We start from the raw sequence: 72089 nt of genomic DNA, 5'->3' as shown, positions 1-72089 counted from the left end.
GCCGAGCAGACAGAAGAACAGCGCAGGGTCCTGTGTCGTTCCTCCACGAAGACGGGGAGCGACATAATGGTGCCGTGACTCAGATAGGAAACCTATGCAGGGTTTAGTGTCATTCCTCCACGAAGAGGGGGAGCGACATAATGGTGCCGTGACTCGGATATGAAGCCTAGGCAGGGTTCAGTGTTGCTCCTCCACGAAGACGGGGAGCGACAGCCTGACCTAAAATCATAAATAAAGTATTGGGCCGGCGCCGCGGCTCACTAGGCTAATCCTCTGCCTAGCGGCGCTGGCACACCGGGTTCTAGTCCCGGTTGGGGTGCCGGATTCTGTCCCGGTTGCCCCTCTTCCAGGCCAGCCCTCTGCTGTGGCCAGGGAGTGCAGTGGAGGATGGCCCAGGTGCTTGGGCCCTGCACCCCATGGGAGACCAGGAAAAGCACCTGGCTCCTGGCTCCTGCCATCGGATCAGCGCAGTGCGCCGGCCGCAGCGCGCTGGCCGCGGCGGCCATTGGAGGGTGAACCAACGGCAAAGGAAGACCTTTCTCTCTGTCTCTCTCTCTCACTGTCCACTCTGCCTGTCAAAAAGAAAATAAATAAATAAATAAATAAATAAAGTATTGGGCCAAGAGCCTTCACAAGTCAGTGATGTTAGTAACTTCAATATCATTACATTTCTTTGAATTTGGGTTTTTTTGTTAGGTCTTTGTTTTCTCTCTCAGAGAATCATCTATTTGTTATAGCAGGTTGTTTCAGGGTGGAGAGAATTCTAGATGAAGAGTCAGATCCAGGTAGCCCATTGCCCAGTGTCGTTAATCATATAGTAATTCTAGTAATGTAGTTCAAAATTAAATGCATTTTTTTTGACAGGCAGAGTGGACAGTGAGAGAGAGAGAGAGACAGAGAGAAAGGTCTTCCTTTTTCCGTTGGTTCACCTCTCAAGTGGCTGCTATGGCCGGCATGCTGCGCCGATCCGAAGCCAGGAGCCAGGCGCTTCTCCTGGTCTCCCATGCGGGTGCAGGACCCAAACACCTGGGCCATCCTCCATTGCACTCCCTGGCCACAGCAGAGAGCTGGCCTGGAAGAGGGGCAACCAGGACAGAATCCGGCACCCCAACCAGGACTAGAACCCAGGGTGCTGGTGCCGCAAGCGGAGGATTAGCCTAATGAGCCGCAGCACCGGCCAAATGCATTTTATTTTAGACAACTCACATGATAATGTCTTTTTCCTTAAAAACAATGCCTCCACTCCAAGTAAATCATGGTCAAAATAAATGAAGAGCTCAAAATAACATCAATCCCATTTCTTGTAAGTCCTGGTGTTGTGTGGATGACAAGCAGCAGTGACAGATCCAAAGTCATCAGTGTTCAACTATCTTCAAAATGGGATGTGGCAAAACAAAAGTGTTTTATGAGATCTTTTCTAAGTTGAACAAATTAAATAACTTTAAGAATTTACTTTGGTCTTTGTGTCACTAGACATATCTCTCTCCATCTCTCCTCCAACTTCTTCTCATTGTTTGTTCTTCCAACACACACTAGATTTCACGTATTTTTTTTAACTTTTATTTAATGAATATAAATTTCCAAAGTACAGCTTATGGATTACAATGGCTTCCCTCCCATAACGTCCCTCCCACCCGCAACCCTCCCCTTTCCCACTCCCTCTCCCCTTCCATTCACATCAAGATTCATTTTCGATTCTCTTTATATACAGAAGATCAGTTTAGCATACATTAAGTAAAGATTTCAACAGTTTGCTCCCACACAGAAACAGAAAGTGAAAAATACTGTTTGAGTACTAGTTATAGCATTAAATCTCAATGTACAGCACACTAAGGACAAAGATCCTACATGAGGAGTAAGTGCACAGTGACTCCTGTTGTTGACTTAACAAATTGACACTCTTGTTTATGGCATCAGTAATCACCCTAGGCTCTTGTCATGAGCTGCCAAGGCTATGGAAGCCCCCTGAGTTCACATATTTCTATTTAAAAGTCAAGTGAAACCTGAAATGATACCCATAAGAAATTGATCTCATTGCCAACTTAATCAGAGAAAGTTTTTGAATTTTCTCCGAGACCCCAAACAGCTGTTCAATTCTGGAAACCAAATGAAATATGTGAATGGATAGAACAAATCACTTAAGTGATTGAAATAGCTGATTATTTGATTAATTTAATTAATCAATGTAAAGGATCCAACCAGTCTCCCATGCAGGTATCTTGCATACACATGGAAAGCTGGGAAAAAAGGCCACCTAGGGAGTGGGCTCTGGTGTGAATCTTGATTGCACAGCTCAGTAGCTGTGTGATCTTGTGGAAGTGCTAGTTCACTTGGTGTGCATTTTCTTCACACGGACAGTGAAAGTGATATACAACTTACAGGGATGTTGCAGTGAAGGAATGTATATCATGTACTTGGCACAATGTCAACTCATCTCCGTCCTTTTACTTTCCACAAAGCTGAGAATTCCTTTACAACATTCCTGGCAAAAGAGCGTAGACATTTTGGGAAAATTTCTCCAGGAAAAGGGAACTCATTACCAGGGAGTCATTCAAACAGCAAAATGAAGTTTAGTGAAGGGTAAAGGCAAATGCCTTCATTTGGTTTCAAAATATCAATTGTAAAATTTCCAGGGTAAAGAGATATTCATAATCACAAAAAAGTTCATTTGAGGGGCGGCATTGTGGTATACCGGGTTAAGCAGCTGCCTGCAATGCCAGCATACCATATGTATGCCAGTTTGCATCCCGGCTACTCCACTTCTGATCCAATTCCCTGCCAATGGCCTGGGAAAGCAGCACAGGGTGGTTCAAGTGCTTGGACTCCTTCACCCATGTGGGAGGCCTGGAGGAAGTTCCTGGCTCCTGGCTTCAGCCAGGCCCAGCCCTGACTGATGCAGCCATTTGGGGAGTGAACCAGCAGATAGAAGTTCTCTCTGCTTCTCCCTCTCTCTCTGTAACTCTGACATCGAAATAAATAAATCTTTAAAAAGAAAAAATGTTCACTTGATCCTATCTTATTTCAGCACTGGGGTGCTAGATTTGGGTGTATATGTACCTGAGCAATATTCTTCTCTTCAATATCTATGGCATTAGTCAACCTCTAGGTTTCTAGAAACACGGAACTCACTTCTTTCCAGTAAAGCTATTCCACATTTAGACAAACTTATTCACCCTTAGTAATATATCTACTTCATTATTTCTAATTTCTGCTTGATGTCCTTAGTCTTCTCTTTGGAGCAAGTTCTACTGTTTATCCCTCAGCCGCATACAGTCACCACACGCTTAAGAAAGAATCTCATAGCTACCAGACTCAGTGCTTTTCCCAGTGAAAAATTACCTTAATTTTGCCTACATGACACTGAAATCTATTACCCTTCCTTGGTTGGAGAGGAAGATCTATGAGTAAAGAAAAAGGCATATGTTTGCTAAAACAAAGATGAGATCCTGGGAAAAGTTTAACATATGCTAAGGTGTTCACCCTTAAAGCATTCAGGTTTAAACAAAAATAAATATTCCAATCTCTTCTTAACTTTTTCATCCAAACATGACAACAGGTAACTTTATTTTTTTTTTAAAAGATTTATTTATTGGCTTGAAAGGCAGAGTTACAGAGAGGCAGAAGCAGAGGGAGAGAGAGAGAGAGAGAGAGAGAGAGAGAGAGAGCACGCGAGCTCCATGGAGCCACCTTGACTCCACGTCTGGGGTTATGGCACCCACCGGCTCTGCTTGTTTCCTGATTTGGGACGCATTCGAAACACTGTCATCTGTCTCCTCTTGATCATGCCCTGCCACTTTTTGTGTCTGAAGGCAACGTCTTTGCTCTTTAGGTGTAAGCCACGTGTTTTCTGAAAGGTTTTCAGCACACCTGCGAACACCACACGCTTGTCGCTTCACTCCCCAAATGGCTGCAACGGCTGGAGCTGAGCCAATCCGAAGCCAGGAGCCAGGAGCTTCTTATGGGTCTTCCATGGGGGTGCAGGGGCCCAAGGACTTGGGCCATCTTCTACTGCTTTCCCAGGCCATAGCAGAGAGTTGGATTGGAAGAGGAGCAGCTGAGACTTGAACTGGCGCCCATATGGGCTGCAGCAGCTTAACCCGCTAAGCCACAGCGCCGGCCCCCATATCTAACTTTAATTTCATGGCACAAACACAAACACACATGTCTACCATTGAAAACTGATTTGATATTATTGCCAGGGACAAAAGTCTTGAGCTCTCTCAGAACAAAATGGTAATACAGAAGCAAATGTCCGCAGCAGTAATTTCTCTCACAAATGACTTTAAGTGGGACTCAAAGTGCAATTATGGAGTAGAGAAACCAGCATCTTTTAGCAAAGCCTTATGCCTGTGAATACACCAAAAGAATTCGACAAGCGTGTGGTGTTCGCAGGTGTGCTGAAAACCTGTCCGAAAACACGTGGCTTACACCTGAAGAGCAAAGACGTTGCCTTCAGACACAAAAAGTGGCAGGGCATGATCAAGAGGAGATAGATGACAGTGGCTCAAATGCGTCCCAAAGCAGGAAACAAGCAGAGCGGGTGGGCACCACAACCCCAGACGTGGAGTGAAGATGGCTCCATGGCCTGAGCCCTACCTTGGTGCCTGATAGTTTGTCTGGAAGCAAAGCAACACATTTCCGCAGGCTTCAGAGTCCCCCACCCTCCTGGCGAACACCAACAACAATGGAAGGAGCAGCAACACCCTTGAGTGTTCCTACCACTCAGCCTCTGGGGCCTATTCCCTCCTTCCCGGCAAATCCTCATTGTGTCTGCAGAAACACCACCCTTGGAGCTTTGATTCTGGGTCCCTACTGTTTTGTGGCTTCATTTTTGTGTTTGTTTGCTTTTCTCAAAATGTAGGTTTAAAACTAGAGTGGATAGGATCAGGGGTTTTGGTGCAGTGAGTTAGGACTCTGCTCATGACGCCCGCATCTTATGTCCAAGGGCCAGTTGGAGTCTTGGCTGCTCTGCTCCTGATAGCTTTCCCTGCTAGTTTGCCTAGGAAGGTGGCAGAAGATAGTCCAAATATTTGTGTCCCTGCCACCCACATGGGAGACCTAGATGAGGTTCCTGGCTCTTGATTTCATATTGGCCCACACATGGTTGTTGCAGCCATGTGAGAAAAAAACCAGCAAATGGAAGATCACTCTCTCTCTCTCTCTCTTTGTCACCCTGCCTTTCAAGTAAATAAATAAACAATATATTACATGAAAAATACATATTATATATAAATATATTTATTATGTAAATATAATTCTTTATAAATATAAATATGAATAATTAAAAAATAAAACTACAGTTGGCATTTCTTTTCAGGGAAATTAAAACATTTGTCCAGTATAATTTATGTCTTAGAATACATGTGTCTTGAAACACACTGTTATGTTGAATTCTCTGCTTATTTTGCCTTTGAATCATCCAGAGGACCTGAATAAAGGACTTTTGGGAGAGCAGAAACAAGTATACACTCACCCTGGATCACAAATTTTAATCAAGGGATATAAACTTTTGCCTCTCATTTCTTTCCCTACCCACAGACCAAGGAAGCATCCAACATCTCATACTAAACAGAATGTTCAGAATCACAGACAAAAGAAAAAATCATACTTCTATTCCTAAAATATCCAACATTAGTTGAACAAATATTTATTGAGCATCTCTTATGTACTAGGCATTGTTCTACATTTTGGGGCTACAGCAGTGAACACAACAGAGAAAAATCTGTGTGCTGGATAGTAAGCACCCAGGACAAGGGACCTGTGATCTGAAGTGCCCCCGGGAGACCAATGTTTAATTAGGCCAGCCAGGAAAGGCCTCGCTGGGGACAGACCCAAAGGAAATGAGGGGTCTATCTGAACAGGGAAGGAAATTTGAAGCAGCAGGGAGAGAGAGTGCAAAGGTTTCACGAACTATGTTCCTGGAGGATGCATGAGGAAATGGCTGGCATGGGAGCAGCAGAAGGTGGCAGGGAGGCAGGGAGGAGATGGCACAAGGCACAAGATCATGTAGGGCATGTGGCTCACTGGAAAGATGTTGGCTTTTACTCTGAATGAGACATAAAGCCTTTGGAGGGTTTTTAAGTAGAGGAAAGACAAGAACTGAAGTCTGTTTATCAAGATCACTCTAACACTGAGTGAAAAATACATGGAAGTTGGGGGATTATGGAAGTTGATTATCCAAGTTGAAGGCAATGGAAAAATCTAAAAAAAAGAAAATGAAGAAGAAAGGAAAAATAAAAATGGGGCTGGTGCTGTGGCATACCAGGTAAAGCTGCCGCCTACAGTGCTGGCATCCCATATGGTTGCCAGTTTGTGTTCCAGCTGCTCCACTTCTGATACAGCTCTCACTATGGCCTAGGAAAGCAGTAGAAGATGGCCCAAGTCCTTGGGCCCCTACACCCATGTGGGAGACGTGGAGAAAGCTCCAGGCTCCTGGCTTCGGGTCTGCCCAGCTCCCGCCGTTGTGGCCATCTGGGGAGTGAACCAGCAGATGGAAGACCTCTCTTTCTGCCTCTTTGTAACTCTGCCTTTCAAATAAATAAATAAAATAAAGATCTATATGAGCTACAATGGTTTGGAGCAAGGGGGACAGCTGTGGGAGTGCTGTGAAGAGGTTAAATACCAGAGAGGTTGTAAGAGAAGAGTCTGATTTCTTGACATATTAGTTATGGAGGATAACCCCAAGGATTTAATTCTGAGCAACTGAAATAGTGGTGTTGCCATGTATGGGGACAGGAAAAGTTGCAGGAGTTTGGGAACAGAATGATATCAGGAGTTCTGTTTGGAACATGAAAGGGCGAGAATCTATTAAATCTTTTTTTCCCCTTGTTCTGTGCATTAGTTAGCTTTCCATTGCTACAATGAAATACCAGAGACAAACTATTTATGAAGGAGAGAGGATTACTGTGGCTCATCATCAGTCTGGGGGTTTGCAATTTAAGATCTGGTGGACACATTGGTTTGGCCTCCTATGAGGGTGGTACATGGCAGAGGCAAGATCGCATGGTAAGTCAGGAAATGCTGAGAATGGCTCAGTCTAATTGGGCTTTTATAATCATTCCTTTTGTTAGAACTACCTTCCAAGATTATGCTCCCAATCACCCAAGGACCTCTCACCAGGCCCACCTTCCAAGCATCATTTATTGGGTTAAATTTCCATCCTTGGGGCAGCATTGTGGCACAGTGGCTTAAACTATAATTTGCAATGCTAGTATCCCATTCAGAATGTGAATTCAAGTCCCAGCTGCTGTTTCTGATCCAGCTTTCTGCTAATATACTTGGGAAGGCTGTGTATTACAGCTCAGGTATAAGTCACTGTTTCCCATATGGGAGACCCAGATGGAGCTCTGGGTTCCTGGCTTTGGCCTGGCCCAGCCCTGACTGTGTGGTCTTCTGAGGAATGAACCAGCAGATAGAAGATTTCTTTCTCCCTCTCCCTCCATCACCCTGCGTTTCAAGTAAATAAAAATATTTTTTAAACTTCCCATCATCTTTAGTATTACTAACTTTAAAAAAGTTTTGCATTTATTTATTTTCATTTTTATTTGAAAGAAAGAGAGAGAGAGAGAGAGAGAGAGAGAGAGAGAGAGAGAATCATCTTTCATCTGCTGGTTCCCTCCCCACATTGCTGGGGTTGAGTCAGGCTGAAATCAGGAGCCCGGAATTCAATCCAAGTTTCCCATGTGTGTAGTAGGGACACAAGTACTTGAACCATCACCTGCTGCCTCCCAGAGACCACAGTGACAGAAAGTTAGACTGGCCAAACGAACAGGAACTCAAACCCAGGCACTCTGATATGGGATGCAGGCAAACCAAGTGGCATTTTATCTGTTGTACCATATGTCCACCCAGTACTGTTAATTTAAGACTTTGGGGAGGTAAATCATGTTCAAATCATAGCGCTCTCTGACATACATGGTAGCCTTCCTTTCGTACACACATATACACCATTTTCTACACGTCCCACACCTGGATTCAAGCATTAGGAGAACTCTGATTCCTGAAAGAATCACTTCCTTTGTTGAATAAACAGTTACAGGAGGTCTAGTTGTCCTTGAAAGACAAGAAAGAGTAGACTAGAATGTCTTTGGTACTCAGTAGAATATTTCCTTGTTGCTTATTACTCCATTACTAATGAACAAACAGTTAAGGTTTCAAATTTCAGAAAGCCAGATAAGTCCTGAGGAGAATGACAAATTTCTATCAACTCTGGACCATTTGTGATTCCCTGAAATCATCAGCTGTATCATAAATGGAAGAAATGGAAACAGTCTACGAAACATGTGTTGGTAAAAACTATTGACAGGGAATCGTCAGCTGTCATTATAAGAAAACATCTTTTATAATGCAATTCTTCCTTTACTGCAACACACATTTTTAGAGAACTTACTAAGTGGTTGACATTGGGGTATTAAAGTGAATATCGTGGCCAGGTCTTTCTTTCAAGGAGCTCAAGTCAGCAGGGAGATAGGATGCAACCTAGGAAGATGAAGTACGATCAGTTAAGATGTGAAGATATGATGGTGTTAGAAAGGACAGTTCTGCCCAGACTGAGAGAGGAATGGATTCATGCGACCTGAATTATGGAGAAAGAGTACAAGTTCTCTGGTACAGCTAAGACCAGAGGAAGCAAAGGGGACACAATACTGCCAAATGGAACAGCTTAAACAAGGAGTGCAGCTGAGGGCACGCTTGCAAGGCTGCAGACTACTCTACAGGAATGCTGCATACACAGCATAAGGGCAAACGGTGAGTGCGGAGGCAGAGGCCAGCTTTTTTAGCTTGGGTTTATCCTATAAGCAAAGAGAGACCTTTGAAGGTTTTGGGGGAAGGCAGTAGCATGATTACATCAGTCATTTGAAAAAGGCATGCTAAGGGAGGAACAAAGACACACACAGGATATCTAAATATATATAACATCTGGGTCTTTGGAAGGATGCCACGGATCCTAAAGTAAAGACAATTTGGTAATTTTTTTTTCATTAGGTATGCTGTATGTTAATTAAGATTGTTTTCAGCAAATTGGTTCACATGAACATTTATACTCTTAGAGTTGCCTTTGCCTAATTTACTTGACTATTGTCTGTTTTCACTCTCACTGAGTCAAACTTGAATGAAACACTTTTAAGTGTCTATATCCTAATGGTATAGACAATGAATATGAAAGACAAAAAGGTTTTGGAAAGTTCACTCTATCATAATGTATCTTTAATTCTAGAAGCTATTCAATATAACATGTTCTTCATTGCCTAAATTCAAGGAATTTTTATTTAGAAAAGGTCAATATTATTAATGAAAACAAAAATAAGGGAATTCAAATTCTCACTTAAAGCTGCCTGTAGCTTTCAGATATAGAAAGGTCACTAAGAGGACTTTGTGTTAAAAATGACTGATTTGGACAACACCAGGAGAATGTATAGTGCAACATTTCAAAACAATGGGAAAAACGAGTCACTAAATCTAAGATCTAAAAATCACTGAAACATATTAGACATGCCAGAGACATTGCTAAAAATAGCAATAAACGCTTAATGATTATTCTAGAGTAGATATAAATAAATAAATATTAAGGAAAGAACCAAGCAAAGCTACTCATATGCATGAAATCTTCCAGAACGAATGAATGATTTTTCTCACAAATGAAGCACCAGCCTTCAAATACAAGCCAGTGCTGGGCTCTGCCCTTGGTGGTCCCATCCTGCACCCAGCGGTGGGATTCAGATTATCTTAAAAGCTGCGGCTCCAGACAAGTGAGAAACTTACCCAGTCATCAGGAGTTGTTTCTCTTCCATTGATTAGTCCTGAATCCACCCAGTTCTCCCAACTATTGCTTGCTAAATATTCTGAAACAAGATTCCCAACCCCTCTTTACTAAGTGGGAAATGGCTATGAAGTCCTCAGGGACCACAGAGACCTTCTTCCTAGTTTTCCATGATAAATAAAACAAAGCATCCTCTCACTGAAAGCGAAAGAAAGCCTTACAGCCTTGCTTCTTCTCCTGTTTGCATGTCTACATTTTATGTTCTCTGGCCTGAGAACAAATTCCAGGCCACATCTTTATCTGTGCCTCTAGACCATCACCATTCCTTCTTTTATGAGAATTCTGTGGCCAAGGGTGTGGGTTTGAAGTTGGAAGTTGGAATGGAAGTGCAAAGAGGAGCTCAAAGGCAGCCTTGCCTGGAACCCTTCCCTGCCTCTCACTCAGGCTAGGCCAGCAAGGGGCCATAAAACCTGCCACTTCCTGTCTCTGCAATTCTCTGTTCATGTTGGACAGAAGACTGTAGGCGATGCCTGGGTGAGGAAGCAGCAGAGGAGAAGTGTCCTTTTCCTCATGGCAAGTCAGCCACATTAATATAAATCTTCTGAAAAGAAGGTATGGACCATCCAGGAAAGAAAAGGAAAAAAATACTAAGGAGTTTGCTGAGTCAAATACAAAGATAACCGATATTATAAGAGGAAACAAATTAAGTGTTTGTGAAACATCTTTTCAAATAAAAAGTTAAAATATTAATATTAGCTAAAATGTTTAAATATTTATCATCTGTTCAACACATAGATGTTAACCGCTTTGTTTACATTTTCTCATGGAATCTGAAGTACTTATCTGGAACAAGATACACACAGCAAAATGAAGGACTTGACCAGGCTCATAGAAGTTTGACATGGTGAAAATGGGATTTACGCAAAGATCTTTTCTGTACTCAGTATATGGCTTCCTGACTGTTATGCTAATATTGCTGGTCTCCTTGAACAAATATTGTCAATACTTTGTAAATGAGTCATATCACTGTATGTTCTTGAAAGTGATACAATTGTTTTCATTTTAAAATGAATGTAATCTGGAGTTTTCACCACTTTGGACTATTCTATTTAATTATTTAGAATTTGTGGGGCTCTACCATAAAATCCACACATGTGAGCCAACACACAGAAAGAAAAATAAATGAATTCCATAAAAGCAGTCCAAAAATTAGTATTATCTTGCTTTTCTTTAAATTGTGTTCCATTGGGTTCTAATAGCCAAATAATTCAACTGCCCAAATGCACCCGCCACAGCTCAGAATAGCAAGTAAAGGAGAAAGGACTTCTGCTCCCCAGAAGTTTATAATAAAAATTTCAATGTAAGCACACAATGATGCAAAAAGCATAGGCACGCACCGTGTCTCACAGAAGGAAGTTGCATGGACTAACGAAGATCCAGCAAACAGGCAAATGAGCAATAAATTTGACATCTTTGAGGATTTAGTGTCAGGGGAATTTTGTAAAAATCACAAAGAGAAACAAAAGGCAGTTATTCTTGAGATCAGGGAGGCTCTGTGAGGAAAGAAAATAAGGAGAGGGCTTTTCCCAGGAGACAGACTGCTGGATAAAGCTGGGAATGGCTTAGATAAAACAGTAGGGTATGGTCAGGAGAACAAGATGAGGCAAATGCCCAGGAGATAGGCTTGGGCAAAATGAAGGAAAGGAGGGGATTCATTACAGACCTGGGGAACCAGATAAAGAGCCCCATAATAGGTCCCCAGCAGCATGGCCTAGATAGAGGAGATGCAACCGATTTCAAAGACTGCGATAACCTGATGCTGGTGGTGGAGGCCCTGGCCTCCCTCTATCACCTGAGTCCCCAGGGTCTGAGAAAGAGGAAAATGGGCCAGTGAGAAAGAAAGGGCATGGTCAGGTTGGAAACAAGTTACTCAGAAAATAAATCTTGGGGCTGGCGCTGTGGCATAGTGGATTAAGCTGCCGCCTGCAGTGCTGGCATCCCATATGGGCACCATCTCGAGACCCAGCTGCTCCACCTCCAATCTGGCTCTCTGCAGTGGCCTGGGAAAGCAGTAGAAGAAGACCCAAGACCTTGGGCCCCTGCACCCGTGTAGGAGACCTGGAGGAAGTTCCTGGCTCCTGGCTTCGGATCAGTGCTGCTGCAGCCATTGAAGCCAACTGGGGAGTGAACCATCGAATGGAAGACCTCTCTCTCTCTCTCTCTCTCTCTCTCTCTCTCTGCCTCTCCTTCTCTCTGTGTGTAACTGACTTTCAAATAAGCAAATAAATCTTTAAAAAGAAAATAAATCTTTTTATCCACATAATGCCACTCTTCAAATGAAAGGGACAGAACTCAAATCTATGCTAAAACCTTTTGTTCTGTTTGTTCCTTTTGCTAGATCATAAATCTAAGCATTAGAGAAGGGGAGGAATTGGGAAGTTGAAGGTCAGGGTGGTTAGGGAAAAAGGAAGGATGCTCCAGGCAGCAGATGATATTTAGTGTTAGAAAATATGTGAACTATATCTGCTACTGTATTTTAGTCTCTGCACTATGCTTCTTTGTAATGGTCTATACCTATATTGATGAATAAAAAATATACACACCAGCTCCAAAACATCTCTAATGAATGAAAAATACCCAAACTTCATCTCTAAAGCATTGTTATTAATAAGCCCTCTTTCCTTATACTGTCATTTGAAATGCTTGTGAATTCAATCCGCACCACTTTTCACTTGTTTCCTATTATTTGATACAGAAATTTTATGACATTCGTGATGGCTAGGAGCTAAGGATCTGAAGCCAAACAAGGCTTGATTCAATTTCCAACTCTGCTGCTCACTAGCTGTGGGATGTTTGGGAAAGTAGTTAATGTCTCTAAGCCTCAATTTCCTCCTATAAAGGGGTAATGATAATATCTCCGTATATGGTTGCTTTAGGGATTAAATAAAATGATGTCTATAAAGCCTTTAACATAGCCCTGGCAAACAGTAAATATTCAGAGAATATTAAAGGGGGTAGGGAGAAACATGTTTAAATAGGTATGGTTTCTCTCCAGACAGATTTCAAGCTTCTTATATGTTGCAAGTTTTTGCTACATACAGATATTCTAGCAAAACATAAAACTGTGTCAACTACCAACAACATAGGTCTGTGCCTATATTTACGCATCCCAACAAAATCCAGGCAGGATAATTCTATCCATCACTCCTACGACAATCAACAATACGCTGCACTTTCTGAGTGAATGGATTGTTAGCTTCTGAAAGAGGTTATTTAGAAACTACTTTGTATTATTAACTTTACAAGAATTGGATCTTTGTCGAAGCTTGCAGAGGCGTGGTGATGTTTGCTATGAGTTACCTGTTCTAGGATGATTTTTTTTCTTTCTTCTTATACTTCTCTGTAGTAACAGTCTATTTTCAGTAGTTTTTCATTGGACTGCATGACCTGTTAATAAATGCAAGAGTTTTCATCTCACTAAACTCAATTTTTAATGACAGCACATAATGAATCCCTCTCTCTGGTCAGCTTAGGGTTCTATTAAATCTTTGTGGGCCTTACCACAATGGTTCAGTTCAGTATTCCTCCACCATTGAATACATTAAAGCAAAACAAAAAACTGTCATCCGTGGAGGACTTCATAAAATCCAGCCTGAGAAAGATAGCCAACAGTTTGCCCAAGTCATGTCCTGGCCTTTGTGCTTTGCAGATTTTCCCAGAACATTGGCTCAATGTTAATAGAGAAATTGTGTATCAAATGCAAAGCTGAAGGGGTCAGTTAGTCTATGGGAGAATGGGACTTAGAATGCTGCCCACACCTCTGTAAAAAATCAAGTTTGCTTAAATCTGCTATTCTCGACCAGGATCCTACAGCTGACAAAAATCACAAGACTCTGAAGGATGTATACTTAGCCTTTTAGGGTTATATAGCTAAACAGGACTATAAAGGTACTGCTTTGATTTTTTACTTGAACTTCAAATGCCAAGGCACCAAAAAGCAGCCACATATAAATGCATATATTCTTTTTTCCTCCAGGCTATGTAGTATTTTAATTTTTTAAAACTCTAAGGAAAGAATTTGAAGTTGTATATAGTTAGCTGTCTTTATTTTCTCTTGCTTTAAAAAAAATGTTTAGTTTCATCTACTTGAAAGGCAAAGCGCACGCGCACGAGAAAGAGAGACAGAGAGAGAGAGGGAGAGAGAGAGAGAGAAAGATCTTCCCTCTGCTTGTTCATTCACCAAGTGCTCACAACACTGGGGACTGAGCCTAGCCACAGTCATGAGCCGGGAACTCCATCCAAGTCTCCCACATGGGTGGGAGGAACCCAAGTCCTTGGGCCATGATCTGCTGCTTCCCAGGCAGATTAGCAGGAAGCTGGATCAGAAGTAGAGGCAGGACTCCAATATGGGATGCAAGCATCCCAAGCCCAGTTTAATCTGCTGTGTCACAATACCCTTTCCTTCCTTACTTTTCTAAATTATTTTCACATTAACTATATTTTTGAAGCAATATCATAGCTTTATGACTTAAAAATGTTCTTAAAGGAAATTGATTCTCAGAGAATTTTAAATGATCTGCTTAGAGTCTCACAGCCAATGAAAAGTAGATTTGGGATTAGAATCCTATTCTCCCAAGTCTAAATCCTATTCAAATCATGCTAAGTAGCTCAACTTCAAATAGCAAAAGAATTATAGTTTTCCTACATGCTCTGAACTCTCAGACATCCCAATCCTATATAACTGCCCCATGCCCTTCTGTCAAACGTTTCCTGCCTTTTTCTGAATGCTTCATGTTCTATGGTAATCAGAATTCAAGCAGTTCCAGCACATTTCATCACTACAGCTAAAAACATGACTTCCCACACAACTGCAGTCTGGATACACAGATATCTCAAGCGTGAAAAAACATTAATGAAGTGTTATTAATGCTCCAACAGCGTATTATCCTCAGAACAAGCCCAAGCCAGAAGTGAGAGGTGAATACTGAATACGTTGTGCAAGAGGAAACGTGGCAGTGTAATGGGGTAGAGGTTGCTATGGGAGAACACAAGCAGGATCCTGCTTTGGGGTCATGGTAAACTGCCTTGAATAGATAACTCTGATCTAAAGGATGAGTAACAGTTGGTCAGGGCTAGAGCTGGCCAAGGGGAGAAAGAAATATATTTATTGCAACATATAATCACAATCGCCAGGTTGGACTTTTTATTCACTGCTCACCAGCTGTGAGTCCTTGAACAAGTTATACAACACCATTCTGCTCACAGAGTTCTATGAGGTTTAAAATGACACCTAGTTGTATCCTTATGAAAGCATCCGGCCCATAGGAACTATTCCACACATTTTAGCTATGATGTTGATGAAGGAACCATATGTTCAACAAGTCAGAAAGGAGCATAGTGCATTCCTGAATGTTCTAGAAAAGCAGATAATTCAGAATGATGGATGCAAAGAGGAAAAACTGAACTGGACTCACTTCTCAGTGCCACAGTGTGGGCGGTGAGGCACATTCTTCCCATCATAATGATTGTTTCCTCTCTTCATCTCCAAGCCACTTGAGGCAGCTCCCCTTCAAATGGTTGCTAGTAAGTTTATGGCAGCCTCTTTAGAAGGTATGTGTGGATTTAGGGTAGCCAGCCTTAGAAAGAGGAGGGAAAATATTTAAGTGCTAAGGAAAAGGTAAGTAGACCCAGGGGTGGCCATGGACATAGGCAGAGAGGCCAAGGAAAGGCTTCTGGAGCTGGATTAGGTAAGTGAGAGGGCTCCTACCATAGACCTATGGTCAGAAAGTACCAGGGCCACTGGCCCACAGGAACTCCCTTGAAAGGTGTGACTGAAGGAATCTGAAAGGATCAGAAAACTAACTGCAGCCTGTGCCTTGGGGATTACCCACTAGATGCACTGTCCATAGGCTAGGGAGACTTCCAGCGCTGCCTGTGTCTCAGGCTTTGGGGTCATCTATATGTTCAGTCTTGGGTCCACCAGGGCTTTGAGGCCCCACATATTGATGAAGGAGTTGTTAAATAGAACCAATGGTAGGCCGGCGCCGCGGCTCACTAGGCTAATCCTCCGCCTAGCGGCGCCGGCACACCAGGTTCTAGTCCCGGTCGGGGCGCCGGATTCTGTCCCGGTTGCCCCTCTTCCAGGCCAGCCCTCTGCTGTGGCCAGGGAGTGCAGTGGAGGATGGCCCAGGTGCTTGGGCCCTGCACCCCATGGGAGACCAGGAAAAGCACCTGGCTCCTGGCTCCTGCCACCGGATCAGCGCGGTGCGCCGGCCGCAGCGCGCTGGCCGCGGCGGCCATTGGAGGGTGAACCAACGGCAAAGGAAGACCTTTCTCTCTGTCTCTCTCTCTCTCACTGTCCACTCTGCCTGTCCAAAAAAAAAAAAATAAATAAAAAAATAAAAAAAATAAAAAAAAAAAGAACCAATGGTGATGATCTGTGGCATGGGTGTGTCAGTTCTTTAACAAGAGCTGATTTTGCTTCTAACACAGAGGAGTAAGCAGCTTCCAATCAGAAATCAGAATTTAGAAGCCTAAATTCTGCAAAAGCTATCTCTATTATTATTTATTTATTTGACAGGTAGAGTTATAGACAGTGAGAGAGAGAGACAGAGAGAAAGGTCTTCCTTCTGTTGGTTCACTCCCCAAATGGCTGCTACGGCCAGCACTGTGCCGATCCGAAGCCAGGAGCCAAGTGCTTCTTCCTGGTCTCCCATGCGGGTGCAGAGGCCCAAGCACTTGGACCGTCCTCCAGTGCCCTCCCGGGACAGCAGAGAGCTAGACTGGAAGAGGAGCAACCGGGACTAGAACCTGGCGCCCATATGGGATGCTGGCGCTGCAGGAGGAGGATTAACCAAGTGAGCCACGGCGCTGGCCCCAAGCTATCTCTGTTATTAACAATATATTATTATTTTTTTTATTTTTATTTTTTTTGACAGGCAGAGTGGACAGTGAGATAGAGAGAGACAGAGAGAAAGGTTTTCCTTTGCCGTTGGTTCACCCTCCAATGGCCGCCACGGCCGGCGCGCTGCAGCCGGCACACTGCGCTGATCCAATGGCAGGAGCCAGGTACTTATCCTGGTCTCCCATGGGGTGCAGGGCCCAAGTACTCGGGCCATCCTCCACTGCACTCCCGGGCCATAGCAGAGAGCTGGCCTGGAAGAGGGGCAACCGGGACAGAATCCGGCACCCTGACCGGGACTAGAACCCGGTGTGCCGGCACCGCAAGGTGGAGGATTAGCCTAGTGAGCCGCAGCGCCGGCTAACAATATATTATTGATAACATATGACCAGGGTGCTTTGCCTCCTTTCCCAATCTTGTGCACAGAGGTTTTTGAAACTCTCAGGAATTCTGAGAGCCCGGTTGTGCTTAGAGTCCCAGCAGGTAGGGAACCTCCACTCTGCTCTGCCTATTTCTGCCTTTTCTCCTTCCCATATACCTCTTAGGATGTTTGCTGGGCTTCCCAGTCCTGTTTCATCTAAGACTTAAGACAGACCACCTGACCTTTCTTTGAAGAATTTTGGGCTTGCTGGCCTATTGGTATTGTATTGAGATACATTCCTTTAATGAACAGGAAGTATTCACAATGCTATCCAGCGCATTATAGGAAAGCATTTATTAATCACTCCGTGGTGCCATAAGATGACAGGTGTTAGGTTCCCAAAGGCAAATACTCCAAACCAAAGACCTTAATACAGTGGTGGACACAAAACGATAATGGCCACGTGGCAAGTACTTGGTGCACTTAGAAGCTCACAAGAGGCTAACAGGAACTTCTGGTGCCTCTCTAATTGTTTTTTAATTTTTATTTATGGTGATATTAAGCAGTTCTTTAAGAGCTACAGCTATGTAAATTATGGTGATTCTTTCTGAAGGCTTTTAACTGTAAGGAAATTTGTCCCCCTTCCAAGGAGGCACAGGTGGCTGAGTAGTTTCTAACAGATAGTTTTATCCCAGTTTGCTGAGTGGGTGATTTGCCAGTGGTTTGCAAACTTCAGCATGCCTCAGGATGTCCTGAACGGCTTTACAAGATGCAGGCTGTGAGCTCAGCATTGTGGTATAGTGGGTAAAGCTTCCTGCAACACTGGCATCCCATATGGGCGCTGGTTCCTGTCCCAGCTGCTCCACTTGGGATCCAGCTCCCTGCTAATGGCCTGGGAAAAGCATCATGTAGGAGCCCCAGATGAAGCTGGTCCAGAGCTCTTTCCCTCCATCTCTCCCTCCCACCTTGCTCTGCAACTCTGACTTTCAAATAAATAAACACATTAAAAAAAAAAAGACTCAAGTGCTGCTCCTAGCATTTCTGGTTCTGTAGGGCTTCAGTGGGGTCTGAGAGCTGGCATTTCTGATCACTTCCCAGGTGCTGCTGCTGCTGCTGCTCTGAGGAGCACACCCTGAGAACTTCTGCTATAGAACGTGGCATGAGCTACATACAGAAGGCTATTTCTCATTGATTTCTCACTGTTGGATAGAGTTTTAACGAATGTGGGTACTCTAAGAAGCTTCCTGGCCCTCCAGTGTTTTTATCCCAGTGAGAAGGGAACACTCTTATCCTCACACTACGCTCTTCAGATTTCATAAGGATTAGAAGCTGCTTAAGGCAAACCAACATTGAGTGTTCATTTCTAATCATACCATGAAGTAAAATCTCACGCAGACACAAGGCTGGACCAACTAATTGCTTGATGATGTGAACCCAGCAAAAATTTTTTCTAGATTATTTGGGGAAAGTAGAAAATAACTACATTTTTTATTATACATTTTATTTAAACAATTTTTTTTTTTTTTTTTTTTTTTTTTTTTTTTTTTTTTTACAGGCAGAGTGGACAGTGAGAGAGAGAGAGAGACAGAGAGAAAGGTCTTTCCTTTTGCCGTTGGTCTCCCATGCGGGTGCAGGGCCCAAGCACTTGGGCCATCCTCCACTGCACTCCCGGGCCACAGCAGAGAGCTGGCCTGGAAGAGGGGCAACCGGGACAGAATCTGGCACCCCGACCGGGACTAGAACCCCGGTGTGCCAGTGCCACTGGGTGGAGGATTAGCCTATTGAGCCGCGGCGCCAGCCTAAACAATTATTTTCAATGAATGCATTTTCTCAAGATTAACACAGCGGGAAATAACAATCACAGTTTTATATTTATGAACAGATTATTTTAGGACAATTGAAAATACTTGAACATTAAGTCTCAGTTTAGAATTTTAAGTATTTGGGGGCTGGCACTGTGGCGTAGTGGGTAAAGCCACCACCTGCAGTGCCGGCATCCCAAATGGGCGCTGGTTCAAGACACGGCTGCTCCACTTCCAATCCAGCTCTCTGCTATGGCCTGGGATAGCAGTGGAAGATGGCCCAAGTCCTTGGACCCTTGCACCCACATGGGAGACCTGGAAGAAGCTCTTAGCTCCTGGCTTCAGATCAGCGTAGCTCCAGCCAATGCGGCCATCTGGGGAGTGAACCAGGGGATGGAAGACCTCTCTCTCTCTGCCTCTCCTCTCTCTCTCTGTAACTCCTCTGACTTTCAAGTAAAATAAATAAATCTTTTAAAAAAAGAATTTGAAGTATTTTAATATATCTACCAGGAGGACCTCTTTCCAAATGGATCTTCTCTAGCTTTTCTTCGTAGGATTTAGAACTCTGTAATGTGCATTATCAGCATTTCCTAATTTCAACGTTTCCCTGGGACATGCGACCATCAGTAGCTGCTATCATCTGAACAGAGAGGGAGGTTTGCAAATATTAAGCACTAATTTCCCACAGTCTTTACTCATGAATTAACAGTCTCTCTCTTTGTCTATTATTCCTAGGACAAATATGGAAGAGTCTTATCTTGTATTGATAGCAGTAAAGCTCAGTTTCCCTTAAGAGATTGGTAAATTAAAAAGCAAATGCTCATAGACCATGCTTAGTTATACTGTGAGTCTCGTGAGAAGCTGAGCAACACCTCACCAGAATGCAGAACTCAGTCTCACAACTTATTAGACACCAATTCTCAAATCTTTTTCTCAATGATTAAATTCTGAAAATAACCATGTGATTGGGACAAGTATGTACACCCACGGCCTTAATCTGTTACTTCCTCCTTTTGGTAAGCAGAATGCATGATGGAGTAGAGGCATATAGTCAATTCTGAAGGCACTAAGTCAGCAAGGTCAGAGCTTCCATGGCGTGGCGATAGCTTTGCAGATGCCCACGCTGTGATAGTTGAAATAACAAAGGCCAGCAAAGGTTGAAGCCGAGGGTGCCAGAAGGCTGCCTTGGCAGCTTTCTGTGGTGCATCCCCATGCGCATAGTCAGTAACAACTTGTCCAAGGCCCAGTGGTGACCTGGTGACAGGTGAATATGCTGCACTCCACACCATCCTGGGGAAGGCCAATCCTAGAGAAATGCTGAGACATGAGTGGGTCTCATCATCAGGCTTCGGAGGAACACAGCTCAACCTCCTTGGCCCCCGCAAAGGACCCCAACCTCCTGAGAGTAGCCATCTCACCTACATGTAATTTTCAAGCAAGTCTAATGGTGTTTTTCCCCAATAGCTCCACAGTTCAATACATTCTACTTTAGCATGAGAAATGAATAATTGCATATGATTTTAGCAATGAAGTTGCAATAAGAGTAGTTATCATTATATGTCTAAACTCTGAGATCTCTTGATTTCAGTTCAACCCATACAACAGACTATGATTCTATCCCCCAAGGATATCATTACATTCACATATTTATAATATAGCACACCTTAAGATGGTCTCATAGGATAATTTCTTATACATTTGCTAATTCCCAGTCTTGGATAATTGATTTAGGTTACTTTCCTGTGTTGTTTGTACTGAATTTCATAAAAATTTTTAATATTTTATTGTGAAATAAGTCAAACATACAAAATTATTTCAAGAATAATGCAAATAACTTGTGTAACTCATAAAGAGATTAGCCAATTGTTCACAATTTACCTCTCTATCCCTCTATATATGTGAAATATGCATATGTATATATATGCATGTGTATATATAAAACATTAATGTCACACACCACACCAATTAATGTCACACCACACCAATTATACAAAATACATGTATACAAAATATACATAGTTTTCTGAACCATACAAGAATAAATAGATCTAAGATTTTAATGTTCCGGCCGGCGCCGCGGCTCACTAGGCTAATCCTCAGCCTGCGGCGCCGGCACCCAGGGTTCTTGTCCTGGTCAGGGTTGCTCCTCTTCCAGTGCAGTTCTCTGCTGTGGCCCAGGAGTTCAGTGGAGGATGGCCCAAGTGCTTGAGCCCTGCACCCACATGGGAGACCAGGAGGAGGCACCTGGCTCTCTTGGGTTAATGAGAAATTAGGAACAACTTAAATACCAAACAATTGGGGAATGATTAAGTAAATGTGTCCTTGGACTCTTACGCAGCTATTTAAAAATGGTAATCATGAAGAGTTATGTAGCAGTGTGGAAATATATTTACATGAATAGTAAGTGGAGAAAGTAGGACACAAAATTATATTTATACTACAATTATAATTGTTTAAAATATATACTTATAGTCAAAAGCTGTTGTGTTGTTGTTGTAGGCTTAGAGTTGAGTATTACTTTCTTAAATTCCTTGTTCTTTATGGTAGTGCTACTAAAAAGTTTATGATGATGTTTCCATTGTGAACACAATTTGAACTAATTAGCAAAATTCAGAAAAATCGGAGGAAAAAATTTCATATTTCCAGCATCCAAAGACAGTTACACTCTTCGGCATATTGTTTATTCTAGTTTCTGTGCACAGGTTAATGATTAAAATTATCGAATATGTATTCAAAAGAGCTGTTATGTTACCTTTGCAGAATTATGGTTAAATGCTTTAATCTCAATTTCTTTCAAAAGTTCTTTATAATAGTATCCTGATGACAAAGCTTATTATGTATGTCTCTAACATAAGCATATACATACCCAGAGGAAAAATTAGAAAATACAGTAAAATTAGAAGAAAAAAAAGAAATTCACCTATATTCCAAACACTCAATAACCACAATTAACAGCCTGATCTCGGCTGGCGCCGCGGCTCACTAGGCTAATCCTCCACCTTGCAGCACCTGCACACCGGGTTCTAGTCCCAGTCAGGGTGCCGGATTCTGTCCCGGTTGCCCCTCTTCCAGGCCAGCTCTCTGCTGTGGCCAGGGAGTGCAGTGGAGGATGGCCCAAATACTTGGGCCCTGCACCCCATGGAAGACCAGGAGAAGCACCTGGCTCCTGCCATCGGATCAGCGCGGTGCGCCAGCTGCAGCACCCCAACCGCGGTGGCCATTGGAGGGTGAACCAACGGCAAAGGAAGACCTTTCTGTCTCTCTCTATCACTGTCCACTCTGCCTGTCAACAAAACAAAACAAAAAAACAGCCTGATCTATTTTTCTGTCTCATTAAAGTGTACAAACTTATGATTTTAACAGTGTCAAATATGTATACATAAAGTCTAAAATGCAAAGAAATGTGGAAAATAAGTAAAGCAGTATTACCATTATGGGATTATGGTTAAATATTTTGTCTCAAATTCCTTGAATAACCTTTGGTGCTTTGGTAGTAAATTTTATGTATGTAATTTTCCATTGCCAATATAATACATACTCATAGAAAATCTTGGCAAATTCAGGAAATTAGAAGAAAATTCACCCATATTCCCAACACCCAAATCAACTATCGTTAACACTGAGACCTGTGAACAAGTCTGCGATTATTAGGGTGTTAATGACAAGTATGTGTAAGTATCAAAGATGGGGAGAAATATGGAAAATAAAAAATAGTTGTGTGATCATAGGATTATGGTTAAGTATTTTGTCTTCAGTTTTCTTGGATGGTCTTTATCATTGTGTTTTGCAATCTGTCTTTATTAACAAATATTTCCATTATATATTCAGTATGTGTTCATTAAAGAAACTTTGAAGAATCATAGTTTAGAAACTCACCCATATTTTCACCATCCAAAGACCGTGTGGTTAACATCATGGTATGTTTTCTTTATCTTGTTTCTGTGCACAGGTTTTCAGTGTGTTAACATGGTTGTTATTGTTCTATCTGTAATGGTGTCAACAATAAAAATAAAGTTAAAAGAAAGAAAAAAGAAGACATCCTCCAGTTTTTGTGCAACTTATTAACAAGTTATAGACAAATACTTTGATAGCATGTACTTGGATACTATAAATATCCCGATGGTCATCAAACTACCAGTAGCCAGGTTGGGCATTTGTCAATAATATTTCGCTTGAATTTATTATTAAACTCTTGTTTGCAAATAGTAGTTTCCTAATTCCATCATTATTTCTGCTATAAGGTTGAATTTACTGACACTTCTTTCATCTATTTAGATATTAATAAAAAATAGTTTTCTGTTTTATCCGTTACTTTCATTATTTATTTTGATGCTTACCTTATCCCAAATTTCACAAGTAGGAGTTCATTCAAGCTGACTTCTGTGTAATCATTCGAACACTGTCTTACTCTATGTTGCATTAAAATATTCTAAACTCACTTGTAATTTCTTTCCTCAGTCTTTGGAATAAATCATCTATCCAAGAATTCTGATTCCTACAAGGAGGTAATTGTGGTTAAATGAAGTCAAATCCCTGATAAGATAGAATTAGTGACCTTATAAGAGATAGCAGAAAGATCTCTCTCTCTCTCACTGAATTCAAGCACGGAAGAAAGGCTACGTGAGAACATAGTGAGAAGGTGGCCATCTGCATGCTACAAAGGGAGACCTCGTAAGAACCTGACCACAGTGAACCTCAATCTTAGACTTGCAGCCCTCAGAGCTGTAAGGAAAGAAACATCTGTTGTTAAAGCTCCCAGCCTAGAACGTTTTGTTATGGCAACCCAAGCTGACTAATACAATTGATATCTTGTCTTCTTCTATATTTGCATCTATCTATATCAATGAAAAGGATTCAGGACTTTCCATGACTACCTTAAAGTTCAATCCAGCCTTTAGTTTGACCTTCTCTCTTTCCACTTTGTACTTTTCTTCTCCTGTTGGGAGAAATCTGGCTCCCATTATCCTCAATCTATACAGTTATTTATTCAGCATCCCTGTGTGTAACCAGTTCCTAACCACATGTGTTGAATACTTAACATTGGCTCTTCTAACCACAACCAGGGAGGTTCTGCCTTGTCCTTGACCTAGGCAATAATGGCAAGTGAATCCTCAACCCCAGATGTAGACTTCACCTTTAAATTTGAATGGTCTCGGAGCCAATGCTGTGGCACAACAGATTAAGCTACCATCAGCAGTGCCAGTATCCTGTATGATTGCCAGTTCTAGTCCTGATGGCTCTGCTTCAGATCCGGCTCCTTCTTGGTGAGCCTGGGAGGGCAGGAGAAGATAGTCCAAGTTCCTGGACCTCTGCACCATCATGAGAGACCCAGTAGAAACTCCTGGCTCCTGGCTTTGGCTTGGCCCAGTCCTGGCCATTGCAGCCATTTAGAGAGTGAACCAGTGGATGGAAGATCTCTCTTTGTGTAGCTCTGTCTCTCAAATAAATAATTGTTTAAAAATTTTTGAATGATTTTACATTTTAAGTTTTTTTAACTCTGTTCTAATACTTCCAAAAGTGTATAATACACATATTTTGAGAGTCATGCTTCTTATTCAATAATGATATAATCTGTTATTATAGTTTTCATTGTCAGAAATTATGCTTATAAAATAAGTTTGAGTGAATGAGGGTGGGAAATACATTGGAAATATGTTTACTCTCTTGTAATATATATAAATTTAATAATTTTAACCTGGCATTGGTTTTTAAGAAACCAAGTGAATATTAAAACTGAGAACTTAAAATGTATAAAAATAAGTGATAATTCATGATAAGGAGAAATAACAGAAACAAGTAATTAGTGAAAGAAATACTGGTTCTAGTGATGAAAAATAAATAGTGGCTTCTCTCAAGAGAGTTACCAACACGCTTACCATGCAAGGAAAAGTTATTCCTTCTAATTAGTAATGTAACCATGATAAAATATGATTAAAAATCTCACATTGAATCTGTGGAATAATGGGCCAAGATGTTAGGTGAAAAGTGTTATATTTATATATTTAATCTATTTCATGCATATGAGCATGTACAGTCCTAAGATAGTGCAGATATAAACCTCATGTACTTGGACAAATAAGATTTGTCCTATTTGTCATTTTGTTCATCTTCAAGATTTCCTATGCTATCTATCTATATATATATCCATATCTATATATAAAATCTAACATGTTAGCACTATTACACAGATTTTGGTATTTAAGATTGGTCTCAAAACCTTAACTAAACTTTAGTTTCTTTTTAAAATGTTTACCTCCATATGGATCAAGTTGCTTTAAATATCATCATTCTTTAAATATATATTATGTACATGTATAGATATATATACACACACATGTTTATTTATATGCGAGGCAGAGATAGAAAAATAAAGATAGATAGACAAACACATAGAGAGATGTTCCACCAATTGGTTCACTCCCTTGTCCTCACCCTCCCCAATTCTGCAACAGCCAGGGCTGGGTTGGACTGAAGCCAGGGGCCTGGAAGGGTTCTCTTTTCTCACATGGGTGGCTGGGACCCAAGTACTTAGGCCATCACCCAGTGCTTCCCAGGGTGCACATTAGGAGGCAGCTGAATTAGTGGGAGATTTGAGACTTGAACCCAGGCACTCTGATATGGGATGCAGGCATTCCAAGCAGCACCTTAACTGCTGCTCCAGATGCCCACCTCTTACAAACTTTTTTTTTTAACTTTTATTTAATGAATATAAATTTCCAAAGTACAGAATATTGATTACAATGGCTTCCCCCCATAACGTCCCTCCAACCGACAACCCTCCCCTTATCCACTCCCTCTCCCCTTCCATTCACATCAAGATTCATTTTCGATTCTCTTTATATACAGAAGATCAGTTTAGCATACATTAAGTAAAGATTTCAACAGACAAACTTATTTTTTTAAAACCTCTTCATCTCAGAAAGCCACAATCTTCTCAAAAATATATAATTTGGAAGTTTAAAGTGTTTGTATATGCGTGACAATGCAATTTATTTAATTAATTAAAATTAGAGTTTTGTGAAAACTAAGAGCTGAGCAAGGAATAAAAAACAATGATCAGTTGTTGAGGAGTTCACAGTATTCTGGAGAAAGTAAGAAAAAGATATGAAGTAGAAATAGGCAATATAATAAACCGTGAAGCTGGTGAATCAGAGTGTTTTGTGATGAAGGGGTGGGGGAGAATGTTCCTGGGAGTCACAGGCATGGGTTTCATGCTTTCTTGGAGGTGAGGGAGAGTTTGGATTGGAAGAAGAGAGCAGAGCAGAGGTAAAAGCAAAGCATCACCCCCAGGTAATACTGAAAAAGGGGGAACTACTCGTGTAGGGGCAGGGGGTCTGTGGGAAATATTTTGCACTTTCCTCTCAGTTTTGCTGTGAACCTAAATCTGCACTAAAAAATGCAGTCTATTTTTTTTAAATTCATCAGAAATACAACAGCAAAAACAACAAAAAAGGAATGCACTAGAAGTGACAATTCAATTACTATTAAAGCTAATGTTTTTCATCAGGGAATTTGCAGAAAATAAGAACAAAAACTTCATAAAACTGAAAACCCATTTCACTTATTTTCAGAAACACATATTTTGACATATGATAAATTGCACAAAGTAATCACACAGGAAAGGGTCTCGGGCAATTTGAAGTCCTATAGTATTCTCCAGCCTTCTAATAACCAAGAATCCATTTTATTTTCTTTTATACATTCCTGTGATGTTATATCTATAGTTTGTTTTCTTCACAAAATGCAATGTCATTATTTAAAAGTGGTTTAAAAAAATCCTATAAAAGCAAAGACTTCTGAAAGTCCAGTTAGTCTCAGTAACTTCACCATGGTACAAACTTCAATTTTATCAAGTTTTTTCTTTTTTTAAATAAAATAACTTGAGGGTTCTCATTGCTCATAGTCTGCTCAGAGTCAGAAACACTTGATCTCCTCTTGTGCTTTAAATATAATCATAAAGGACCATAGAGGGTCACTAACTTGCCTACTTCACACAGTCGTCGATGCAATTCCAGAGCCAGACAACATGTCTCAACATCAATCCAGAACCCTTTCTTTTGTTTTCCTTCCTTGTTGAGAATCTTATTATATCCAAACTTGTGTTATTTTCCACATATTACTCTTTCCTCTAATGAGACATTAAGTGTCGCTCCCCCTCTTCGTGGAGGAACGACACTAAACCCTGTGTTGTTCTTTTGCCTGCTCGGCCCTCCCCGGGTTTGCTGCTGGTTCTTCCCGGGTTGGCTACCATCCCTTCCACCTCCATGGAAGGGCGGTTCCCCCTGCCACATGCCCCACTTCTGCGGGGGAGCGGCACACCGCCGGCCGGCTCTCTCGGGGGCTGCACAGGTGTTCCTTCAGATAGATGTTCCCAGTGCATGTTGTCTCTCTCCTCCTTTATAGTCCTCTTCCACCAATCCCAACTCTGCTACCCACACGCCGAGTACACTGCTCTCCTCCAATCAGGAGCAGCTCCTGCAGCTTGTCAAGTTGGTGAGAGGCAGCTGGGTAGAAGCTGTTTCCTCCTCTCCCAGTGCCATATTGTGGGAGAGCAGATGCATAGAATAAGTCTTAATTCCAGTAACTTAGTCTAGTCCGAGTTGCTCCCAGTTGCTCCCCACAATTAAGTACTTTGATCAAAAAGAATAAATCATCTACTTTTTGAATAATAGTATCAACTACACATGAATTGCCCCCAACAGACAGACTCAGGACTAAGAGCTTTGTGTACACCGCTGGGTGAATCCTAATGAGACAAGTATAATTATCACCCACCCACAATGTGGGCTCACTTCTGGCAAGTCCTAAGATACACACCAGAAGGAGTTGTCACACACTATAATTTATGGCCATATATAAAGGAGGTCACAGGGAATAATTTGCAAAGCGGTGCCTCCTTTAGTAGGGGAAGTTGATATCTTTTATTTTAGAGAAAAATGAATACACAAGAGGGGAAGTTCTTGTCATCACATGTGGGAATGCGCACAGTGCATGCAGGTACAGTGCAGATAGATGTTCCAACATACGTTGTATGTTGTAAGACTCAAGCTACTCCTGCGTCCTGGAGATCATAGCATTAACACGAAGCCAAGGGTGACTTTTGGATTGTTTCTGACTCATCTGCACAGAACTCGCCCTTGCAGTAGAGTCTGGACTAGTCCAGGTTGCCTGGTGATTGCCTCTCTCTCTGGAATATGACTGAGAACCTGACTATTACTTTGGAGAACATCAGTGTCTTGAAACAGACAAGAGTCACAAGATGTTTGAGCTGCTCAGGGCACTATCCCATGACATTATCAGTCTTGCTTCACAGATGTGGAATCTCAGCTTTATGAAGGTTAGTTTGCCTGAAATCTCACAACTGGTAAATTCAACCTTGGCCTTCTGCTAAGCCTTGTTCTGCCTACCCGTGAAGCTGCCCTTAAGGTAGTCACTGAATGATTCCTACATTCCACAGCTAGAGGGCTGAGTCGATTTGTGTGAGTGTGTGTGTGTGGTCCTAGACTTTTAGAAAGACATAAGAGAAAATGTGGGCATTTGTTTTCTGCAATCAATAAGGAATGGCAGAGCAATATACTATTTATCAAAGGGAACCTATGGCAGTCTTTTTATGTTTACATGGCAGTGATAAATATATCAAGTCAGAGAACACTCACATTCCAGCCGGTGTCAAGCATTCATTTCACTGTTCATTCCTTTTTTATTGATCTTGCCCTCTACAGGCAATTTTTCTGCAGCAATAAGTGCCCTACTCCCCAGGAATGCTCCTGTTCATCTGCAGACTTCAGGGCCATATTGGGCATCTTTAATAAAAATGTCGCTTCTCTTGACGTTTGGAAGGATAACCAGTCAGGAACAAGGGGGCAGGAACAAGACCTCGCAGACACCAGCCCCCTGAATGTAAGGCAGCTTTGTAACCTCAGCTGTCACAGAAAAGTTAGCTCAGGGCTTGAGACATGTGAGCACGCAGAGCCATGGAGCAGGGAGAGAAAGCCACTAGCCAGAGCAGGTGTACGGCTTGAGGATTTCCATTTGAGAGAGCCATGGTGTCCTTGTGTGTTGAACCGACAGGTGGGAAATTAAGCCTGAGACGTTTTGAGTGGAGCTCACTGTCCTGGTTCTGGTGGGATTTGATAGTCTCTTGTTCCGTCCTTGAGATGGGTCCTGGAGAGAGAGGTGCTCCCGGTGAGAAGGGCTCTTTGCCTTGACTCTCAAGAGCAGTCAGATCCAGGCCTTTCTCATGCTACTAAGTAATCGGTCTTCTGAAGCAGGCTTTTTCCTGTGTCTTCTGTTGGTGTGTGTGTTTTGTTTTATTTTTCACATTTACCTTAGCTATGTGGAACTTCAAAGTGGTTTTCTTTCTTTCTTTCCCTTCCTTCCTTTCTTCCTTCCTTCCTTCCTTCCTTCCCTTTCCTTCTTCCCTTCTTTTTCTTTTAAGATTTATTTATTTAACAGTTTGCACCCCCATAGAAACACAGAGTGAAATATACTGTTTGAGTACTCGTTATAGCATTAAGTCTCAATGTACAGCACGCTAAGGACAGAGATCCTACATGAGGAATAAGTGCACAGTGACTCCTGTTGTTGACTTTACAAATTGACACTCTTGTGCAAACTGTTGAAAGCTTTACTTAATGTATACTAAACTGATCTTCTGTAAAAAAAAAAAAATAGAAGAAGAAATTATCAATTCCCAACTTGACTCTCACTGGGATTAAACATGGCAATAGGTCTGATCTGATTTCATCATCATTTAAAAAATCATCTATTATTTTTCACTTCATGTTTCTGTGTGGGAGCAAACTGTTGAAATCTTTACTTAATGTATGCTAAACTGATCTTCCGTATATAAAGAGAATCGAAAATGAATCTTGATGTGAATGGAAGGGGAGAGGGAGTGGGAGACGGGAGGGTTGCGGGTGGGAGGGACGTTATGGGGGGGAAGCCATTGTAATCCATAAGCTGTACTTTGGAAATTTATATTCATTAAATAAAAGTTAAAAAAAAATAAAAAAAAGATTTATTTATTTATTTTAAAGACAGAGTTAGAGAGAGAGAGAGAGAGAAGAAGAGACAGAGAGAGAGATCTTCCATCTGCTGGTTCACTCCCCAGATGACTGCAGTTGTGGGAGCTTAGCTGATCTGAAGCCAGGAGCCAGGAGCTTCTTCTGGGACTGCCACATTGAGTGCACATCTTCCACTGTTTTCCCATGCATACTAGCAGGGAGGTGGATCAGAAATGGAGCAGCATATGGGATGCTGGCACTGCAGGCAGTGGCTTTATCTACTACACTATAGCGCCAACCTTTCTGTTAATGGTTTTCATCCTAACCATGCATTGAAATCTCTCCAGGGTCCAGAAATTTTAATTTACTTGGTCTGAAAGGGGTTTAAGCCCCAGTATTTTAAGCTGCCCAGTTGGTCCCAGTGTGCAGCCTGATGTGATTCTCAGACTTAACCCTCCTCCAGCCCAGCGTAAGTTCCTAGGAGCTGCTTTCCGTATTTCAAAGACCCTAATTACAGTCATATGTATTTCTGATGATCAACACCCACAGGGTTAATGCTATGTTTCTCTGCTCTTGGCTGCAACTACACAACATCTTAGGGTAACAGCTTATCATTTTCTGATTAGAAACTGACAAGCAGAATTTCAAAAAAACAAATAAAAATGAAAAATTAATTATGAGCTTATAGATACAGTTTAAGTACACAAAAATCTTTAAAAGCTGGTAGATTGTGAGAGAAAACAAATAAAAGTATACTTTCAGGTAAAAAAAAGTTGGGAAGGAATCTGTTAGGTTGTCTTATAAGCTGGTAGTAAAATTAGCCCTTGGCATTTTAACCACAATAGTAGATGAAAGTAAGTATGACAGAAAGTCACCTTAGCAGGAGGAAGCCATTGACGGGGTTTTGCATTTGTAGGGTTTTATATTTGTCTTAGATAACTGCACTCCCAAATGCAGAAGATTCTGTCCACAAACTTTGTCTCTGAGTCACTTGCATTCTGTTGCTGTAGGCAGCAGTACAGCTTCTGCCCATCACCCCATTTCGCTTCTATGAATCCCATGAGGACAAGGCCCTTCCAGACCTGTCTGAGAAGAATCACAGAGGAAAATACTAGAGATTATTGTCTGCCAAGTTGTTCTCTTGCTATCATCCGGAAATGTTTAACATAAGTGAATCTTTAATTAACTTCAAAAAGTGCCTGTTCTTGGTCTCAGGTATGTAAACATGGCAGGACAAAAGTCACTAATGTCTGGCACGGGAAGTTTTCAAAACATCAATTAGAAAGACTTGGTATGCCTGATGAACACCCACCTTGACAGTAGGAAAGAAATTAGTGCTAATTATGAATATCCCTTTTACTTAACCAAGCATTCATTCATGACTCTGTACTGGGGAGGTGAAGCCAAACACTTATTTTTCCCTTTATTTTTTTCAAACATTTAAGAGTAGAAAGAATATATACCACATACCAGGTATTGCTCCAGCACTAGAAACAGAGAAATGAAGAAAAACAAAACAAACCCCCAAATCTTCTCTCCCCCTGCAATGTAGGACCGAAAGGGGAATAGGGCATGGAAGTCAGTACTATCAAGAAGAATTTGTGGCAAAGCACCTGCTACTGAAAGCTGGAGTAAAACATTTAGCCTTAATAGGAGCCCTAGACAGCTTTGGATATAGAAAACGTAGGTATCCCTGCCAACCTTCCACAAGAATATTTTTAATTGACAGGCTCCCATTCTCTGAATTGAAATTGGAACCTAACTAAAAGAGAAAAGCATAATTTTATATTCTTATGTTCTCCATTCCTGACAATTCACAGTTCAGCATTAACTAGCCAAGAGTTTGGTTCATTCGATGAGAATTCACTTCTTTACAGATGATAAGAGAGACAATCAATGCACTGTGTGTTTATGGACTTACAGGTGAGAAGAGAAAGAAAAGCAATCTTGGGAAATCTGAAAAGGAGTTTGGAGGCCAATAAAGTAATTTAGAGAACACTGACATTTAAATCAGATCCTTCCATGTAATAAATATTTGCTGAATATTTGCTTGGGCAGCTAGATTCCATAGATAGGATGACATTGTTTCTTTTAAGACTTTAGTACTTTGTATGTACTATTGTAGGCTATAGGATACATTTCAGCTCTCATTTCCAATTGGTAATCCCTTGCAAAAAATCGTATAATGTATCTATCGTTGAATGTAAAATTATCTCAGGTCGAGCTTCTATGAGAGTATTGAGGCAAATGCTAATTGTGTCACCTTCTTGGCTTGTGTGTTTTTCAAGGAACAGTTATAAAGCCTTCAAGGCTGTGAAAGAGATTGAGAGTCACAAAGTATTCTAGCAGCTGAAATTCTATGCTTGAGATAAGGGCTACCTTGCCTAAAATACGAAGAATGGCAGCAGCCTTGGGACAAAGCATTCATGTGTAAAGGTGTAACCAGTGTGTCTTCTGAAAGGGCTACACCATTGCCACATTGTTCTTAGTATTTATAAAAAGTGGATGTACCAGGAGTACCAACTTTTCCAGGAGAGCCGAACATTCGGACTTCATAATGGAAGTTCAGTGAAGAATTATTAAAGGATTGAGAATGCTTTTGTTCTTAAGATTTCCTCCATTTAATAATTGATTTCAAGGTGAAAAAATTTATTTGATGCTTTAGGAGTTGATGGAGGATAAATAATAAAAATGTTGCTGATCAAATAATAAGAGGCTTGCAAATTTGGCAAAAAGTGGGAGAAATAGCTTTTAAGTACCTTTCCATAGAAACATCAGACAAATGCAACAATAAATTTTATCTGGATATTTCATTATTCACATATTAATTCAACAAGCAAGTATTTATGCTAGGCTTCCTGCAGAATAATAAATATTTTGTTTTTTATATGATCTTTTTGTGGAAGAAATGGAAGAAAAGATTGCCAGAGAAAATAAAAGATGCTAGTGGTGGCATGGACACCTGACATTAAATTTATTATCCAGGTGCTGCCCTGCGATGCCAGCATCCCATATAGGGGCCAGTTCATATCCCAGCTGCTCCTCTTCCAATCTATTTCTCTGCTATGGCCTGGGAAAGCAGTGGAAGATGGCCCAAGTGTTTGGGCCTCTGCACTTGCGTGGGAGACCCGGAAGAAGCTCTTGGCTCCTGGCTTCAGATTGGCGCAGTTCTGGCCGTTGCAGCCATTTGGGGAGTGAACCAGCAGATGGAAGATCTTTCTCTCTGTCTCTCCCTTTCTGTCTGGAACTCCACCTCTTAAATAAATAAAAAAATAAATATTTAGAAAACACTTACTATACACATGATAAAAATACTCAACTAGATTCTTTCTCTCCTTAAATACTCCCAAGGTGCTACAAATTGAATTATGGCAGGCAAAATTCTTCTGTCCAAATCTAAATCCCCAGTATGACTCCTCTGGCCTATAAGAAGGGAAGATTAATATAGGTCACAAGGGTGGGATCCTGATCTGCTAGAATTAGTGTTCCTGGAAGGAGGCACAACACACAGCTTGTTCTGGCTCTCCACACACATGTACCTTTGAAGGCTCCTCAAAGACATAGGGAGAATCCTACAGTCTTCAATAGGAAGAGAGCCCTGAGCAAAACCTCCTGCATGGGAACCCGGATCGCAGACTTCCCAGCCTCTGGAACTCTGCAGAAGTAAGTGCAGTTGTTTAAGCTTTCAGTCTAGTATTTTGATATGTCAATCTGAGCAGATTAGCCACAGCTCAATAGGCTAACCCTCCACCTGCGGCGCCAGCACCCGGGTTCTAGTCCCCACTGGGTCGCCGGATTCTGTCCCAGTTGCCCATCTTCCAGTCCAGCTCTCTGCTGTGGCCTTGGAGTGCAGTGGAGGATGGCCCAGGGGCCCTGAACCCTTGGGCCCTTGGGCCCTGCACCTGCCTGGGAGACCAGGAGGAAGCACCTGGCTTCAGATCAGCGCAGCACCAGTCACAACGCACCAGCCATAGTGGTCACTTGGGGGGTGAACCAATGGAAAAAGGAAGACCTTTCTCTCTCTCTCTCTCTCTATCATTGTCTAACTCTGCCTGCCAAAAAAAAAAAAAAAAAAAAAAAAGTGGGTTGCTGAGGTAACAATTACCTAAAAATGTGGAAGTACTTTTGGAACAAGGTAGTAGCTAGAGGATAGAAGGGTTTTGAGGTACATGTCAGAGATATAAGCATTAAGTGTGATTCTAGTGATATCACAGACAATAATAGGAGCAGTTATTAGAAACTAGAGTCAAGGTGTTGTCTGATATAAAGTGGAAAAAAAATACCACTTGGCTGAACTGTGTTGTGGTATTTTGTGGAAGGTAAAACTTGTGAGCAATGAATGTGGGTATTTAAATGAGGAAAGTTCTAACCAAAGTATTGAAGGGAGTGGCTTGACTTCTCCTTACCACTTCTAGCAAATTATGGAAGGAGAGAGTGAATTAAGAAAGGAATTGTTCATCAAAAAGCAGTCAGAATGGAAGATCTGGAAAACCGTCGTTCTGTTCACGTGGAAAGGACTCAGAATGTGTGTTCTGACAAAAGCCCCAGTGGTGTAGCTGAGAGAATGTGCAAGCAGAAACTCTGTCAGTTGGAACTGAAGTGTACAGGGATATGGTGAAATGAAAGAAGGCACTGGACTGCTTGGAGTTGACAGGCAAGTTCTACAGATTCCGCTGCAGGCATGCACTGCTTCTTCAGGACAAGGAAAAATGACCGCAAGGGTGGTTCAGAGAGCTATGGGACCACCACCTCAGTTTCCATAGGTTAGAAGGACCCTGGCTTGCCATGGCCATGGGGTTGAGGCTGCTGCCTGGAGCTGTGGAGGTGATGCCATTGCCCCAGTGGGCCTGAAGGGCATTGTATCAACACAAAGAGATTTTAACAATAATTTACTAGGTTTTACGCTTGCTTGGGACCCTTCACTTCTTCCAATTGTTTTCCTTTGGGAATGGGAACATCTATGTATGCTTGTCTCACCAGTGCATTCTGCAATACATACCTTACCTGGTTTCACAGGATAACAGCTGGAGAGGAATTTTGCTCAGGACTAATCATACCTGCAGTCTCACTCATATCTGATCTACATGAAATTTAGATGAGATACTGTACTTCACCCCTTAGAGTTGGCACTGGAACACTTCTTTTATAGCTATCAGGATGAAATGAGAACATTTTGCATGTGAGAAGGACATGAATTTTGGAGGGCTGGGAACAGAGAGTGCAGGACAGAATTGTGCTCTCTTCTATAATCTGTATGTTGCAGCCTAAATCCAATGTGACTATATTTGGATATAGGGTCTTTAGGAAATAATTAAGGTGAAATTATGTCATAAGGATGAGAGTTTGAATATAATGGGATTGGTGATCTTAGAAGAAGCAGAATGCAGACTCCTAGAGAAAGGCCATGTCAGCGTACAGTGAGGAGGCCACCATCCACAAGAGAGAGAGAGCCCTCGCCGGAATCCACTTGGGCTGGCTTCCTGATCTCGCATGTCCAGCCTCCTGTGAGCAAATGAATTGGTATTGTCGAAGCTTCCCAGACAATGGTATTTTGTTTTGGAAGCTCAAACAGACTAAGTCCTCCCACACTTTCCCTTCATAGTGGTCACATTTGTAGTTATAGTCAAGCCTCTGTGCCTTGGGTTCCATGTCCACAGCTTGGATCTACTATGTATATGGTTGCTGACATATACTCTGTAGTTAGACCTAAAGGGTTGTATCAGTAATGAAATTGTATATACTTTGCTTTTCTTTCATTACTCCCTAAACCATATAGTAAAACAATATCATATAGGGAGTTGGTGATTTTACTTCCACAATTTTAAGAACTTAGAAAGACTTGTAAAAAATCATGAGACAAGAGTTTGCTATTGAATGTTTGTGTCCCTCTGAAATTTCTGTGTTAAAATGCTATCCCCAAGGGAGATGGCATTAAGAAGAAGGGCCTGTAGGAGGTGATTAGATCATAAGAGTAGATGTCAGTCCGCCTCTAAAACCCACCTTCCTGCTTGGTCCTGCCTATCTCGCTCCCTTTCTCCTGAAAGGACCCTCTCCACCATTTATACACATCAAGATTCCTGTCTCAAACTCTTTCCAGAGAACATGACCCAAGACAGAAGCTTAGCTAGTGCTGCCTGCCAGGAGACTGCTCTTTACAGGATGCAGTGTGTTTTAGTCTATTTTCTGTTGCCATAACTGAATACCACAGTCTCAGTAATTTTTTAAACACAGAGGTTTATTTAGTTCATGTTTCTAGAAGCCAGGAAGTGCAAGTGCGTGGTGCCAGAATCTGATGGGGGCCTTCCACATCATAACGTGGTGAAGGGCATCACGCAGAGTCAGAGCAAGTGTGCTAGCTTGGTCTCTCTCCCTCTCAAAACACCGTCCTGGGACGGACCTATCCTCACGACTTCACCTAAGCCTTATCCCAAAGACCCCAGCTCCAATACCATTAGCCTATGACTCTGGGAATTAAATTTCTAACAAGTGAACTCTAAAGTCAGGCCTAAACCATGCCATAGAATCTAATATGAGTCTGAAGGTATTGGAAAGTAAAGTGAAACTCAGAGATGCACAGTAGTTAATGTGCTGGTTTTAATATTTTTGTGCTTAGGTCTCCTTTATTGAGAAAGAGGTTTTCAGAGATGATCAAGTTCCGACAGGTACTTTTCATGAAAATCTGGAATTTCTTTTTCCATTGATTGCAGTAAAACCCAATGTTGTGGAGTCACCTCTCAGCATGAAAAAACAAAACCAATCATCTCTATTTGTGAATATTAACAAATTCATTGATCTATTTACATAACTCTGTTCTGAATGCTAGTCAGAGGTGGGGGGCTATGTAGATGTCAGAAACTCAAAAGGGGACAAGACTGTCTCCTGCCCTTTTGGAGCTGAGTCTCCCTTTGGTTATCTGCAGAGGGAAAGGAGGAATGCTTCTGGGTGCAGAGGGAGAAAATCGAAGGCTTTCTGAGAGGAGGGCAATGTAACATTCTTCCCTGGTAAAGGCAGCACCAAAAACAAGCGTGGCCCCTCCGCGAGGTGGGGTATAACAACCTCATTACATTAGGGGCCGCCGAAAGGAGTTCAGACTAACTGAACCTAAAATAATCTTTAGAGTCTACACCCTTGAGTGCCCCAGGAAAGGGTAGGCAGGCAGCTAGTTATGATCGGGCTTTTGCTTTTGCTGTGGGGCTGTGGTCAGGCCAGCACACAAAGAATTTGTCATGTTAAAGTCTGAATGTTTTTACGTGCTTATTATCTGTTATCAGCTACCAGAGAGGGCGAGAGATCTGTTTACTTCCCAAATGCCCACAAGAGTAAAAGCTAGGGCAGCCTGCATCCAGGAGCCCAGAACTCCAGCCTGATCTCCCACATGGGTGGCAGGACTTAATTTCCTGGCCTTTCATCAGTGACACCCAATAGCATTGGCAGGAAGCTGGATCAGAAGCAGAGTTTCCAGCACTCAGAGCAGCACGCTGGTTCGCGAGCAGTCACTCCTTCAGGTGTGACCATCCCTGCCTGGAGTAAAGATGCTTTCAGAAAAGGAAGGGAAAGGACAAACATAAAACACCTTCTGCAAGACAAAGGAGTTCGACTTGTGTGGGGTCTGGGAGGAGAGCTGATCTCTTAACCTGTGCTGGCAAAGGATTTAAGATGACTTATCTGGCAGAGAAAGTCAAAGACCAACTCTTCATTCCTGGGGATTTGGAAGCAGTAACTTCCTTACATTTTGTCAGTAAAAAGAGATAATTAAGGATCTAAACAACTACAGACTTCTTCCTATTCAGAGAGCTTACAAAACAAGGTTATGAGTTTTAAAACCTTTACAACTTACCTGAGGAATTAACATTCTATCACCTGAATTAGTCACCAGCATGGGTTACCATGATCAAATGCATTACTTTTCCAACCTTTAATTTTATGATGATTTGGTAGCATCGTACCAGATTGCGAAACATTTAAAGAATATGGATTATATGTTAGGTGTTGAATAAAATTTTCCTATGTGAGAATTTTCTTCAGGAACCAACTATTAAAAACAAACATAAATTAAATTATGTGGCAGAACATAGAATAAACCTACACTATCCAGTGTTGTAGCTATAGGCCATAAGAAACTATTTAAATTAGTGAGAATTAAATCAATCAATGAGGTTCATTTCGTTGAAATAGTTTAAAGCTCACATAGATGTTACAAAAATAATAAAATTTCCACATGCCCTACAGATCAATTTTCCCAGTAAGAGTATTTTACATAATGATAATACAATTAACAAAATTTACAAACTGATGTTGGTGTAACACAATAAACTGTATCCTTTTCCGGATTTTACCAATTTTAATATGTGCTTTTTGGGGGTACTAGTTCTATGAAATGTTAATGCATACAAGTATAAAGATTTGTGCAACTATGATTGTAATCAAGATTCGAAACTATTTCACTACCCTTTCATAATTTCATCCTCCACCAAACCCTAACCCTGGCAGCAACTGATCTTTTGTTTTTTCTGCATTGTTTTTTCATTTGAGAATATTATATAAATGGAAATTTTTGAAATTTTGAAAAAATATGCAGCATCATGCTCTGGAATGCATCAAGTTGTTGCATGTATCAATTATGTATGTATTTTTGTCACTGGATAGTATTTCATTGTGTGAATATTAATATAGCTATAATTGTTTACCCAACCACCTGATAAAGAACATGTAACTTTTATTTTCAGTTTTTGACTCTTACAAATCAAGCTGTTATGAATATTAATGTTCAAGTTTGGTGCTGCTTTTCTCTCTAGTGATTTATTAGTTGCTGAGAGAAACTGAAAGCTATAATTGTGGGTTTGTCTATTCTTCGCTTCAGTTCTGTCCATTTTGGCTTCATGCATTTGGAAATTTGTTGCTTGAAACATACATGTTTAGGATTACTTGTGTTCTTAGTTAATTGACCCTTTTTGTCATTTTGTAATATCTCTCTTTGTGGTAATTTTTTAAAAGATTTATTTGAAAGGCAAAGTGGCAGAAAGAAAGAGACAAAGAGAAGAGAATCTCCCCATCCACAGAATTCACTCTGAAATGGCCGCAACAATCAGGCCTCAGCCAGGCAGAAGCCAAGAGCCAGGAACTCCACCCAGGTCTCTCATGTGGGTGGCAGGGGTCCAAGAATTTGGGTCATCTTCCACTGCGTTTCCAGGCACAACAAAGGGAGCTGTTTCAGAAGCAGAGCATCTGGGACACCAACTGGCACTCTAGTTTAGGACGCTGGCATCACAAATGTCAACTTAATCCACTGTGCCACAACCCAGGTCCTGGTCCTTGGCAATTTTCTTTGCTCTTAAGTCTATATTGTCTTATATTAACAGAACACTCAACCTTTCTTTTGATTAGTGTTTCATTAGGGTTGAGATGAGCCTCTTGTAGATTGCCTGCACAGTCATGAACTGCATAGCAACACTTTGCTCAACAGACCATGTATATGAGGGTGGTCTCATAAGACTGTATTACACAGTAATGTCATAGCTGGCTTACTTTTTGCTAATACAGTCAATAACGTTCACACAATGATAAATTTGCCTAATGACACATTTCTCAAGAGGTATCTCTACCACTAAACAATGCATGACTGTTGTTGAATCAACATTTTAAAACTCTGTCCTTTAATTCCTTTGTTTAAGCCATTTGCTTTATAAGCAATTAATAAAATGTTAGAATTCACTTATGCTAAATTATTATTTTTTTCACTTGTTCCTATTGCTTATTGTTTCTATATCTTCCTTTACATGCCTATCTATGGGTTATGTGAATAATTTCTTAGAGTACATTGTAATTTATAATTTTATTTCTCTATTCAAATAGTTTATAAAACATAAGTTTATAATATACATTCTTATCATAGTTTCATATTATTCATAATTTACCACTCCAACTTTAATATAAAAACTTAACCACCATTTGAATCTCTTTATCTACTTCCCACTTATGATTTTGTTGTCTTAAATGTAACCCCACAACAATCAGACAATATTATAAATTTTTTACTTTCTACTATAAAATATAATTTTTAAAACAAGATAGCAGTCTATTACATTTGTTCATTATTATTCTATTTTATTTATAACTGATGTTCCAAGTTCTTTCTTTTTTCCTTTATGTCTGAAGAATTTCCTTTGACAAATTTCCTTAGTTTCTTTCACTTATGACTGTCTATATTTCATCTATAATCCTCAGAGATATTATTGTTATAGAATACTGGTTTGATAGTTTTTTAATCACTTGAAAAATTTGTGCAACTTCCCTCTAGCTTCTGTCATTCCTGAGTAGAAATCCATCACTATTCAAATGATTGTTATTCTCTATAACTAAGATTTTATTACTCTTTCACTGCTTTAGAGATCTTTTCATTGTATTTAATTTTCGGAAATCTAATTATGATGTTATTGTGTCTGGAATATTTTGGATTATTCTATTTGAAGTTTTCTGGGTTTAATGTTTTGGTTTATGTATTTCATTGAGTTGGTGAATTTTTTTTCTTTTAGAAATATCTAGGAAGCAGGTAGAGAGCCAGTCTGGATGCCATACAATCATTTTGCTGCACATACAATCTCCTATTCCTATCTCCTTTTATTTGTTTAAGATGTTTTATTAATTTGAAAGAGTTACAGAGACAGAGCTGGAGAGAGAGAGAGAGAGAGAGAGAGAGAGAGAGAGAATCTTCCATCCACTGGTTCACTCCCTAAATGGCCACAATGGCCAGGGCTGGACCAGGCGAAGCCAGGACCAAGGACCAAGGAGCTTCTTCCGGGTCTCTCGCATGGGTGCAGCGACCCAAGCACTTGGGCCATTTCCCACTGCTTTCCCTGGCACATTAGCAGGGAGCTGGATCAGAAGTAGAGCAGCCAGGACTGGAACAGGTGTCCATTTGGGATGCTGGCATTGCTGACAGCAGCTTAACTTGTTAAGCCACAATGCCAGCCCTATATATATAGTCATTATATATAGTCATTATATTTTGCTAATATTTTTTTCAGGTTTTCACTCCTTCTCAAATTCCAATGACACATATATTAGATCATTTTGGTATTTTCCCACAAGCCCCTGGAGTTCTGTCCATTTTTTTCAAGCTATTTTTTCTTTTTTGTTTAAATTAGATAACTTTAATTGATATACTTTTTTTTATTTGACAGGCAGAGTGGATAGTGAGAGAGAGACACAGAGAAAGGTCTTCCTTTGCCTTTGGTTCACCCTCCAATGGCCGCCGCAGCTGGTGCACTGTGGCCCGTGCGTCTCGCTGATCCGAAGGCAGGAGCCAGGTGCTTTTCCTGGTCTCCCTTGGGGTGCAGGGCCCAAGCACTTTGGCCATCCTCCACTGCACTCGTGGGCCACAGCAAAGAGCTGGCCTGGAAGAGGGGCTACCAGGATAGAATCCGGCGCCCCGACCAGGACTAGAACCTGATGTGCCGGCGCCACAGGTGGAGGATTAGCCTATTGAGCCATGGCACCAGCCAATTGATATACTTTTAAGTTCTTCTGATATTTCCTTTCTGCTGTTGTGCCTGTCAAATTAGTTTTTTAAATTTCAGTTATTGTGTTTTTCAGTTCTAAAATTTCTGGGTTTTCTTATAACTCCTCTTCTTTGCAGAGACTATTTTTTCCATTAATCTCAAGACTTTTTGCAATTGCTTGTGGGAGCATTTTTATGATAGCTGCCTTATAATCTTGTCATGTAATTCTAACCTCTGTGTCCTCTGGGCATTGGCATATTATGTTTTCTAGCTTGAGTTACGATTATCTTGATTCTTGGAATGATACCTGAGTATTTATGTAAGAGACTCTAGTATCTTTTCATATTCTATGTTTTAGCAGGCAGTGAACTCTGGGCACATGTTTGTGCCCACATTTGTGGAATGTGGGATGCATGATAAACTTACGTTTCAAAGCCTTTATAGTGTTATTTTGGTCTGCCTCTATGTGCCTCCAGAGTCCAATTTGAAATCAGGGTAATATTACACACCATAGGTCAGTTCTCAAAGTTTTTGTTGTGTTGGTTCTGGTTGGTTTAATGCACGTGAACCATTTTTTCAAAGGCAAGTAGGGTGAAATGCATGACTCTAATCACAAAATTAAAGTATCCCCTTCTCCAGTCTTCCCCTGTTCATAATTCTTCCAGTCTCTAGTTCACTGTTATTGCTTAGTGTCACTCTAACCATTTTAAATCCTCAGTGACTAGTGAATTTTATATTACACACTGCAAATATAAAATACTTCCATCATTTCAGAGAGTCCTACTGTATAGAGCTGATATTGATGAAACCCTTTCTCTTCCTGAGTTTAAATCATTCCTTTTCCTCAAGAGGCTAAATGATGCTAAATTATAGCCCCCCACAAAAAAAAAAAAAAAAAAAAAAAAACTCACAAAAATCATGACAAATAAGGAGAGTGAGAAACAAACATGAAACCTAGAGATACAGAAAAAGTGGGAAGATGAAAATACACCAAAGAGAAATTTAAAATACTCAAACAAAGTAAATGCTGACCAAACAGGAAAACTATGTACAGGTCTCCCTGCTAGTCCTGGTACTGAGATAGCTTTATGTGCCAGAGACAACAATTTACCCTCAGAGCTGTGTTTCTAAAACAACAAATTTGGTCTTTACATTGTGGTTCCCTTGCTTCATTCACTGCAGCAAAAGGGATAGGTGTAATCAGAATTTTAGAAAGCAAAGGCAACTTTAAAACAATGTGGAATTCCAATGTTATTTCAACACAATGTAAACACATTCAAAAAATTCACATTTGAGTATGGCAAGGCTAGACTCATTACTAGTTTTAGAATGTGAAAGTTAACAAAAATCAGGCCCCCATAGAGACTTCCAGTTATTGGATCTTACTGCTCCCTGGGCCATGATAGATAGGCAATCCATTGATCTTCTGGTCACCCAAGAAGAAGGATTATAGATCTCTGCATAATTCATTCTTTAGCTTATGGACAAAAGAAAGAAATCCCAAATGCAGTCTTGGAAGCAGATGAAAATGTGAAGGATCCAGTAAAGAACCAAAGGAACTTCAAATCTGCAGGCTAAAAGGGAAGTGAAAAACTTTAAGCAGGGAACGCAAAACTCAAGGTCTGAGAAAGAGAGAACCTAAAAGTAATGGGGACACTTGATTAACAAAGTAAATACAGAGGTACTGGTAGGTCAGGGGATGATTTGGGATTAATCTCACAACACAAAAAATGACAGGTATATCACTGGCATGTTTGAGGCAATGTCATAATGAGGTGGGAACATGGGAGAGATGTTGCACAGCACAGATACACAATGGCCTAATAAAGAAGGAAATAAGTACCCAGAATCTGCAGTCAAAATGCTCTACCCCCGAGCTGTATCCCCGAGTACACAGAATCTACAGTTCTGTGTGTTCAAATGAATCCCAAATAAAGGTAGATTGATTCAGTGAAGAAAGAGTAAGCAGAGGCCCTCTGCAGTCCTTACCCTTACCACAGTTTACACATTTATTGCTGGAAAATCTGCAGCCCTCATGGCCTCTGAGCCCAGTTTGGTGAATTTCCATGTTAGAGCACTATTGCATTGCCCCAGAGGAAGAGCTTAGTACTTGCTGTGTCACCCCCCACTCAGACTCTTGCAGAACTATCTTGAGAATACTGCCCACCCAAGGTCCTGTGAAGCAGCCAGGAAGCAGTCCCCAGATTACTTGACCCAGCACTGCAAATCAGCTGGGAGGCCCCACTCACCCTACCACAACTCTGGCCATATCTGGACAGTCCACCCTGAGCAAGTTGGTCTGCCAAGGACCTTGCGAAGCTGATGGGTGGCCCTGGGCAACTACTCTCTGCTTGGGGAAGCAGCCAGTTAGCCAGCCCTATGTGACTCAGCTCTCAGAAGCGTGGGGAATCATATGGGTAGCCCCAGCTAACAACATTTGGCCCTGGGAAGTGGCTAAGTAGCTCCATTTCCAGCTCCAGGAAGCATTTGGGAAGCCTATTCTGAATGACTTGGTCCATAGAGGGCACAAAACCTTTTTTTTTTTTTTTAAAAAAAGATTTATTTATTTGTTTGAAAGGCAGAATTACACACAGAGAGGGAGACAAAGAGAGAGCTCTTCCATTCACTGGTTCACTCCTCAAATGGGCCAGGCTGAAGCCAGGAGCTAGGAGTTTCATCCAGGTCTCTGGGCCATCTTCGACTGCCCTCCCAGGCCATTGGAAGAGAGCTGGATCAGAAGTGGAGCAGCCGGGACTCAAACTGGTGCCCATATGGAATGCTGGCCCCAAAGGCGGAGGCTTAACCTACTGTGCCACAGTGCTGGTCCCCCAGAAACCCCTTTTTTTAAGTGAAGAAAAACTAAAATATTTATGGGAGATCATTTAGCAAGTGAACATTTGCACTATATATGTTCAAGAAGGAGAGAATAAAGAAAAAGGCACTGTTGACCCCAGGAAGCAACTGAGCATCCTGACTTGAGTGGGTTGATCCACTGGTGTAAGCAGGCGGGCCTTTCTAACCTGTTGCAGGCCAGTGAAGCAGCTGGACCACTATGATCAGAATCATGGTTCACTGAGACCCTGGAAGCAGCCAGGAGGCCCTGTATACCCATCTACAACCCTGGAAATGACTGGGTGGCCCTAGCTACCCAGTTAGCCCCAGGAAGCTGCCAATCAGCTTGGCTTGCTTTAAGTGGTGTGATCCACTGAGGCCCTGGAAAGCAGACAGACAGTCCTCTCCATCCACCTTCAGCCCTAGAAATAAATGCACAGCCCATCCTGATCAGGTTGAACTCTAGGGGCCCCATGACATTACCCACAAGGCCTTCAGACAATGACAGACAACCTGTCAGGGTCCCAGCATCTTTGAGATCCTCAGACACTGACAGGTGCTCTGTCCCACTACTGATCACACTATGCCACACCCATCCAGGCCCACAGATCAAGCCTACCCATACATGGCACTCAGCAACTGGTGGACACCCTCCGCTGCCACAGCAAATGTGCCTAGTCTGCATGATCCTGAGTGGCCCCACCCCCAAGAGACCTGGGAAACTGATGGGCCATTCACAGCTGTAGTTGTGAGCCCTGTACCTAGAGCTGCCAGCAAATCTGCCCCACATAAGTAAGCTGCATCCCAGCTGGCATTACAATCATACAAGTCTTGCAGCCTAGGCTCCTGAATACCCACAAACATCAGCAGGGGGCCAGCACTATGGTGTAGAGGGGAAAGCCACCGCCAGCAGTGCCTGCATCCCATGTAGACACCAGTTCGAGTCCTGGCTGTGCTACTTCTGATCCAGCTCCCTGCTTCTGCCTGGGAAAGCAGTAGAAGATGGCCCAGGTCCTTGGGCCCCTGAACCCTCATGAGAGACCAGGGGGAGGCTCCTGGCTCCTGGCTTTGGATCAGCACAACTCCAGCTGTTACAACCAACTGGAGAGTGAGCCAGCAGATGGAAGACTCCTCTCTCTCTCTCTCTCTCTCTCTCTCTCTTTCCCCTCTCTGTGTAACTCTGACCTTCAAATAAAGAAATAAATCTTTAAAAAAAAGATGATTTAGTCACTGTTTTTAAAAAAAGATTACAATTGAAGAAGCTATCCAGGTGTTATATCAAAGAACAAATTTGGAACCAAAGCCAACAGAGCCTATCCAACCAATATCCTAGAAAAATCTCAAGGAGAAAGTCTTTACTATGAAAGCCTCCCTCTTAAATTGGTAGAGATAACTAATCTCACTTTGCATAACTGTCAATGTAGCTACCCAAGAAGCATGAAAAAGCAAGGTAAAATGACATCTTCAAAGAAAAGAATAGCTCTAGCAACAGAAACTGAAGAATTGCCTTTTAGAATGGAAACTATTCATTTTAAGGAAACTCAATCATATCCAAAAGAATTCAAACAGATAAATACACGAAATTAGGAATACAAATCATGGTATGAATGAGAAATTCAGCAAAGAGATCGCAACAAGAGAACCAAATAGAAATTTTGGGATTAAACAACTTAACAAATGAAATGAAAAATACATTGATGACAGCCTCAACAACAGAAGAAATTATTTCTTTCTCTTTTTTGAAAGATTTATTTATTTGAAAGGCAGAGAGAGAGAAAAAGAGAGAGGGAGAGAGGGAGAGAGAAAGAGCGAGGAAGAGAGAGAGAGATAGGACTGGGTCAGTAAGAACCTAGGAGCCTTGAAGTCTATCTGGATCTTCCAAACATGGTGGCAGAGCTCTAAGTACTCAGGCAATCATCTTCTGCTTTCCCAGACTCCTAAGTAGGGAGCTGAATCAGAAGTGGAGTATCTGGGACTTGAACCAGTGCCTATATGAGATACTGGCATTGCAGGCAACAGCTTAACTCACTGAGCCACAATCCTGGTGCCAGAAATGATTTCTGAACTTGAAGATGGGTCTTTTGAAATAACCCAATCAGATCAAAAATTAATTTTACACAGGCATGTAAATTAAGAATGAAGAATGAAAATTCAGAAAATCTATGAGATAAAATAATTATTGAAAATATGCCAATTCTAGCAAAATAAAGGGACATCCAATTCTAAGAAGCTCAAAGGACCCTAGTAGATTAAATAAAAAATTCTCCTTGAGGTATATTATAGATAAAATGTCAAAAATACAATTCTAAAAACAGTAAGAGCAAAGTATCTAGTCACATATAAGGGAATCCTCATTAGAAAATAACAGATTTCTCATCAGAAAACTCTATATCCCAGCAGAGAATGAGATGATATATTTGAAGTCCAGAAAAGGGGGAAAAAAGACCCTACCAACCAAGAGTACTATATCCAGCAAAGCTATACTTTAGGGATGAAAGAAAATAAAGTTTTCCCAATACAAGCACAAACTGAGGCAATTATAAAAAATACTTAAGAATATCCTACACTATTACTGAAAAAAATGATATCCATCATCATGAAAACATATGACAGTGGAAAAATTACTAGTACAGCAAACACACAAAAGGGAGAAAGAAGAGAAGCAAATCGTATCAATACAGAAAACCACAGACTACAAAGATGAACAAGGGTATACAAAACAATGATATACAACACAACCAGAATTGTGGCATAGAAGATAAAGCTGTCTTCTGCTATGTCGACATCCCAAATGGGCTCCAGTTCATGTCCCAGCTGCTCCACTTCTGATCCAGCTCCCTGCTAATGGCCTAGGGAACGCAGTGAAAGATAGCCCAAATATTTGGTCCTCTGCCACCCTAGTGGGAGAGTGGGATGAAGCTCCTGGCTCCCGGCTTTGACCAAGCACAGCCCTGGCCATTGCTGCCATCTGGGGAGTGAACCAGCAGATGGAAGATAGATCTTTGTGTGTGTGTGTCTCCAGCTCTAACTTTCAAAATAGATAAATCTTTTTTAAAAAATGAAAAATAAGACATTACAACATATGCCACACAAATACAAAAGATTTTTAAGGGCTATTGTGAACAACTATATACCAACAAATTGGAAACTACCAATATCATCAGGAAATATCATGAGGAAATAAAAAACTTGAACAGATTAATAAGAAGTAATGAGATTGACTAGGTAATAAAATGTCTGTTGAAAAAGAGAACCCAGGACCAGATGATTGCAATGCTGGATTTTATAAGCCTTTAAAGAAGAAAAAAAGAGCAATTATTTTTCTTTTTTTTAATTTGACAGGTAGAGTTATAGACAGAGAGAGAGACGGAGAGAAAGGTCTTCCTTCCATTGGTTCACTCCCCAAATGGCTGCTAAGGCAGGCGCTGCGCTGATCCGAAGCCAGGAGCCAGGTGCTTCCTCTTGGTCTCCCATTCAGGTGCAGGGGCCCAAACACTTGGGCCATCCTCCACTGCCCTCCCGGGCCACAGCAGAGAGCTGGACTGGAAGAGGAGCAACCGGGACTAGAACCTGGTGCCCATATGGGATGCTGGCGCCACAGGCGGAAGATTAACCAAGTGAGCCACGGTGCCGGTTAAAAGAGTGATTCTTCTCAAACTACTGCAAAGAACTAAAAAAGTAGAGAAACTTTCAAACCTAATTCTATGAGGCCAGGATTACCCTGATGCTAAAACCAGACAAGAGTACATGAAAAATACAGATCAGTATCCCTAATGAATATAGATGCAAAAGTTTTCAGCAGAATATTAGTAAGTCAAATGTAATATCACATCAAAAAGATTGCATATCATAATCAAGTAGAAGTTCTGCCAGAGATTCAACATATACAAATTAACTGATGTAACACATTGCACCAACAGAACAAGGTGCAGAAATGAAAGGATCATCTTAATAAACACAGAAAAAGCACTCAATAAAATTCAACATGCTTAGGACACCATAAGTCACCTTTCTTCCCTCTAATCTGTGACGCCATGGCTGCTTTTGGCCTCCTCCAACTTTTCTGAGGTCCCACGTCCATGCTGCCAGTCCTCTTCTCTTCTCACTCCCATAATCCCTTATCAGAAGGCCTGGGTGCAAGTCCTGGCTCTGCTTTCAATTCCAGCTTCCTGCTAATGTGGATCTTGGGAGGTAGCAATGATGGCTCAGATGGTTGCCTTCCTGTCACCCATGTGGGAGACCAGGATTGAGTTCGTGGCTCCTAGCTTCAGTCTCTGTCCAACCCCAGTCATTGTAGGCATTTGGAAAGTGAGCCGGGGGTGGCAGGGTGAGGGGGATAAAAGTAAAATAAAATAAAATAATAAAATAAAGTGAGCCAATGGATGGGCTTTTGCTTGCTCACTGAATCTCTCTCTTTCTTTCTCTGCTTCTAAATAAATAAATAAAATAAAATAAAATAAAATAAAAAAAATAAAAAGTGCTGTCAAGGATATAGAGAAAGGGAAATTCTCATACACTATTGTTATAAGTGTAAATTAGTACAGACATTATTGAAAACAATATGAGGTTCCTCAACAGGCTAGATATAGATCTGCCATGTGATCAGCAATTCCAATACTGGGAATATATGCAATGGAAATGAAATCTGTATTTTGAGAAGACACATACATGTGCATATTTATTGCAGCACTGTTCTCAATAGTGAAGATATGGAATCAACACAGGAGTCCACTGACAGATGCATGGATAAAGAAAATGTGGTATTTATACACAGTAGAATATCATTCAGCTACCAACAAAAAAGCCTTATTTGCAACAACATAAATGGTACTGGAGGACATCGTGTCAAGTGAAGTAGGAAGTCAGGCATAGAAATACAAATACCACTTATTCTCACTTACATTAGGAACATCAGAAATTTCATGGAAAAGAGAAATGAAAAACAGGTTTATAGTGGTGCCGAAACAGTTTTTAAATTCATGTGTAGTTTTTTCACAGCATGTACTTTTCATGGACTTTCTTCTGCACCAACATAAACTTATTTTTTATTTAATTTTTATAGACTTTTTGAAATATTCTCATATGTAGAATCTAAAAAGTCGATCGCATAGAAGTAGAGAACAGAATAGAGGTTACCAGAACCTGGGAAGTGTGTGAAACATGGAGGATGGGGAGAAGCTTTAGTTATATACAAGGAATCAGCTCCAATGTTCTATAGCACTATAGGAAAACTATACTTGACAACAATTAATTGACTATTTCAAAATAGCAGAAAGGATTTTGAATGTCACAACATGAAGAAAGGATAAATATCTTAGGTTGATAAATATGCCAATTACCATGGTCTGATCTTTACATAGTGCATATATTTATTTAAGTGTCACATTTACCCTATGAACATGTACAATTATGGTGTCAATTAAAATTTTTTAAAACGTTTCTTAAAAAGATTTATTTATTTATTTGAAAGGCAGATTTACAGAGAGGTAGAGGCAAAGAGAGAGGAGAGAGAGGTCTTCCACCAGCTGGTTCACTCCCCAAATAGCTGCAAAGGCCAGACCTGCACTGATCCAAAGCCAGGAGCCAGGAGCCAGGAGCCAGGAGCTCTTTTCAGGTCTCTCACGTGAATGCAGGGGCCCAAGCACTTGAGCCATCTTCTACTGCCCTCCCAGGCCATAGCAGAGAGCTAGATTAGAAGTGGCACAAGCTGGTGCCGCGGCTCACTAGGCTAATCCTCAGCCTTGCGGCGCCGACACACTGGGTTCTAGTCCCGGTCGGGGCGCTGGATTCTGCAGCGCGCCAGCCGTGGCGGCCATTGGAGGGTGAACCAACGGCAAAGGAAGACCTTTCTCTCTGTCTCTCTCTCACTGTCCACTCTGCCTGTTTAAAAAAAAAAAAAAAAGTGGAACAGACAGGACTCAAACTGGCACTCATATGGGATGCTGGTGCTGCAGGCAGTAGCTTAACCTGCAATGCCACAGTGCCAGCCCCAAAAACTTTTTATTTATTTATTTTTTCTGAAAGGCAGAGTTAGTCAATGAGAGAGAGAGAGACAGAGATAAAGGTCTTCCTTCTGTTGGTTCACCACCCAAATGGCCGCTACAGCCAGCGCACTGCGTTGATCCAGAGCCAGTAGCCAGGTGCTTCCTCCTGGTCTCCAATGTGGGTGCAGGGCCCAAGCACTTGGGCCATCCTCCACTGCACTCCTGGGCCACAGCAGAGAGCTGGACTGGAAGAGGAGCAACCAGTACAGAACCTACACCCCAACCAGGACTAGAACCCGGAGTACCAGTGCCGCAGGCGGAGGATTAGCCTAGTGAGCCGTGACACCCGCCAACTTTTTGTTTTTAAAAACAAGTTAAAAACTTGTCTTCTTTTATAACTTATACCAAAATTTCCCTGATATTTTCAAATTTCACTCAGTAATCCTCTACCTCTGTCACCAGGGCATAAGAGAACATCAAGTATTATACCTGACTTATATATATTTTGCACTATCAACATCATATTTAAAACAGAATACAATCTAATAATGCAAAGGGTAGATTTTCAGTTCAAGTAGATTTAAGAAAAAAAAATATGGCCACACAGAAATGAAAGAGACTCAACAGGCCAACATGAAAACCAATAGCATTATTCCTGTGTGCTTATTAATAAGAAACCTAATTTTTTGTTTTTGTTTCTGTTTTTTCTCCAAAATGGCACCAAGACATGGTATAAAGGGTTAGACTTTCATGTAACTTGGTAGGAATTTCTACTGTGCCATTAGTAGTTCCATGATGCTGAGAAAATGACATAAGCTCTAAGCTTCAATAAAATGCAAGCAATCATAATGCCTAACTTGTAAAGTCATCCACAAAAGGAAATAAGATAAAGTGTGTAAGGTGCTAAGCATAACGTCTGGCACAAACTTGGTCCACAATGGACGTCACCTGTCTTCCCTCTAACCCATGGTGCCGTCATGACTGTTGGGCCTCCTCCACCCTGTCTGAGGTCCTTCATCCATGCTGCTGGCCAGATGCCCTCTCTTTTCAGTCCCCTAATCTCCTGAATAAAAATCCAATTTCTATGATCACCATGTGTTTTCAACCAAGCATAGTTTCATTTAATTAAGATAATATATTTAAATGAGGTGCCCAGTGAAATAACGAATCTGGTTCATCCTTGTTTTTGACTCTTGCAGTTTCCCCGCTTGTCCACTAGATATGCTGGTTAACAGTTGATTTGAATTTACTTTATTGGACTAACTCAGTGTTCATGTTTATTTTACAGTGTTTATCTTTATTCCCAATTATTCTAACCCACAGAAAGAAAGCAAGGCCCTTAATAAAATGGAGCATGAAGTTTCAATTTTCACATGAGTCACACTTGTGAATAGAACGTTCTTTTGTCTTGGGCTCAATGCATGTTGCAAATCAAAAGAGGATGGAGAGTTTTATGCAAGCAACAGCTGGAGCACAGAGTTAAATGGATAGTATGGAAGAATCTGAAGCTTTTTTTTTTTTTTTGAATGTGTAGGAAATAAAACGAGGAAGAATCATTTTACACCCATGGGAAGGATTTACTGGTTTATAAATATGATAAACCTTCCTTAATACTCATGCTTTGAACTCGCAGAGCATCTTTCAGCACTGGATTCCGAAGCACTTCACTGACAGTAAGCCCCAGGACCCTTGGGATGGAGGTGTTATTTCCATTTCATAGTTAGGGAAATAGATGCAAGGAGTGACTTGCTCAAGAACACAGAGTAAGTCCCAATCAAGATGACAGCCCAAATACACAGACCAAATCTAACCTCTGGGCTACGCTTGCCCCTACACATTTATTTTATAAAAGGAAAACAATGATTTCAAATGTATACTCAGCTAAGCATTAGGATACATCCCTTTCTACTTGTTTCAACACGTTTTTGAAGTTTTGCTTGTTTTTACACTGGCGGGATTTTCAGATGATTAGCTCTGAGTGTCTTTTGTTTCAAGTGTCTCGTGTAGGGGATGAGCGAGATCGGATTGTCATGGCTCTTCCCACTGCTTAGTCATGCTGCATGTTCAGTCTGGTTGGGTGATCCATGGGGAATATTTCAATGCTGGGAGAGAAAAGCATGTTGGTCACCTTAACCCGGCCATTGGGGCAGGAGTGGCTCCACAACAAAAATGACAGAATTTAGATCAGATCATTTGGGTTCTCTGTGAGCAAATCCCTGAATACCTTTGAACGTCAGCAGGAAAGTGTAGAAGAGTGAATAGAGTCTTAGTAACAGAAAATGATGTTCCTTTCAGAAAACAAAAAATGTAGGGCAAGGCTACTGAAAGACAGGCAATAGAGGAAGGTGGTCATTAGGGAGTGAAAAGCTCATTTGCAAATAGATTTCAGGAGAGGGGCATAACCTCGCTGGATCAGGACAATCAAAGGGAACAGGCAACCAGGTTGACAACAAGTTGTTGGTAAGATAATTTTAACACACTAATGATCCAAAAATTTTTTAAAAGGTGTCCCTTATTTCTAAATAGGAATGTTTCTATTTGATTATCTTGCATAGGTGCAGCAAATCAAAATTGTAAAGCATTAGCATAAAGGTCAGCACTCAAACTCTCAAAACTCAAAAGGTAGTAATAGCAACTGTAATCATGTATGACACTACATTAACAAAAAATTGTTAACACCTTACACTATCCACCCAAATGTTTTGACATAAGCATTAACCTCCACCCAAACTCCATCGGCAGCATCAGCAGCCAGCAGGTTGCTCCCTATATCATCTTCCTTTCCTTCCAGTTTGCATAGACCTGGGAACAGGAAGTGGCAATTACTCCTTAGTGTGAAAGGAACAGTGATGGACACTGAGCCTGCCCTTCGCTCTAAGTGTTGACCACAGCAAAGAAACATTCCCACAAGAATATTTACAAAGTCATTGCTTTCATTTTCAAATGCAGTGATTTTCCTTGTGATTTGTCTTCAAAGTTTAAGGATGAACTCGCATTTTGGTTAAAGGAGAAATAAGCCTCCAAAAACCATAAAGGTCCACATGATCCTTTGTCGCTCCCCCATTTGCAGAGGAATGACACAGGACCCTCCGCTGTTCTTTTGTCTGCTCGGCTCTTCCCGGGTTGGCTGCTGACCCCTCCACCTCCGTGGAGGGGCGGTTCCCCCTGCCACTTTCCCCCACTTCCGCGGAGAAGCGGCACACCGCCGGCCGGCTCTCTCGGGGGCTGCTCAGGTGTTCCTTCAGATGTTCCCTGGTGCATGTTGTCTCTCTCCTCCTTTATAGTCCTCTTCCACCAATCCCAACTCTGCTACCCACATGCCGAGCATGCTGCTCTCCTCCAATCAGCAGCAGGATCAGCTCCTGCAGCTTATCAAACTGATGAGGCAGCTGCGTAGAGGTTGTTTGGTCTCTTTCTCTCAGTGCCATATTGTGGGAAAGCAGATGCATAGAATAAGTCTTAATTCCAGTAACTTAGTCTAGTCTCAGTTGCTCCCCACAATCCTTGTTCAGATGTACTGGTGGCTTTGAGCCTGGGGAGGAGATGTGTGGATTCCTTTGCACTTTGATAATGCTTTTAGAAACATGGATCTTATCTAGAGATGATCTCACTCACAACTCTCTCTAACATTCAGTTTTGCCACAGCACATTTTTGTCTGCGTTACATGACAGGGGTTTAAGTCTCCATTTTACCATAAAACAAGCAAAGCAGCATTGTCTTCAGCAGAGCTTCTGTGTCACTTCGACTCCTCTTCACCATGACCTTCCTTATGAGAAAGTGGTCCATATTGCCTTGGTTTCCACACTTGATTATCAGCACTCTATGCACCAGTACAGAAACAGACAGGATACTGCCTTACTCATGTATTTCATGGATATAATTAACATATAATAACACTAACTGATGAAATGAATCATTAAATACCACTAGTACTTTGATTCAGAAAATAATTTGAAATTGGCCTCGATATTTTGAAATTGGCCCAAACTGTATCAAACAACAAGACTGTCATTTATCTTGACCCAATTGTAAAGTTAGACTTAGAACAGAAAATGCTCAGGATACATCCTTGGGCTCAAGCTGGCATTTAATGGAGGTAATATTCCTTTAACACTTACACAGTTCCTGAAATTTTAAGTATACATTTAAGCATGATTACCCTCCTAATCAATGACACATTGAGGAGAAGTAGAAACAGAGAAGGCAGGGGAAGCTATATTCTCAGTCTATACAAAATCAAGTTCACCCAAGAGCCTAAATTACAGTGTCCTTGCCATTTGTAGAGGTGAAATTGAGTATTACAGCACATAGAACATGCATGCCATTTCTATTCCTTTTTTTAAAAGATTTATTTATTTGAAAGAGTTATAGAGAGAACGGGAGAAACAGAGACAGAAAGATATTCTACCTCCTTGTTCACTCCCCAGATGGCTGCAAGGAGCCAGGCACTTCTTCCAGATCTCCCATGTGGGTAGCTAGAACCCAACCACTTGGACTACCTACTGCTGATGTGCCCAGGCCATTAGCAGGGATCTAGATTGGAAGTGGAGCAGCTGGGATACGAACCAGTGCCCATATGGGATGCTGGCACTGCAGGTGACAGTTTAACCTGCAAACCACTATTCCTTTAAAAATAGTTCAGGTATTACTGGGGGTCAGGAAGCTTAAAAACACTTGCAGAAAAATAGAATTAGAAGATTTTGGAGCAGAAAAAAAATTGAAATGTATACATACTTTGGTGATAATATGCATTTTCCATGAAGTTCTTGAAGCACCCTTGTATGTCCTTGATAAAATGCAGATGAGGCATTGGAGGCTCTCTGAAGCATTTTGCAGAATCTTTCTAGTATATGTCACAGTGTCTGGCATGGAACGGGGAGTAACCATGTGGCCAATGGATAGGGGGTTCTCACTGGAAATTTGGCCGGCATGGTAAGTCTAGCAAAGGTTTCTCAAGACGTTGTCGACTTCTTGAGGGCAAGGAGAAAACTGCTGTTGCCCAGCCTTGGTGCTTACCCACCTTTAAAGCTTAGTTTTCATGACCACTTTACTCTTGTGTAACTTGGGAGGCTTATAAAGGAAGTTGTATCATCTCAATATTACAGCTCAGAAATCAAGCCCAAAAATACTTATGAGGGTCTATTACTGAGCAAGTTGCAGATTTGCGAATCAGAACCAGGGCTCCAGGGCCCACACTGCTCGGCCCCATCCCCATCTCTCTGTCTTTGGTTCTCTCCATCTCTCCCTCCACGTCCCATCTCCCTCACTGTAAATCATTACATTGTAACTGAAGGCCTCACTGGACTTGGGAGTTGATCAGGTCAGCATGGCTGGTAGCTGCACTTGTTCACATATTAAAAAATAGAAATGAGATTGCATTTTATATATACTATATAATAAAAACCATAAATGTATAATATATCCACCCAGGATGAATGTGGAATAAATTTCTGAAGTCTTGAAAAGAAGTGCATCTTATCATATCAGAACATTTCACAGTTAAGAGGGCTTTCCTATTCAGAAATCACCACCATTTTCCCTCCATAACGTTCTGTTTAAAGAAAGCTGCTTGAATGTTTTAGTTCTCCTTCCTTTGGAAAATGGAGAGTGTACTAACCAAATAAACAGAGAGTATTAAAAGGGTCCGGCTGATAATTTTGCTAAACCTCTGAAAAAATAGTCCCTGTTGCATAAGTAAGACTGCAGACAATAGAGCAGGACCAGGGTTTCTCAGCACACAATGTAGGCTTTGTCCCATGGATGTTTTTCCTTGGGTTTTTTTTTCTCCTCCTCGATAGAGTGGTAACAAAAGTAGGGCTTTCCCACTTTGTCCCACAGATGGGGGTTTTAGTCTATTGAGGGCACCTCTGCGCCTTATCTAAGCCTCTCACATTGGGCCACTTAGGAGGGAAGGCTCCACTTCATTGGTCCCCAGGCAGGAAAGAGGGGCTGCAGTGGGGAGGAGAACAGGTCTCTGCTTAAATGCATCTGACAGCTTCGCATAAAGGGAGATGCTTATCCCTGTTTATGGCATATCCCTTCTCCCTTTATAATTCCCATGGCCGGTGTTACTTTTTATAGCACGTCTGACTGTCTGGAAAAGAACCACGTTGTTCCACGCCTTAGAAAGCAAAGGGAAGGGTGAGAAACCTTCAGCAATGCTAACTGCAGAATGGTTTCGTCCTTTTAGAACCCAGAGAGCAGATTAACTCTGTGTGTGGGAGTTGGCTCAAGCACATGTATGCAGTAAATGTAATGAATGGATACCCATATACGCAGTAAATTTATGAATGGATGATTTAATTGAAATAAGTTTAACTTTTTCTTTAGATACTGGTGCAACTTGAATATCCTATCAAATTAATGTTGATTATTAATTAATTGACTTAAAAGTATATTTTTATATCACTTTCATAGTATAATAAATGAGGAGAATCCCATTGTGTCTGAATTTTATAAATATCAATGGAAAGTAAAAATTCCTGTGATCTACTTTTATTTTTGCCATTGACACTATCATTTTAGTAAGAAAAGAAAGGAAACTTCCGAGCAGAGTGAGTTTAATTTTAAAGAGGATGCAGGGTATCTTTTAGAAAGATTTTCTTAATTATCTGGATTAATCTTGACTTTCAACTCCAGATAAGAAATAGGATATCCCACAAGGAGGATTTGCAGCATGTAGGGAATTTTTTTGCCAACCAGGAAAGGCTCCCAGGGACTTAGTTATTAAAGTTACATTTATTGGTGATTATGTCTATTTCCTGTATAAAATTAAACTTCAAAACAAACACTTGAAAAAGTCAACAGAAGTCAACTAAATGGCATGGCTTTTTTATAAATGTAAAAGAAGTGGCCATTTTCAAAGCAATTCGTATTAGCTGGAAGATTGAATAAAATAAATGTAAGAGTTTAACATTAACCCCTGGCAAAAGTTGACACAGTTGTAGGTACACATCCACATCCACACTGTTCATAAGGGATAATAGACACACTGCCCAGAGAGACACAACTTTAATTCCACCCAGGGGCTCTTGTGACATTGTAAACTAGGTAACTAGAGTCTGAGGGGTTGAAGCTGTCTCTAGACCTTCTGGATGGGATTAATTCCATGTAATTCTCTTCAGCCCTTTCTAATTGGTTAAGATGTGTGAGACGCCATGCATGACGGAATCACTTAGCCATCTGCATCTCACACGGGCCACTTCAAACAGAAAAAAAAAAAAATCTCTTGAGAAGAGAAGCCAGAAATTGGCTCTACCTTACAGGAATAAGACACGATGATAAATCAAAACAGTGAACACCCAAGCTGTTACCTCAACTATCCCACCTCCATTGGAAAGAGCAATTACACTGTAAATGAGCCCGGATGCTGCAGGACGGAGTGCCTCACTATCTGTGTGGAGGATGAAATTCTGATAAAAAGCAAATGCTGACATTGAAAGCAGCTATATCAAGCCTTGTGCAAGGATACAAATTTGTTTCATTTTATAAAATAGATCTAGTGGTAACAAAAATACCATACACCGAATGAAAATCCAGCTGTGTGCCCGCTACCCAGCAAATACTTATTCTGGTGGTTAGAAAATAATAAGCTCATTGTTATGACATGAAGGTAGTTATGTTAGGGCATCAGGTAGTTGCTTGCATTTTCACTATTCTGTTTGCTTGTTATGGTGCTATATAAAAACCACCCGAGCCCACAAGTCACTACAATAGCAAAACTCCAACAAGATTATCTAGCGTTTCACAAAGAGCACCATATGTGCTTGGTGATCATTCCTTCTTCCAACCAAATACATCTAAACAAGAGCAAACTGTCACCAGTGAGTTGTTGGCCAGCAGTGGGCAAGAGAGCGCTTATCCTCCACCTTAAAGGAAAATCAGCTTTGGATTAACAAGCAACTGATTTATAGGAAGGTCTTTCCCATCTCTACCAGACCAAATACCTTTTAAAATTTCATAGCCCTCTGCAAAACATATGCTGCATGCCACAGAAGGATTCTAAACCACAATATTTTCCTGATCCAAGGCTGCTCACCAAAATCAGAGCCTGTGAAGATATTTTTGGTAAACTTTGTTTACCAACATCCAGAATTGGCCACCAAGAAGCAAAGCTTCAGAAAGAGCATGGAATGTTTCTAGATGAAACACACAGCACCAGTGCTGCCCTGCTGTCCCTCCTCCTCTTTCCTCCTCATAGTCCTGACCTGACTTTGTTCCTTGCTTCTCCACCTTGCACATCAGCTCCCTGAGGGCGGGGTTTGGCATTCTTGTTCCTCACTGAATCCTGCCCTACCTGGCAAATAGGGCGCCCCATGAATTACTTGCTTTATGACAAGAGGCCTTCGCCTACAGTTTCAGACAGAGGTGGAGCTGTTTACCGAACTTTTATGGAGTGCTGCCCTCTGACTTTATGTGTGTTCTGGGGTTTCCTCAGGCTTTTGGCAAGCCCAGGGTCCTTCAATGATCTGTGCAGGAACAATCCCACTAACTGTGGTCTGATCACGGGTTTAGAGCCCATGGCCTGCCTTCAAAGCCCTTTAGAAGATGGCTTTGTTCAACCCTCCAACTTTCTTGCTCTGTTTTCAGCACATGTGTTCTGCCACTGTACTCCACATAGGATACTGTATTTGTCCCCAAATGTTCTTTCCAGCCTTCCCAGCACCCATGACCACCAACACACATCTTAGTGTGATCTCACCCACTCGTCAAGGCTTCATTTAGGAATTCAGGCTTCCAGGGAGCTCACCCTGGCAATGACAGTGGCACCATCACCATCGTTACCCTGGCTGGCAGGGTGCTCCACTCCCCCACTGTTCAGATCTCCTTCTCTCCTATTGCAGTAACACTGTCTCTACTGTGTATCTGGACACTTGGGTTGTTTGTTTTCCCATGAGCCTTAGCTTTGCTGTTAGATTAAGCTGAAGTTTCCATTGTTTTTGCTCATCGGTCTCCATCCAGGGCACAAGTGGGAAACACTCCTTGCTCACTGTAAATCTCAACTGCAGGATACACACGGGGGGCAGGAGTGGGTAATGAGTATCTGATTTTAGGGTGGGAAAGAATTCACCAAGCCTAAAAACATGCTGTGTCTGCTGTAGTCCTTCCCTGACATCCCAAATAACCTTTCTGTGCTTAAGAGTCTCCGCAGTAGGCCAGGAACAGCATATGTTAGTCACCGTTGAATCTCTTCCTATTTTCAAATTAGTGCTTTAAATTGACTTGGTAAAGAACAAATGTTTGATGAATGAATGAGTGAGTGAATGAATTCATAGGAAATCTTGCTGCTCCCTTGTATCTAGCACCCCCCTGATCCCAAGTTGGAAACACACATCGTTAAGGCAGTCTCTAAAGCACCTTGGTCTGTAATCCTTATCCCCCTCCGCAGCCACCCACACCCTCTGACCAAGCATTTATCTCAGGGCACAAAATGCCATTTGCCTGCTGATCAAAGGCTGTGGGAATGGGCGGCTGGACCAGCTGCACTCAGTTCCTGCCCACGCCCTTCCTGTTTGCAGCAGCCCACCCTGGGGCTATTATGTGTTGGGCAGGCTTAGCAGAAGCCCTCCTCCATTGCTCCTTCTCTGGTCTTTGCAGACACTGTGGGTCTGAAGTGGCAGCCCCTTGCCGGTGGAACCTGCTTTCAGTGTTTCATTGTCCCAGCCAAGACGCAGATATGGGCCAGACGCTCCTTTCCCCTTTCCTGGGACACTGATAAGGGCATGAAAACAGTTCTCTCTTTTCCTGCACAAAAGCTAACTTAGAAGAATGGGTGGAGAATACGTGATAACCAGCCCGAATTTGCCATTTGCCGGCTTTCTGAAAAGAAATGTGGTGGGGAGGGCAGGAGAGAAGACAAAAAGCTTGGAGTTGTTGCTCTGGGTTGTAAAAGCCAAGCACCTCTTGATGACAGTGCCTCCCTTCCAGCCTTAGAGCCCTGTTTCATTTCTGTAAAGGGAAACGCTGTCCCCAGGTCACAGGGCCACAAGTGACGACTCCTGCAGTTGGCTGGGCCACCTGGGAGCTTCTCATGTGACTCATTCACCCAGAGTGTGGCTTACAGGGAAGAATGAAGGGAAAGGGAGAAAGACAAGGTGTCTTCCTGTGTGATTAACCCATTCCCATCTGGACTCTTACCCTTAGGAACCTGTTCCCTTAGCCAATTTCTTCTCCAGAAGTGCTCGTGTTCATGATGTCAGCTCCATAAACCCCACACACTCTCAGTTTATCCCAAGTGTCTGTGGTCAGGGGGCTCTTAAAATAAACAAAACAATCTGGAGGAGCCAAGTTATTTTGCAAGGGAAATCTTTCAAACCTGCACTTGATGTCTTGTGAATGCAGAGTTGAGAAAAATGGAGGATCACCATTTCTCTCTGGAACTGAAAAAGGGGGGTGGGGAGTGGGGAGAGAAGTAGGACTTTAAAAACATTTCCTGGTGGAAGAACACAGCTCCAAGACAAATACTGGCCTCCTAAATGCCACCACTCCTGAACCTGGTGCAATCAGTGGGTCCTACAGTCTTCATTTTCTTTTTCAGAAAAAGAAGAGTATTTCTTGAGCCCAATTCAAGGAAATTAATTGGTTTTTGGGCACAGTCACAATATCAGTGCTGTGTTTTTACAGCCACTGAGACAGCACAAACACACACAGGGTTGAGAGTCAATGATCAAGATTATCTTGGAGGTATCTTCTGGTTCTAAAGTGGCATGGCTCCTAGCTTCTGGTCAAAGTTTCTCTCTCAGTCTCATTCTCATTTACCTGAAGAATTGACTCAGACTCCTGACCAGCCCAGGTCATTTTGGAATTGGTGGAGAAGAAAGTCAGCGATGGCCATTGTTGCTTCTCCCACTCTTGGAATGTGAGAGCAGGTGGTTAAATGTCTGCTCCATCACTGAAAATCCAATTTCACAAAGCATGTACTCAAGGAGGGCTCTACTTGCTCATGAACTCAGCTGAGATGGTAGCCAAGAGGAGAAGTAGAAATAAGTCTGATTAGGCAATTCGGACCCTGTCCTGGGAAGCAACAGGTTGACTGAAACTCTCATTGCTGGTGGTGAAAGTCTTCACCAGAAAAGACAGCTAGACCATGTTGAGAGGAAGCAGCGGCCAAGCAGGACAAGCAGGAGCTGACAACTGCTGCAACATGGACTCTAATCTGTGGGGTATACTTGTGGTGGAGGTTGCTTCCTAATTAGGGTGAACATTGCCATATGTTTGCAAAGAGGTAGCATGCAGAACAGCCTGAGGCTGTCAGTTGTAACACGGACTATAATCCAGGAAACATACTTGTAACTGCAGTATTTCCTCAAGTTAGGGTGAGTTTCTATGGTACAACAGGTTTTCCCAGGCAGGTGATTTGCATCTCTGGGAGGAGATGGGGAGCTTATATCCACCAAATGTCCTGGGTCACTCTCCAAGACTCCATTTTTCATCATGAACAGGCTGCATTGAACAAATACAGCCCACCAGTCATGACTGGGATGTGCCTCCCTAATTTTCCTGGAGGAAACACTTGACTGTCTTTACAGATCTTACTATCCTAGATTTCTGTCTCTCAAATTATCATCCAAATTATTCATAGGATATTCCTGTCACCCTTTATGCTTCCATACATCAAGTTTCCTGGTCTGAATTCCTATGATTCTTATTTCAGTTCTAGCTCTGGACTCGCTCATTTTTCCCCTAAGAAGACTCTTCCACCATTGAGTCGCCTTGGCAAGGACTTTGCTGGATAACTTCCAATAAGCATTACCCATTGTCAAGTAGTTCCAGAACCAAGAATCGCCTAAGTAGAAAAGGAGAAAGCACAAAATTAAGTAGAATGCCAAGCATCTCATACTACAAATGGAAGAGTTAGACAATGAGAACAAGACATAAAAGGATTGCATCAGCTTATATCTGGAATAAAGTCTCAGGAATTGGAAAGGATTTTTTTTTTTTTAGCCATGGAAGAGGCCAAATTTCTAAAGGAAGCTCTCTGCAGCATCTTCAGGGTACAACCAGCCAGTTTTGCCTCAACAGTGAAGCAGTTTTCACGAGGCATCCTTTCCCAGTGTGGATCTAATCGGTGAAAATCCAACTAAAGTCAGTAACAAATTAGATGCCCTGTGTATAATTGTAAATCCCAGAAGAAAAGGTCAGCCCATAGCATAAGAAGAGGAAAAGCACAAGTGAGGAAGGAAGATTGTGGAATGTGAAATAGTTGTCTACAAGATTTGTTTAGAATTTTCTGTTAGAGTCACTGGAAAAACTTCACAATCACATGGCCTGTCCGGAGCAAGGGAGGATGAGAGGACAGATTGCCGTTTGGCAGCTTCTGCTTTTAAAGAATTGGTGCAATCCTCTTCCTAAAGTGAGATTTTTTTTTTCTTTCATAAGAATTTGTTCTTTGAGGGGTTGGCGCTGTGGTGCAGTGGGTTAAAGCCATGGCCTGAAGCGCCAGCATCCTATATGGGCACCGGTTCTAGTCCTAGCTGCTCCTCTTCTGATCCAGCTCTCTTCTATGGCTTGGGAAAGCTGTAGAAGATGGCCCAAGTACTTGGGCCCCTGCACCCTTGTGGGAGACCCGGAGGAAGCTCCTGGCTCCTAGCTTTGGATTGGCGCAGTTCCAGCCGTTGCAGCCATCTGGGGAGTGAACCAGCAGTTGGAAGACCTCTCTCTCTCTCTCTACCTCACTCTGTAACTCTGCCTTTCAAATAAACAAAATAAATCTTAAAAAAAAAAAGAATTTGTTCTTTGAAACTCCAGCTGTTTGGCAAAAACTGTCTCAACTTTGTGATCCATTATTATTTAAATTTTATGAGAAGTAAAATGAATCATAATCACCTCTGTCCCCCACCCCCTAAATCCTGAATTTGAAAGAAAAGCCATATGAATATCTGTAATGCTCATCAAATCAAACCATGGGGGTCCTGTGATATCATTTTAGATTTGACCTTGAAAAATAAAGTGTTAACATAAGGTATATTTGGTAACTCATATAGATGAAGTAAGATCAGATGGAAGGATGCAATCTAAGCAATTTGCTCTCTGAGATTCGTCCCAGGTCTCAATGCAGGGAGGGATTTTGCTTCTTCAATCTGAAAACGTTGGTCTTTGGCTTGCTATATCAATCAAGGCAACAACTTCTACACACATCTTGAGTTTCCACTAAAATCAAGACAGGTAAATATTTGGCCAAAATGTATCCATCTGCTACTCAAAAATGATTGTCTGTTCCAGGATGGGAAAGAAAAAAGTAATAAAGGCAAATATTTATTTATCACGGTGGGCCCAGGCCCTGTGCTTAGAGTTTAGTGCTTGAAGGTGCAGCCAAAAGTTCATCAAAAAATGAAATTAAAAGATAATTTTGGCATAAAAAATTTGAAATCCATGCATTGTTTATTCATAATCATGTTTATTTATGAATTTTGTGAAGATTCACTCATATTATCTCATAAAGGCTTAGTTATGATTTACCTTTCCTGAAGCTGCTTCCCTGGTACTAGCAAGTTAAATCCTCACCCATGTAGCTTTCCAGAGGGATTACATTCTCAGAGGACTTTCATATCTATAATTGCTTTAAAACCCTGTGTTGTACATAGAACAGATACTGGTAAAACTGAGAACACGGTGGGTGGAATTATCTAAAGACAGCTAAATATGGAGCAGCAGAGCTGAAAATGGAAGCTAGGTCATACTTTGTTTCCTATTTTATTTCATAAAATAAGAAAACCTTACAGGTTATTTTCAAGTTTCCCTCCAGTTTCAAAACCTCCACGCTGCAGGTCTTTTCCAAGATTAAGAAGTAATCAGCTATACTAACTCCCAGAATATTTGGAAAATAGTCTACTGTCAATCCTGGGTTCATTTCCACTTTTAGAGGTCAGGAGATGGGTCCTAACTTTAGAAATTCACTTTAATACAATCAGACTAGGCATTGCTGCAGTTTTCTGAAGTTTCAGTAATAAAACTGAGCTAAAATCCCAAGAATCTTAAGTTTTCCTTGGAAGGCTGATGGGGAGTGATGATTCCGACTGGGATAAATGGGGAATCGTGAGTTAGCCCAGTCTAGGTAAGTAGCATCCACATTCATTACTATGCAATGAACAAAATCCTTCCTGATAGGGCCGAATTCTGAAGACAAGCTTCATACATTTTTGGAACTATAGCCAAAACATTTATCCTACTGGGGATCATTTATTTACAAAGGTATTTCCAGAATTTTGTGAAAAAATGGAGTTGAAATATGTTGATTTCAGTATAAAAACATTTGAAATCCATGTGGTTTTTTCATCATCCATATTTTCCATGAATTTTTGGAAGACCCCTTTTATTTGTTTCCTATCCTTCTCGGTGTCTGTCTAGTGCTTAGCCCAGTGATGAAAGTCAGTCTATTTTGTGGGTTTTTGTAGTGGTTGAATGAGTAAATAAGTAACTATTTTTGAAAATCAATAGTGTTATAAATGTAGGTAATCAGGACTGAATGGCTATTTGTTGACATCAGCTCCTGACACTGTTTCTGCTCACGCTGGGTTTGTAATGTCATGAGATGGAAACAAGTGATTCAACACTCAACATTCAATTCAACAAGTAATTCAAAATTGAACATTCAATAAGTAATAAGGTAACAAAATCAGTTTTATCCTTGCACCCTAGGGTCACTTCCCTCTGCCCATCATCTATTTTCAAGTCATCAACTTGACCACTGCTCCCAGATCTGAGGCTCCTCCTTGCTCCACCAGGGGTCACAGGCCCCCTGTAAATCCTGCTTCCCCTTGGAGGTCCACAAGGAGGAGGAATTATCAGGCAGACCTCTCTCCAACTGCTGCCCCCTCTCACTTTCTCCAGAATCTCACCAAACAAAGTTAAATGCATGGGTACATGCCACTGGATCACTGGGCAAAACTAGGAATCATAAAATATGAAGGAAGAAATGTCAAACTGCATGCTACATAGGACCTTCCCAGAGGTCAAAGGGAGATTTCCCCAAAGTGAGATCTGCCAGGCTGTGACCATGATCCTACCCTGCACCCCTCACCTGAGCCTGCCTGTCACTCTGAAAGCACCTTCAATTCACCATGTTCCTAGCAGCAGTCACACACACACACACACACACACACACAGCACATAAAAACGTGCTGTCTTTATTGGTGGTGGCTCAGAGAGAGAGGGAAGTAGAGAATACAAGCAGTTTCAGTTCCCTCAGGGTGGGGTAGGGTAGCATCTTCCAAGACTAACTTCAAAGAGGAATCTGAAAGATGGCAAGAATCTCCAAACAGGGTCCTGTTCCTAACATGTGACCTCAAGACATTTAGGGAGTGGGCAGAGCCTTTCCTGTTGCTGTGGCACAGCGTGCCCCCTTCCTTGCTTTAGAGGTTCTAGAACAAAAAGCAAACCAGTGCAGCAAGTGACCAAGAAGGGTCGCTGGGTGTGGGCAGCATCTGAAGCACAAGGACTGGAGGGCCCTACCTGGGAGCAAGAACCCAAGAAGGAAGTTGGATTTCTTCAGGTCAGCAGGCCTTTGAGAGCACTGCTCCACGCAGGCCCCGTGCTAAGGCCATAGAGTACACAGTGGACAAACAGCAAGTCACGGTAACAGAGCCCAGCCTGTCTCCCAGATGCAGGCGCAACTGAGGCAGGGCTCTGTCCTAGGGAAGCCAGCTCTTGAATCACCAAAGATGAGCATCAGGCTTAGGGCTAGGATGTCCAACTGTGGCAAGAAGAGAACTGAGTAGGCAACTCCTGGTAAAAGTCCTGATTCCAGGGCAGCAGCTACGCACGGGCTGGGGGAATCCCGTGCTGTGTTGGTTGAGGAGGCAGCAGGCAAGATAGCAAGGGGTGAGACAGCTTGCTCCTGACTCCCCCAGGATGGACTGGGGCCCTCCCAGGGACTCCTTACCCAAGGGTTCAGCACAACTAACACTGGGCAGTTTCCTCTTGGCCTTTCTGCTGCCCCAGACTCCAGGAATCCCCGAAGACTCGGTCACGGAGGTGCCACAGGCGCCAAGCTCCCTGCCTGGGCTCTTGTGGTGGAGGCCTCGCGCCGACCACATTGTCTCCTGAGCCCCAGGGCGGCTGGCTCCCGGCTTCACCTCTGTTTTCCTAGTCAGTTCCTCCCTGGGCTTGTTTGTGTAAGAAACCCTCTCTCCCTGTTTCCTGTGTCTCTGTCATTTCCTCCCATTGCCATTCTACACCATGCCACTGCGGGCCATTGTTTTTCGTGCTAACCACAAGCCCAGAGCTTGGGAAGGGCGGGTAGGTGGGCGCTGGAGGGCAGGTCCGTGCTGTCCTGCATCACCACCTCCCATCCCGGTAAGCTGGTGGCAGCGGGCTTTGCTTGTCCTTTCAGAAGAAGCTCGGTATCAGGGAAAAGCTGCTTGCCAGTTAATCCCCCGCATCTCCACAAGGGCCCGTTCCCAGCCGTGAAAACCGCAGAGGTCTGAGAACGCTGATAACCATCTTCGTCCCGGAAGTCCTGACGGTCCCATTCGCCCTCTGATTTTCTGACATGTTCTTACTGGTTTTAAAATAACTGAAAAATAAACGGAGTCTTACTGATAGGGGAGCGAAACAGAGACCCCAGCCAGGAGGGGAGACATGGCTACATACTTAGAAATAAATTTCTTGTAGCTCTGTTTGATGATGCCTGAACATGTCGGCCCTTGGGCTCAGACCCGCGTTCACCCAGCCTGCCCTACAGAGTCAGGTCAGCTCCTTCGTGTTTTCTTGGCAGCGCTTTCAAAAACCAGGTTCTCACAGCAGTTCAGACCTGGGCTGCTTCCTGCGCACTGTGGGGAGGGCACTGAAAAAGTAGCTTGGCTGGGGAAAGAGGAATGTGATGCCTTTTTTATTTATCATTGAAAAGACCGCGCCTGGCTCCCGTGTTGATTTCTAAATATAAACAGGAGGAGAGCTGAGGTCCTTATCCCGTTTAAGGAGTAAACGAAAAACACGTGGGCTGAGTTTTGTAGCGCAAGATATTTTTTCAAAGTGTTAACTCCAACAAAGTGAACTGAGCAAGATTTGACATACTACCGACCTCAGCTTGCTTTCCGTTAAGAGATGTACTGAAACACATTTATTTTTCAACAGTTACCTAGCAGAAGCTCGTGGTTCTATTTTGGTAACATTTGTTCCATAAAACTTTCATGGTTTTGGCCAGCTCCTTTCATTACACGTTTCCCACCAGTTATGACACGAAGGGTCACTCATCAAAGAGATTTTGTTTATTTCAACTTTTAAAGAGCAATGTGGTTACCAGGAACATGTAAGCTTGCAGGTTTCTGGGAGAGCAGGGAAAGGTTTATAAAGCACACATGAAATAGAAACATATCAAATTCCCTCACTTCAATAAAGTGTTTGTCATTAAGGGATTCAAGTAAGCCCTGCGCTACCCCCACATTGCAAAGCTACTGATCTTGGGATAAAACCTAAATATTGATCAGTCACCATTTATAATTTAAGAAAATAATGGACCAACTCCTTAGGACCAGAGAAAATTGTAAGGTTGTAAAATTATTTTCTTTAAAAGTGATCTATTTTATTTATTTGAAAGGAGGAGAGAGTGGGAGAGAGAGAGAGAGAGAGAGAATCAATCTCCACCCACTGGTTCATTCCCCAAATGGCTGCAATGGCCAGTGCTGGAGCAGGCCAAAGCAAGGAGCATGGAACTCTATCCCAGTCTCTCATGTGGGTACAGGGACCCAAACAGTTGGTCCATCTTCCACCACTTTTCAGGCACATTAGCAGGGAGTTGGAACAGAAGTGCAGCAGCTGGGACTTGAACCAGCACCCATATGGGATGCTGGCATTGCAGGCAGCAGCTTAACCTGCTGTGCCACAACGCTAACCTGCAAGTTTGTAAAATTCTTTTCAGGAACTGACCCCTCTCAAAAATTCTAGATTCATAAAAGTCATTTTCAAAGAGACATTCTATTAAAAAAATGCAAAGGAGTTCTTTTTTAACAAAAACATCAGGAGAGATTTCTTTTTCAAAAGAGGATATTTTCAAAGATTACTTTCATTACTGGAATTAAATTGTTGCCCTGCTTTTGGATTTTTCAATGAACATTAGAACATACTGAAATATTTAGGGATGAAATGAAATGATTTGTTGAGTTCTACTTTTGGATGAGGTTTATACGGAGGATGATTGGCAACTCGTTATTAACGGCTGATTTCATTACAGTAGTTGGTCTACTTTTGCATGTTTCAACTATTCAATAAAAGCAGTTTACAAAATAAGAGACAAAAATAAATGTATTTTCCCAAAGAGAATTGATACTCTTACTGTCTCCTTGTTCGGCTTTTCTAATCAAGGAACACTTCACTCCCTTGCTCTTCTGGTGCTCTCCTCTCACAGAGGCTGGAAGGGTTGGAACTGTGAGAGACATGGAACTCCGAGCAGATATGTCATTTCTCAGCTAGACAATGAAAGAAATGCAAATCCTTAACTTCATGCAGATGAACTGACATTACTGAAGCACTTAAGGGCCCAGTCTAAGCAATTTGCAATGAGGCAATGTGGACTCTCAACTTGCTGCTGCTAAGGCTTAGAGCAGATACCTCTTCTTTCAAAGGTACTCCTTAGAGATCTGTGGTGACAATATTTGGAGGAATAAGTTACTTTCATCACTTTACATATTTCTAGTTAGAAGATGTAAAGAGAAGATCTTAGAAGTAAATAAAAAAAATTTTTTTTTTTCAATCTGGCTCTACAGAAACAAGCTTAGCCAGGAGCTCTGCAGTTGACTTCATCAGGGGAGGCACTTTTACGAAACAGCAAAACTTCCTAGCATGTGGGAGAGAGAAGCCATTTTCTTTCCAAAGACCATTATTCTTGATCCATACCAAAATCTATTTTCTGGATTTACCTCATAGACTCTTCCATGAGCTGCTGTGGAATGAGTCTTGTGAAACAAGATTTTCCCATCACAGGGAACTGCTCATTTCTCACAAAATCGTCTTCCTAGAATTTTACATTTATAGACACATAGGCAAAGAAAGCATGCTTCATTGAGATGATCTTCTCATTTTTAATGTGTCCTGTGATAAGATTCTTAAAACTTCCATTGCCAGCAAATTAGCTACCTAGGAAAGTAAATTAGGGTCATCCTGGCCCACAGGCAGATAACCAATTTCACTAGGCAGCCCAGATGAGGACCAGATAACATGACCCATTTTTTTTTTAAACTAAACATTCTGGGGAGAGTTTTCCCTCCCAGAGGAGATACAGCCAGTTTTTGGCAGTGCATGGAGAAATACCTCCCTTTGGTGTGCACAGTATTTATATTTCAGGCCATTAGAGAGACAGGCTTTCCACTAAACTGAGCAGAAATAGAAAAGAATTCTGCCTCTTTGTGGGTTAAATAAAGACCACAAGTTACAACAGTTGGCCACAAAGAATTTAATAGGCCTCTCCCCAGACACTCATTCTACTTATCTGGAATCTTAATCCCAGTCAGCACCTTCAGATCAGGCAAACCCCAGCTCATGGATGACTTATCGAAGGGCCTGGAATTTGCACTGTGCCCCTTGCACCCATCTTACTGGCCACTCGTAGGCTGGATTATGGGACTAACACTTCAACACTCACAAGTAGAGGCCTGGGAGTGGCTCATGGTCTCCATCACAGGCAAGGTGCCACGAGTCAAGTGGGAGGTCAAGCGGAACGCGCCAGGAGGCCTCCTGCAGTCCCCAGCTCTTCCTAGCTCGCCATGTGAACAGAAACCTCTTTTCTTATTACACAGTACCAGGATTAATTTTTTCTTTTCAAAATGTAGGCATAAAACTCAGTGTCTGAATTTTCCTTCCCTTTTGCACATCGTTCCTACCCAGAGTAGTTTTGTCCTGCTGTCTCTCTGATGCCATTCACTCCAGGAAGTGGCTCCCACCTGTGTGACAAGCTTCTAGATATCTTCTAATCTTCCGGTCTGCCAGGATTTTCTGTTATCAACCTCTAGGCTCACTGTCTCCTGCAGTCTGCCTTTAGGGACAGCAATAGCCCAAAGGACTTCAATCCATTTCCAAATTAAGCTGGACAGTGGCTACGGTTAATTGATATTCTCTGCTCCCAAACCCTGCCCCCTTCATATGTGTCCTAAGCCCTAACTCATTTCAAGCTTTAAGCTGAAAATGATAAAAACAGGAGCTATATAAACCTTGGGTGGCCCCCTCTCCTTGATCTCATCCCTCAATTCCCCATGCCTTGCCATTGAATCCTAGAATAGCAGAGGTCCCTTGCAGTATACCTCTACCTTGTCCTGCCAATCTTGTGTAGTTTCTACTCCAAAACATTCTTCCTCCCTGTTGGAAAGTCAACATATATTTTCCTTGAATGGCAATTTTTTGGGCCATCGCAAAGTAAACTGTCCCTTGGAGACCAAGTGTCAAATTTTAATTAACACACAAATGTTAATAGGTAGATAGGTCTACCTGCTGAAGGCCTAGCAACAGTAATTTCAACAAAAGAAATGTTTTTAAATCAGAATTTTCAAGCACTCAGGAACATTACTGGCACAAGAAAAAGTTGGGGGCAAAAGGTCCTTTCTTGCCCTGATTGGTGTCATGTTAACTCTTCAAGGTCATACATTCTTCACCCTCATCTCAGTTGGAATTCCAGCTCTTAGATCTAGACACTGGTGCTGCTTTGGAATCACACAGACTAGGGTTCCAGATCCAACTCTGCCACCTGTCAACTAGCCTGACAACCATGGCAAGTTACTAACTTCTTTGAGGCTTCAGTTTCTTCATAGGTAAGATGGACATTTATCACCTATCTCTGAATTACTGAACAGACTGAATGAGACAATACTCATAGTTCTTGAACACAGCAGTTGCCTATAAAGGTAACTACTGGTAGCTTTTAAAATCATAATGTTTTAAAAAAGATTTACTTATTTATTTTGAAAGAGCTACAGAGAGAGAGAGAGAGAGAGAGAGAGAGACTGATATCTTCTATCTGATGGTTCATTCCCTAGATGGCCACTACAGCCAGGAGCCAGGAGCTTTACCCAAGTCTCCCAGGTGGGTTGCAGGGGCCCAAACACTTGAGCTATCCTCTGCTGATTTTCGCAGACCCTTAGCATGGAGGTAGATTGGAAGAAAAGCACTTGGGATACAAACTGCCACCCATATGGGATGCTGGTGTCTCAGGCAGGGGTTTAACTGCTGTGCCACAATGCCAACCCCAATCATAATTTTTAAACATAAATATATAATCTGAGAATTACAATAAAGATGACTAACTTGCTTGTCCTTTAGCTTCTCACTTTTCAGACAATTTGTGATTTTCACATAAATGTTAATAAACTTCCTGCTTCTGGACCCACATTATTTTTGTATTTCACATTGAATCACTGTTGTGAATCTGTGGCAAGTTTACTTAGAAATTTGAAAATACCAGTAAAATTGTCCACCTTTCATAATTGAGATTTCAAAGGCTCCAGGAGATTTCTGGTGTGGCCAGAGTTGCTCAGGTCCAGGAGCAGAACTGAGAGTCTAACCCAGGCAGATCTGATACCACTCTCGTGTATTGAGTTCAGCAACACAGACTGGCCTCTTGGGAGCCAGGCACCTTTGTGTCATTCAGCCCCTGCCAGGTATCATTCCAGAATGTACGGTTGTCCCAAGTGGTGCCAAGTGAAAGAGCAGAGAAAGCAGAACAAGCCACTCCTGTCAGTCCCAGTGCAGCAGAGGGGACAACTTTCAAGAAGGAGGTCACTCGACTGACAGGTGTCTCTGTCCTTGTCTTCTTCTGAACTTCAGTTAAAAAAAGTAACCTAACTAAGCCTGAGTTTATCTTCTCCATATGCCTAAATAGGCTCCCCTTTGGGGTTTTATCCATGTGTGATGAGTGTTGATCCCTCTTCCCCTCACTCATGAGATCACTGCAATTCTTTATTTCAGAAATCTTTGTGTGAGCCATTCCTTCATCTATTCCTGCTGCCTTTATGTTGGGCCAT

At 41.9% G+C, this 72089-nt stretch overlaps 1 pseudogene; it reads right to left on the bottom strand.

The window, feature by feature from the left end:
• Positions 1–19751: 19751 nt before the first annotated feature.
• On the bottom strand, positions 19752–66179 carry LOC127492968 (succinate dehydrogenase [ubiquinone] cytochrome b small subunit, mitochondrial-like; annotated as a pseudogene).
• Positions 66180–72089: the final 5910 nt, after the last annotated feature.

The sequence above is a fragment of the Oryctolagus cuniculus genome, chromosome 5 (assembly GCF_964237555.1).
Source record: "Oryctolagus cuniculus chromosome 5, mOryCun1.1, whole genome shotgun sequence".
Taxonomy (NCBI): Eukaryota; Metazoa; Chordata; class Mammalia; order Lagomorpha; family Leporidae; genus Oryctolagus; species Oryctolagus cuniculus.
Note: the sequence above shows the minus strand (reverse complement) of the source record. Positions and strands in the feature narration are given on the sequence as shown.